Below are 72,089 nucleotides of genomic sequence, written 5' to 3'. Positions count from 1 at the left end.
TGGCCAAACATGACATACTTCATTTCTATTATATTCTCCAGGCTTCAATTTTGTGAAGGTTTCCTTCAAATAAGGGCTTCCTCTAACCAGTAAAGAGTAGGGCAATTAGTGTTTACTGCTGACTTCTGGGATCATAATCATAGTATCAGAGCATATAAAGCAGGAAGGGATATTTGGGATCTTTTAGGCCAGCTCCCTCATTTTAGTGATGAGCAAACTGAAGGCCAGAGAAATGAGACGTCTCATCTAAGGTCACACAGATAGTAAACACCAGAGCTGGAATTCAGATTCTGATTCCAAATTCTGTGCCTATAATGAAGGCTTAAGATAGTAACCCTATCCTAATATTAAAGCCCCCTCTACACTGAAGAGGTTCCTAAGCCTATCTCAATAGCTTCTTTCTTACATTTTTTCTCTTCTGCAAATTATTGGGAATCTCTATTTCTACACTTCTTTCACTGACAGCTGCTACTTCATAATCTCTAGCAATGCTTTCCTGGTTCTTTCTAGTAATATCATTCATTCCCATGTGAATCACCAGACATGCTGGTTTGACAAGTCTTTGGAGGCTCTCCATCATATTGTGAGTACATATGCCCTAGGCAAATAGCCAGTGTCCCTACTATTGATATCACATCAACAAAAAGCTGCCTTGGCATTACTCAGAAAAAACTAACCAACTGCCACTATTTATCATTTCTTCCTCTGTCCCCTCCTGGGTGATCTGTCTTCTGATAGTACCTATAGATCCATGTTAGTACTCATTTGGGCAAATGAAGCTGCTGTTTTGGAGCAGGAAGCCCTGTGGGACTGTGCCAGCCTGGGTATGAGAGTGGGGTGGGAGGCTTGTGGTAACATGAGAGCGAAGTAGAGAGGATAAGGGTAGCTAAAAAGTAGGAGGGCAGAGACAATCTTAGCCACTTTGATGTGGAGGGAAGGAATCAGAGTTTGTTGGCTGGTTTTATGTATCTGCATCTAAGGACTTTCAAAGAACCAGGTGGTAGAACCTATCACCTTCTTCCCAGACTTGTCTACCCTCTTTATTTCTCCATTCTCCACCAAACCTCCCATGTGAGTATGGGGACACCCAAATTTGTGGCCCTATAGCAAACACCCTGATTCACTGGGCTGAGCATACAGTAGAGTATTTGTTGAAAGGATGATGGGTTTCCAAGCACCTAAATTCAGAAGCCTGGTTTTGTTTGGTTTGGTTTTGAGAGTAATTCTTATTGCTGTATTCCCAACTAAGGGTTACATGGGTGTACAGCCTAGAGAAAAGAAGACTTGGTAAGGAGAGGACAGAACATGATATCTATCTTTAAATATATGAAAGATTGTCATTGGAAAAGGGATCAGAATTGTTCTGCTTTGGCTAAGGTGGCAGAACAGAGGAAGAAGTTACAGAGTCAGTTTGGCTGGGCATGGTGATAGTCACCCATAAACCCAACTGCCAGGAAGGCTGAGACTGGCAGATCTCTCTTGAGCTGCAGTGGGCTGTGCTGGTCACACTAAGTTCAGCAACAACATGATCAGCCCCTAGAGATGTGGTGCCACCACATCTAAGAAAGGTCAAAATGGCCTAGGTTACAAATGGAATAGGCCAAAGCCTCCATCTTGATTAACAGTGGTATTGAGACCTTGAGTAGCTCCTATTCTTCTAACCTGGGTGAGATGAGAAGACATAGTCTTTAAAAAAAAATCAGATTGACTATATAAAGAGTTTCTTATGATAATAATTAGAGTTGCCCAAAGACAGAACAGGCTAACTTGGAAGGTAGTGAGTCCCCTGTCACTAAAGTTAAGGATATAACATACGGAATTCATGCTTTTGGGTAAGAGTTAAACTAGAAAATTCTGAGATTTCCTTGCAATCCTATTATTCTCTGAGTCTAAATGCATTGTGACATGTCCTTGATTTCAGGGGCTTGGAGAACCTGGAAGTTAGGAGATACTTATGAACTAGACTGATAACTCAGGTCCAAGGAAGATTTATCTCTCTGGAATAGATTCCTCAGTATCAGGAAATTGAATATCCCAAAGTACATAAAGCCATTCTATAGAGCTGAGGTTCCTTTGTTCCCTGCACTTGGCCACCATGCCTCAGCTTCCTTGTTCTTCCATCTTTGAAGCCTATTTGTCCCATCAGTGAGTTCCTCTTAGAATGTACATTTTGAGGAAGGGCCCAGACCAGTCATCCTTCGTTCCTTGTACTTCACCATTATGCCCCACAGGTACTCCCTTCCCCCTTTCAGCTCCCTTTTCTGTGTTGTCTTCCCACCTTAGAATGTTAAGCTTCTTGAGGGTAGAGAGTGCCTTTCTTTTTGCTTGGTCTGTAACACGGTGCCTGGCACATACTAAGCCTTTAGTAAATGTTTGTTGATTATTTGATTGATTCTTCCTCCCAATTTCCCTACTCTAGGGCAAGACCGCCCCAGCATGGGCATGAGTAGCTTGAAAGTGCTGAAATATGTGGTATTTTTCTTCAACCTACTGTTCTGGGTAAGCATTATTGGTTGGGTTGGCTTCCTTTTGTAAAGTGACTCTGCTTCACTCCTCTCTCATCATCCTGAAAAAAAAAAAAAGCTCTAAATATTCCACCCAGCATACCAGTAATTCATAAAGAGAGAGACAGAGACAGAGACAGAGAGACAGAGACAGAGATTGAGAGAGAGCAGTTTTCCCCACCTCTTTCCCCTCCATGCCACAATGTAGCCCCCAAATCAGTAAAGGTGTTAATAATTGGATCACCCCACGATCTCAAAAGACTTGGAGAATTAATCCCATTTCCCTTCACTTCTGCTACTCTAATTCTGCTATGGGACACAGCTTAAGAGCCACAGACTCAGGAATGAAATCCTTGGTAGGAACCATTCCCCCTTGAATGAGTGACTGAAAGCAAAAGTAAGTCATCCAGTCCTGAAAGGTTTCACTGTGTTAGACTCAGTGATCAAAGCCCAAAGAGACTTGAACATAGTCTTTGTGTGGGAAGCTACTTGGTACCTTGGGTTCTCAAAATGTCTACATAGTAGGAAGAGCTAGATGAGGAGTTTTCTACCTTTGCTTGTCTCAAATCAAGGTGTCTAAAGGAAGACATCATAGGGGGTACTTCAAGGAGAGTGAATTTGCAGTTCTAGGAAAGCCAGTATCTGGAAATGGAGGGGTTTTATGGGGATCAAGCCTGCCCTGCTCTCTAGGATGTTTTGGATGGATGTTGGGTAAAAACTTTCACCTGAAAAGTTTCTCTCAATCCTCCTTTCTCTCGATGCTCCATCCCCTCTAGCATGTGAGAGGCTGAGGCCTTGGAGTCACTAACCAGATCCTTGGTGGCAAGAACACCTTGGGGGCACAAGGGTAGCTCTAGGCTCCAGTCAAGAGAGAGCCTAAGAAGATCACTGGTGGCCATCCCCTTGTCCTCAAGGGTATCTCTGCTCTTGCTTGTTTCAGGTCTGTGGCTGTACCATTTTGGGCTTTGGGATCTATTTCCTGATCAAAAATAGTTTTGGAGCCCTGTTCTACACTCTTCCCTCCCTCACCGTGGGCAATGTTGTCATCATTGTAGGATCCATCATCATGGTGGTTGCCTTCCTTGGATGCATGGGCTCAATTAAGGAAAACAAGTGCCTTCTCATGTCGGTGAGTATCAGCCATGGGGGACTGATGTCATGTGGAATAATTGAGATGCTTCTTAGGGTTCAATAAATGGATATGGGGAGTCTGGCCAGGCTTAAATACTTTTAGAAAGCATCTGAGATACTATTCTAAGTCAGAAATGTGGCCTACCTGAATGCTGACATTACCAGCAACCTCGAAGTAGGAGATGTAGTTCTAGAGACATGGAGTCCTTTACTAATCTTCTATACATCTGTCATCCACAAATATGCCTAAACCCCTCTTGACCCTCTTTATATTTTCAGCTTATATTACTTCTTTGGGTAATGAATCCCAAATATTTACTGTTGTAAATGATTTACTGTTGTCTAAGGTTAAATATTTCCTTTTCTTTATTTTTTTCCCCCAAGTTTCAAGGGGCCACTGTGTGTTCTAGCATTTCAGGATTTGGCATATGAATCTAGGTTCATCCTAAGATGAACGTTCATTTTATAAGCCTTACTGACATCCCCTCTCTGCAAGTCTTTCCAGACTGAAGAAACTTTGTCTTTTTAACCTAGCTTTATATGGGCAGCTAGGTGGCACAGTGAATAGAGCTCCAAGCCTGAAGTCAGAAAAACTCAACTTCCTGAGTTCAAATCCAGCCTCAGATACTTACTAGCTGTGTGACCCTGGGCAAGTCATTTAATCCCATTTGTCTCAGTTCCTTATCTGTAAAATGAGCTGGAAAAGAAAATGGCAGACTATTCCAGTATAAAACTGAAATAGCTGAACAAAAAAATTATATGGAGACTTTCCTTGCCCTATTCAGGAAGCTGGATCGAGGTCAGTACTTGTGATAGAGAACCTAGCGTCCTTTGGACATTGTGATTCTGCTCGTTTGGTAGGGAAGAATTTTCTGTCCCATATGTCTTAATATCCGCCCTTTACTATGGGCAATCAGTTTTATATAATTGTTCATTTTTATTATTGTGCCCCTAGGGCCTGGCACATAGTAATTAGGTATTTAATAAAGACTTTTTGACTGATTTAGTATACCAGTAAGGTTTAATAAAAGAATTCCTGGTAGTGATCAGCTATTTCACCCTCTAGATACGACTAGGAGCTCCCTGAGAACAGACTGTAGTTCTTTCTCTATCTCCCCACACAGAACACTGTGCACAGGGACCACTCAAACCATGGTGTGAAGCAACTGGCTAAAATTGCCTAATTATCCTGTGCTTCCTCTGAGATCTGTTATTCAACCAGTCATTCCACCCCCTGCCAAGTCTTTGACTACAGCCATGCATGGGAGAGAGGATAGAAATTCCTGTTCTTCAGAGCTCCTGGTCCAATAAAGAGTTCTCATTCTCTCCCCCCCCTCTCCCCCTTTTCTCTGTCTCAATCACATACACACAAGCTCATATGAGAGACACAAAACCTCCCCAAATGTAGAGAAATACAAATCAGCCGCATCTAACTAGTCAGCATGATTGGTTTGTTAATTCAACACTCCCGGTGTGAACAACATAAGGTCCCTGCCTTCAAGATGGAATATGGGACAAACACAAAGAAATAGCTAAATAAATGTACAGCTTGAGATGAACAAAAGTGTGCACATAAACACTGACTGGGCGGGACAGAGTGGATCAATACAGGGTTAAATAAATGCACATAGGGAAAGATAGTTCATGGAATGACTAGATCTTAAAATCATCAATCTCAGAGTGTGAAGGGATGTCGGGCATCCTCTTGCCCAATCCACCGCTAAGAACAACATGTCCTACTGGTGCTGGTGCCATCTTGTCCCCAAAAGTGACCTTGTTCTCTCTTTTCCTGGTAGTTCTTTGTCCTGCTCCTGTTCATCCTTTTGATTGAGGTGACCATGGCCATCCTGCTCTTTGTGTATGAACAGAAGGTATGTAATGGGGAATGCTATCCTCTGCATCATTTATAACATGGAAATATCTTGATTTTTGTGTGTATGAAGTAAATAGTCATGCCGAGGTTTTTGGGTCCTGGATTTCCATAAGCTGATTGATATCAGTCATCCTTCTGAGCATGCAGGAGCAATTATCATCTAGCATCTGCTGAAAACAATCTCAACTGTCAATGCTAATGCAGTTACATAAGTCTGTGTGACAGGATTGAATAGTTTTTCCTGGAAATAAAATGACATGACCCAAAGACCAGTACCTCAATGCCTAAACTGCTTTAATATTTTGGTCACTTTTTAAAAATCTTTTTAAACTAAAGCCTCTTAACTAACTGCCAGTAAATCAAATATACTCAAGACATACACTCTACTCTCTTATCTTTGGCATTCTCTCTAGCTCTGGAAAGAAAGATTACAGGGGAAGTAGAAGTAAAATGGAAAGAAAACATTTGCCTAAACTAGGCTCCAACTTTGTCCCCTAAAAAACTCTTTCAATGATCTAACTTCTGCTTCCTGATATCTTCCCTTCTGGATCACTTAGATAGATGATTATGTGGCCAATGACCTGAGCCAGAGTATCCAACGCTACAACTCTGATAACAACACCAAGACGGCATGGGATGGAATCCAGAAGTATGTAAGTCAAGTCTACATCATCTCCGGGCAGGTTTGCTTGAGCAGTGGGGCCCAAGGCAGGAGACTATGGACTGAAGCACTCTGAGTTGGCACACTGGAGACTTGGGAAAAGAGCCTCACTGGTATTCACTTCTCTCCACTTTCTGTCCACCCCAACTCTCAGAACGGCCTGAGGCTTGCTTCCTGGAATTAGGAGATCATAGTACTTCTCTTAGCATATAGTTGCATGATATTGTACAGAGAATAATGGACTTGGAGTCATGAAGACCTGGTTTGAATCCTACCTTTGACAAAGATTAGCTGTGTGACTATGGGCAAGTCAGTCATTCTGAGATTTAACCTCTTTGAGCTTCTAATTTATATCTGTAAAATGGAGATAATACCTGCAGTACCCACCTCACAGGACTGTTGTGATGGTTATGTGAGATAATATCCACATAAAATATTTTGTGAACTTTAAAGAACTATGGGAACACTAGCTATTGTTGTTGTTATTGTTTCTAGATTTGGCCTGTGTTTATCTGAAAATGGAACACAGGAATTCAATGTTAAGATCCTGCCCTGCCACACCTAGGTATATCCCATGTATGATGATCAATGCCTACTCTCTGGTCCTGTCTGATATTGATCAGGACAGCAGGCAGCTGTCAAGAATGATGGTGGAACTGAGCCAAAGGCAAGGGCAGGAGCAATGTTTAAGGCAGACCACGTCTGCCCTATCCCCTGAGTCGAACCCATGACCCAGCCCATGAGCCTGACCATGACCAATGTCAGTCAGAATCCCTTTATTAGCCCAGACAGCCAGTGGCCAACTTCTCTGGAGGCAGGCTCCAAAGCTTTATCTTTCTCTCTAAGGAACGGGGTTTAGTCATTTATATTTCTTAAGCCACTAACTCCTTACAAATGACCTTCTTTGGGTTTGTATTTCAGCTAGAGTGTTGTGGTGTAAATGGCACAAGCGACTGGAATGGCCACCCCCCAGTATCTTGCCCCACTGATCCAAATACTCAGGTAATCCAGGCGATGACTATCCTGTTTGTTTCTTTTGCGAAAAGCATGATTGCTTTGGAAACTGTCAAGTAATGTGAGGTTACAATGTTCCAAGCTAGAGACAGAAGACTTTAGGTAAAGGGGCATAACAGGGGACGAACAGACCTATGATATTACCAGTTAGCTAAATGAAGCAGAAGATTAATAATAGACCTACTCAGTGTTGGTGCTAGAGTGATGGAAAGACCTGAGGTACACAGCTAGGCCCCTTTATCAGTACTTTAATCAAAAGCAAGTCATTCAATCTCCTTACGCTTTGGTTTCTTCACTTATAAAGTTGGTTTACATGAACACACGAGGTGCTTAATAAATGCTTGTGACACAAGACTGTGGTAAGTAAAGTGCTTTGTAAACCTTAAGGTGCTTTATAAATATGAATTATCATTGTCATTAGTGATGATGATTGACAGACTGCACGGCATGATGGGTAAGCATGCTGGATTTGGAGTGAGGAAGCCCTGAGTTCATATCCCACCTCTGACATTTACTAGCATTGTGACCACAGACATGTAATTTAATTTCTCTGAGCTTTAGACAGTCCTCTAAAACTACATGTTCGAGGTGAATTTACATCAGCCTCATCCACAAAATCACAGATTCTTGACCTATTGAAATGACAAAAATAATAAAATTAGAAGGAAAAGATTGGTCTGAAGAGGAACGGGGCTTTGTCTCAACACTTCTGAGCCTATAGTATGACCTCTCCTGTTCAGAAGTAGGAGTCAAGGGATAGACCAAAGTAAGGCCCCCCCTTAGACCTCCTCCACAACCACCTTTCAGTGAAGGGGGAATCCAAGTTTGGTTCGTGTCTTCCTGAAGATTCCAATATGCAATTATGAGGCAGGTTGGCAAACTGTGTTCCCACTAGAGTTGTCTTGGACCTGCAGAAGGAGCATACTTCCCACCCACCCTCTGCCCAGATCAGAATGCAGCATTTCCCCAGGATAACTTCCTTCCTCCCACTGTCCTACCACTCCCAAGGCAGTAAGAGAGTCTCTAATCTTTTCTGGCCTTTGGGACAGGCTGAGACGCTTTCCACCCCATGCTTCAGTTTCTCTATCCAATCTAGTCCAAGCTAAGAAACTTCAAACCTACTATGTGTGAGACACTGGAAATACAAAGACAAAACAGACAAGAATATGCCTGATTATTTGTAAAACAGAAGGTCTCAGGAAAACTCAGGAAACTCAGGAGAGAATCTCAAAAGGAGGCAGAACTTGTGCTGAATCTTGAAGGAAAGGAGGAATTCTAAGAGGTTGAGGTAAGAAGGGAAGACATCCCAGGAGTGGGACACAGCTTACACAAAGGTGCAGTGGTGGTAGATGAGAAAAACCAAGGAGGTCAGTTTGGCTGGAATACAGGGTGCATGAAAGGGTGTGGGTGAAGAAACCCCAAGAGACAGGCTGGAGTTAGCCTGGGAAGGTCAGGGCTTTAAATCACAAAGCTGAGTTTTTCTTTTATCCCAGAAACAAAAGGAAGCCAGGGGATGATGTGCTATCTTATACTTTGGGAAGATGACTTTGGTATTTGTATGGAGGACAGACAGGAGAAGGGAAAGATCAGGAGTCCCTTGTTGCAGTAGTCTAGGCAAGAAGTGACAGGGGAGAAAAACACGTGTGTTTCATAGGTAAGGGAAAGTGTGACGGTTCTTCCAGACAGCTGCAAAACCAGCTACCATAATGATATCCTTATTTTTGACACGAAGCAGAGTGTAGAGAAAAGGAAGCTGGTTTTGGAGCTCAGAAGCTTTAGGTTCAAGTTTGCCTCTGACACGTACTGGCTGAGTGACCCTACTAGCTGAATCACTCAATTTCCTAAGGCTCTAAACAACTCTCTAGGACTTTCAAGTTGCAGAGAAAAGTGCTGACCTGCATTGGTAGAATGAGTTTCCTGATATGGGAGTATCCTATGTCACTGAAATCATAAGCCCTGTCCCCATCATTATTTTTATCTTCTGTTTTTCCTAGGGATGCTACATGAAAGCAAAAATATGGTTTCATTCAAATTTCTTGTATATTGGAATTCTTATCATCAGTGTATGTGTCATCCAGGTAAGAATTCTAACTATTTCCAGGACAAGTCTAAATGAAACCTCGCTGTATCATTCTGCTATCTATCTCTTAGCTCACTCCAATTTTCCCCAGTTTAGGAAGTGGGGAAAATCAGAGCAAGTACCAGATCCTCCCGCCCACCAGCCAGACACCAAGAAACCTGGTTGTTGACTTGGTCTCTGGCAATTTCAGAACAGGGATCAGCTGGGTAACCTGTCCTTCCTAGTCCTCAGGTGTTCTGAGCCAAATAAGTCGTCCAACCAAAAGCCCCTGCACTGAGCCTTCGTTCCACCTCTGCTCTGACAATACAGGTTGTTGGCGTTGAAGAGTTCTGTGGTCCAAATCCAGGGGCCTCCTTCAAAGTCTTGAGAGGCATTCTGGTGTAGTGCATAGGATAATGGACTTGAAGTCAAGAAGACCTGGTCAAATCTCCCTGCCTCTTAGACACTCATTAGTTGTGTGACCCTACACAAGTCACTTGATATCTCTTTTTCACTTAATCTCAGCTTCTTCAACTGTAAAATGAGAAGTTTGGACCCAGTGATTTCGAAGTCCTTTCCAGGTCTAAAGCTATGATTGCAGGATCTTGATTTGCCTCTCTAAGAAGAGGGATTCTCACACTCAGAGAGAAAAAAAGCAAAAATAATTGTAACCAACTTCTTCAATCTATTTTTCTCACTGTGGGAAACACTTGAAATGAATTTATGCTTCAGTAGCCCATTCTTTTCATGTGAGGCACCAACCTTTCCCTTTTCAACCCCACGTGTGATTGTTGGGGCTGAGATCATTTCATGAAGTTCTCAAGGGAGACCAGGTTTTTTTATCTTGCAATTGGAGAGGTGGGTAAGGAAGGCTCACCAGACAAGATATCAAATTCAGGGTTTGCTTTGAGGGCCATCTACGTAACCTCAGATTCTGTATGACACTACGGGCACATAAAATATGTCCTATCCTATGGAGCCCCTCTTTTCCTTTTCCGTAAGCCTCTCACACCTAGCTGGGAGAAAAGACCCACTTAGGACAGCAGAAATGATAGAGTGGGGCTGGTGTTCCTCGGGTTCATCATGAAGTGTGTACAAGAAAGATGGCTCATTCCAGGCAGACCTCAGTTTTGACCTATCCTCTCAGGTGCTGGGGATGTCCTTTGCATTGACCCTGAACTGCCAGATTGAGAAAAACAGCCAATCTCTTGGGATATGACCGGAGCTATCCGGTTGGAGAGAGGGACATCACAACCATGGAAACATGCTTCACCGCTGGAAACCCTTCTCTAATTCTTCCTTATGGACATGAATCCTTCAATTATCACTTTCCTGAATTGGCTACTTAGCTCTCCAGTTGCCTTTTCTCTTGGCCTTGCTTTGCCTCATCCTCTAACCTAAGTAGTTGGTGAAGCATTTGTTGGAGGTCACTGTGAATAAAGCTCTCATTCCTCCCACCACATCCCTTAAGGTAGTAACACAAGTACCAATGCCTAGGAGGGCTTTGCAGATGCTGAAGGCCAAGAGAGCCTCTGAAGCTAACAGTCCAAGCTGACTCGTTTGTTCAACATTTCAAACCAATGTTGACTCATTCATTCAAGCATATATTAAGCACTGACTATATGCCAGACACTGTGCTAGGCACTGGGGGTACAAAGGTTCAAAGCATCAGTTTGGTATCTGGATGTGAATTGCCTGGCCCTATTCTAAGCAGAACAAAAGGAGGGAGTCTGAAATGTCCCAGGCTTTCTCCATCTTTCTCCTAAATGCCCACCCAACTAATCCGAGCCCTCTACCTTCAATATTACCCAGCCTGTCCCAACCAGCCCCCAAATACTCCTTATCCCCTCACACCTAGGCCACTTTACCTAGGGTAAAGATTGAAGATGTTCAATGCAAGAATGCCTCGCTAGCTATCCAAACCCAGCCAAAGACAGTCTGAGCAGAGTTCCAGCACCAAATTCACCAGATCCTCATCATGACCATCTACTCCCCTTTGACTAGAGGGCCATAGCTGAGAAGGAAGATGCTGTGGGCTCTTATTCTGAGAGGGGAGGCTTTGCTTATGCTCAGTGCCCCCTTTTTAGAGGGCCATACTGACTTCCCCAAAATACTTCTGGAATAATTTGTTTGTTGTTTGATCATACTCTCACCAACCAGCCAATCAGTCCAATTCCTTTAGCAGAAAATGAGAATTTCAGTGGAGTGCATAGCTGGGGTGCAAAACCCATAATCCCTGCTAAAGTAATGTCAGCTATTACATCAAAAAATGATTTGTTGATATTTCTGTGTTTTGTCTATTAACTAAGGATTTCTTCATGTGTTTCCCCCATTGCAATAAATTAAACATTTCAAATTTTTGTTACTTTATTTTGACTTCTTGGAGTCCAGACCTTCCTGCCATTGAAAGTTGTTACGAAGGCTTCAATCTCAAAATCTTGGTTGAAGGCAGGCTAATTATTGAGGGAGGGAGGAGAGTGACGACTGAGGAGGGCAAACAGCATGAAAGGTTACAAACCAGATGCGGGTCAGATACAAGAATCTTTTAACGACAAGCTGTGAATCTGTATTTTAAATCAGTGAGTGAGTTCAAAGTTAGTGGTGGAAGAGTCAGCAAATGCTAACATGAAGAGCTCAAAGACTGGGAGGCCCACAGACCTGAGAACTACAGACTGTCTCTGAAATCCACAGTCTGGTTTTTTGTTTGTGTTTTACTCCACCCAAACTTTCAGACACTGAGGCTGGACCTCCTGCATCTGTGCTATCCCAGAGCATAGACAATCATGATGATCAGCACAGAGAATAGATAACTGTCTTTCTTAAATAAGGACAGTAATATTTGCCTGACCTATCGTATAAGCTTATTGCAAGAATCAATTGCAATGGAGATCAGCAAAGGTGGTGGAATAGAAAGAAGCAGTTATTCTAACAAAGCAAGAGGAAACAGCACCAGCCTGAACAGCCATCAGGAATCCAAAGATATTTTTTTCCCCAGGCCAAAACTGCAAATTCAGCTCACAGGTGAATAATCAGGGCAAGGACAGGGATGAGTCATGGGCTCAAAGCAAGGTCATCCTGACCTCAGAACAAGATCTCAGATTTGGGGAGAGTAAACGGAAGAGTAATTGTGACCAGAGGTGGGCCCTGTAGCTCTGTTGCTCTGATCCTGGAGGAGGATTGCAGACTTAGCCCAAAGATCTGAGTTGGGGCTTGCAGCTGAGTAACAGAAGCAGGAACTTTGGACAAAGAGTGAGCCTAGAGTTTTGTGGTTCTGAACCTACAGAGACTCCCAACTAGTAGACAGGAACTGGAGCTAGTAATTGTCAACTGGCATTCTAACTATGGGCAAGACTGCACTTACCATGTGCAGACTTAAAGTAGGATCCAGAAGCTGCCACAGTCAGACCAAAAAGGCAGTAATTAAATCAGACTGCTCAGGGTCCCCTGAAAGCTTGCGACTCCATGGCCTAAGCCATCTCTGAGGTCCTTGAACAACACAATACTCAAGACATGGGGAGGGAAGTAGCAGAACCACACCCCCTAATGCAAAGTCCCAATTTGGGAAGTAAAAATTGAAAAATTAATAAATACACAAACAAAAAGACACTGGAAGTAGTTATTGCGGACCAAGGACAAAAACTCAAAGGAATACCTCCAAAACACTTACAAGAAAAGCCTAAAGAAACACAGAGACTGTCTACAAGGTCAGCTAGAATTCTTAGAAGAAATGAGATAAGACAAAGGAGGCAAAAAAGTTAAAAAGAGATATTTTAAAGGAAAAGACAGTTTTAGAGGAAAGAATTGGAAAAGAACAGGGAGTTCTAGAGGAAACATATGGTAGGAGAATTAACAGTTTCATTCAAGAGATACAAAACCTTATCCAAGTAACAGAATCCCTGAAAAGTAGAATAGAGCAAACAAAAGTTAATGACTGTATGAGACAATAAGAAATATTAAACAATCAAACAATATTAAGTGCCTGCTATGTGCCAGGTACTGTGCTAAGTGCTGAGCGTACAAAGAGAAAAGACAATCCCTGCCCTTAAGGAGCTCACAATCTATTAGACAACAAGAGACAAAAAGCAAACATGCACAAACAAGCTATATACAGGGTAAATAGGTAATGGTTAACAGAGAGAAGCCAGTAGACCTAAGAAGTTTGGAGAAGGCTTCCTGTAAAACCTGGAACTCCAGTTGAGACTTAAAGGGAGCCAAGGAGGTCAGCAGATGGAGTTGAGGAGGGAAAGCATTCCAGGCATGAGGGATAATCAGATGCCAGGAGCTCAGAGATGGAGTATCTTGTTTGTGGAGTAGCCAGGAGTGAAAGACCAAAACAAATTAGAAGAAATGTAAGCTATCTTATCTCAAAAATAAGTGATGTGGAAAACAGGTCAAGAAGAGATAATTTAACAATCATTGGAATACCTGGAAGCCATGGGAAAGAAAGAAAGAAAGAAAGAAAGAAAGAAAGAAAGAAAGAAAGAAAGAAAGAAAGAAAGAAAGAAGAAAGAAAGAAAGAAAGAAAGAAAGAAAGAAAGAAAGAAAGAAAGAAAGAAAGAAAGAAAGAAAGAAAGAAAGAAAGAAGGGAGGAGGGAGGGAGGGAGGGAGGGAGGGAGGGAGGGAGGGAGGGAGGGAAGGAAGGAAGGAAGGAAGGAAGGAAGGAAGGAAGGAAGGAAGGAAGGAAGGAAGGGAAGGAAGGAAGGAAGGAAGGAAGGAAGGAAGGAAGGAAGGAAGGAAGGAAGGAAGGAAGGAAGGAAGGAAGGAAAGGAAGAAAGAAAAAGAAAGAAAGAAAGAAAGAAAGAAAGAAAGAAAGAAAGAAAGAGAGAAAGAGAGAGAAAGAGAGAAAGAGAAAGAAAGAGAGAAAGAAAGAAAGAAAAGAGAGAAAGAAAGAAAGAAAGAAAAAGAAAGAAGGGAAAAGAAAGAGAAAAAAAGAAAAGAAAAGAAAAGAAAGAGCATACATTAGGAATGAAAAGGTCCTAGATATATTAGAATCAGAGAGCAAAGTGAAAATAGAAAGAATCCACTGGTCACTTCCTGAAAAATGAAAACTCCCAGGAATGTCAGCCAAAATTCAGAGCTCCTGGGTCAAAGCAAAAATACTGCAAACAATCAGAAATTTCAAATACCTAAGATTCATGATCAGTCTCACTCAGGATTTGCCAGCTACTATAATAAAGGAACAGAATAAGATATTCCAAAAGGCAAAAGACAGGCTTATAATCAAGAATAACTTATCCAGCAAAACGAAGTATAATTTTATAGGGAAGAAAATAGACCTTTAATGAAATAGAGCACTTCCCAGCTTTCTTGATGAAAAGGCCAAAATTGATTAGAAACTTAGAAATGCAAACACAGGAGTAAAGAGAAATATAAAATATAAATATAAGCAAACAATTGGAAGGGACTATACAAGGATGGAGTGTTTACATTCTAAAAGGGGGAGATGAGGCAGGTACCCTCTGAATGCTAATGTCATAGGGGTCATAGAAGAAGTTAAATAAAACAGAGGGCCGGAGACGGGTTTTGTTATGTTTTGATGATCTCAGAAGAATAAAGAAAAGAGGGAAAGGAATATACCAAAGAAAGGGAGGAAAAGGTGGAAGGACTTATCTCACATAACTGTGGTATTCAAGTAGAAGACAATACATACATGAAGGAAGGGGTGAGGGAAATAGGTCACTTGAACCTCCCTTTCATCTGAACCAGTCAAAGAAGGGTAGAACACCCACAAAAACAGCTTGGTGTAGAAATATATTCAACTCAATAGGGAAATAAGAGGGGATGAGGACAGTGAAGATAAGAGGGAGTGTTGACTCAGGGAGAGATTAGGCATAAGCAAAATAAGCTTCAGACTTGGAGGGTGGGTCCTGAAGAGGAGTTTAAAAGCAAAGAAAGTGAGACTCTGATTTGTGTCTGGGCAAGGAGAAGAAAAGAGGGGCAGAAGAGTAGAAGCTGATCGTATTAACCTTAGACCACTGGTGCTAAGTCTACCCTTCTCTCCATACTCTTTTTCTTCATGAAGAGTTGTATGGAGAGGAAAGAGAGGGGAAAAGTATAAGAGAACAGGATGGAAGGAAATATATAATTAATGATCACAACTACGAATGGGATAGATTTACTCATACAATAGAAGACAGAATAATGGATTAAAAATCCATTAAGAATCTAACAATATATTGTTTACAAGAATCACACATGAAACCAAAAAACACAGAGTTGTAAAAAGTGGCTAGAGCAAATTCTATTACATTCCAGTTGAACTAAAAAAAGGCAGGGGTAACAATCATGATCTCAGACAAGGCAACAGCAAAAATAACAACAACAACAGCAAAAGCAAACTACATTTTCCTGAATAGGTACCATAGACAATGAATAAACATCAGTATTTAACATTGTACACCAAATTGCACAAACACTTAATTTAATGGCCTAAATAAAGGAAACTCTAAATGAGTTACTGGGAGCAATAGATAATAAAATAAAACTTATAATAATTGTGGACCTCAATGTACCCACTTCAGACCTAAGACATATCTGAAAAAAGTAAACAAGTCGTTAAGGACAAGAATGGAATTTTAGAAAAGTTATCTATAATAGACTTCAAATAATTATGGAATGGGAACAGAGAAGTGTATACATATTTCTTAGAATTATAGGACACATTTACAGGACACATTTACAGAAACTGACCATGTATTAGGTCATAAAATCCTCACAAACAAATGCAAAAAGCTAAAAATATTAAATGTTCTTACCTGACCATAATGCAATAAAAATTATATTCTATTAAGAGCCATCAAAAAAAGGATAAGAATTATTGGTGACTAAATAACTTAATCCTAAAGAATTGGCTGGTCAAAAATATATCATAGAAAAATAGATCACTTAATTAAAAATAATGACAACATAACATACAAGAATTTTAGGGACACAGCCAAAGCACTCCTGAGGGGAAAATTTATATCTCTAAATACTTCCATCAACAAAAAAGAGAAAGAATGAATTGGGCATACAAAAAAAAATCTAGTAAGCCAACAAATTAAAAACTTGCAATTAGACACTGAAATGAAAATCCTGAAAATCACAAAAAGAGAATAAAAAATGAAAGCAAGGGGAAAAAACCTACCAACACTTAAAAAAACTAGGAGATGTTGTTAAAAAATAGATAAATTATTAGCTAATTTAATTTTTTTAAAGAGAAAACCAAACTGTCAGCATCAAAAATGAAAAAGGAGAATTCACAACAAATGAATAAAATAAATTACTAAAAATATTTTGCCCAATTATATACCAATAAAATTGACAAATGAATTAGATAAATATTTACAAAAATACAAAATACCCAGGTTAACAGATCAAGAAATAGAAATGTAGTTAACTTAGTCTCAGAAAAAGGAATTGAATAATCCATAAATTAATTCCCAAAGGAAAAAAATTCATAGAACCAGATGATTTTGCCAGAAAATTCTACCAAACATTTAGAGAATAATAATACCAATATTATATAAACTATTTAAAAATGTGAAAAGATAAGGACCAACCTAATTCCTTCTATGATACAAATATGGTCTTAATACCTAAATCCAAGCTGTCAACAGGCATATGAAAAAATATTCCAAATCACTAATAATTCAAGAAATGTACATCAAAGCAATTCTGAGGTTGCATCTCATACCTATCAGACTGACAAGATTGAAAAAGGAACCAAGGAAAATAATAAATGTTGGAGGGGCTGAGAGAAGAGAGGTACACTGATGCCTTATTAGTGGAGCTGTGAATTGGTTCAGCCATTCTGGAAAACAATTTGAAACTACAGTCAACAAGTTACTAAACTGTGCATATACTCTGATCCAGGAATACAACTACTAGACCTGTACTTTCAAAAAAAAAATCAAAGAAAGAGGAAAAGGACCAATATTTACAAAAAATAATTATAGCAGCTCTTTTTTTGTCATGGCAAAGAACTGGAAACTAAGGGAAGTGACCATCAATTGGTAAATGGCCGAAAATATTATGGTACTGCATATGAATGTAATGGAATATTATGGGTAGGAAGTAAGCAATAAGCTTCTACTTTGTGCCATGCATTATGCTAAGTAAGCACATTACAAATATTATCTCATTTTATCCTCACAGAAACCCTGGGAGGTAGATGCTCTTATGATTCCCATTTTATAGATGAGGAAACTGAGGCAGAAGAGGTTAAGTGACTTGCCCAGGGTCATACAACTAGCAAAGTGTCTGAAGCTAGACTTGACCTTGGGTCTTCCTGAGTCCAGACCCAGTGCTCTATGCACTATGGCACCCCGAGCTACCTACTGTACCATAAGAAATAACGACAGGAGACAGTGAAGTAATATCATTACTAAACATATATGCACCAAGTGGTAAAGCATCCAAATTCTTAGAGAAGAAGTTTAGGGAGTTACAGAAAGAAATAGATAGCAAAACTATACTAGTGGGGGACCTCAACTTCTCCCTCTCTGAACTAGATAAATCTAACCACAAAATAAACAAAAAGAAGTTAAGGAGGTAGATAGAATTTTAGAAAAGTTAGATATGGTAGACCTCTGGAGGAAACTGAATGGGGATAGAAAGGAATATACCTTTTTCTCAGCAGTACATTTCACCTACACAAAAAGTGACCGTGTGCTAGGGCATAAAAACCTCACAATCCAATTGCAGAAAGGCAGAAATATTAAATGCCTCATTTTCAGATCATGATGCAATAAAAATTACATGTAATAAAGGGCCATGGAAAGACAGACTAAAAATAATTGGAAACTAAATAATCTAATCCTAAAAATGATTGGGTCAAACAACAAATCATAGAAACAATCAATAATTTCATTCAAGAGAATGACAATAATGAGACAACATACCAAAACTTATGGGATGCAGCAAAGCAGTTCTTAGGGGAAGTTTTATATCTCTAAATGCTTACATAAGAGAGATCAATGAATTGGGCATACAACTAAAAAAAAGAAAAAAAAATTAAAAACCAATAAACCAAATTAGAAATATTGAAAACCAAAGGAAAATTAATAAAATTGAAATTAAGAAAACTATTGAACTAATAAATAAAACTAAGAGCTGGTTTTATGAAAAAACAATAAAATAGATAAACCTTTGGTTAATTTAATTTAAAAAAAAAGAAGAAAACCAAATTACTAGTATCAAGAATGAAAAGGGTGAATACCACCAAGGAAGAGGAAATTAAAACAATAATTAGGAATTATTTTGCCCAACTATGCCAAAAATTTGACAATCTTAGTGAAATGGATACATATTTACAAAAATAAATTGCCCAGATTAACAGAAGAGGAAGTAAAATACTTAAATAACCCCATCTCAGAAAAAGAAATTGAACAAGCCATTGGTGAACTCCTTAGGAAAAAATCTCCAGGGCCAGATGGATTTACAAGCAAGTTCTATCAAACATTTAAAGAACAATTAATTCCAATACTATATAGACTATTTGGGAAAATAGGTGAAGAAGTCTTACCAAATTCTTTTTATGATACAAATATGGTGTTGATACCTAAACCAGGAAGAGTCAAAACAGAGAAAGAAAATTATAGACCAATTTCTCTAATGAATATAGATGCAAAAATTTTAAACAAATATAGCAAAGATTACAGCAACTTATCACAAGAATAATACACTATGACCAGGTAGGATTTATACCAGGAATGCAGGGTTTCAATATTAGGAAAACTATCAGCATATTGAGCATATCAACAACAAAACCAACAGAAACCACATGATCATCTCAATAGATGCAGAAAAAGCTTTTGATAAAATACAACACCCATTCCTATTAAAAACACTAGAAAGCATAGGTATAAATGGAGTCTTCCTTAAAATAATAAATAGCATCTATCTAAAACCTTCAGCAAGCATTATATGTAATGGGGACAGGCTAGAAGCATTTCCAATAAGATTGGGGTGAAACAAGGATGTCCATTATCACCACTGTTATTCAATATTGTACTGGAAATTTAGCTTTAGCAATAAGAGAAGAAAAAAAATTGAAGGCATTAGAATAGGCAAAGAAGAAACAAAGCTATCACTCTTTGCAGATGACTTAATGATATACTTAGAGAATCCTAGAGAATCAAGTAAAAAACTACTTGAAATAATAAACAACTTTAGCAAAGTTGCAGGCTATAAAATAAACCCACATAAATCATCAGCATTTCTATATATTACCAACAAAGCCCAACAGCAAGAGATAGAAAGAGAAATCCCATTTAAACTTACTGTAGACATTATAAAATATTTAGGAGTCTACCTCCTGAAACAAACCCAGGAACTCTATGAACACAATTACAAAACACTTTTCACACAAATAAAATCAGATCTAAATAATTGGAAAAACATCAGTTGCTCATGGGTAGGCCAGCTAATATAATAAAAATGACAATCCTACCTAAGCTAATTTACTTATTCAGTGCCATACCAAAAACTACCAAAAATTATTTTATAGAGTTAGAAAAAATAATAACAAGATTCATTTGGAAAACAAAAGGTCCAGAATATCAAAGGAACTAATGAAAAGAAATGCTACCTAGTTCCAGATCTTAAATTGTATTATAAAGCAGCAATCATCAAAACTGCTTGGTACTGGCTAAGAAATAGAGTGGATCAGTGGAATAGGTTTACAAGACACAGTAGTCAATGACTATAGTAATCTATTATTTGATAAACCCAAAGACCCCAGCTTCTGGGATAAGAACCCACTCTTTGAAAAAAACTGCTGGGAAAACTGGAAAAGAGTATGGCAGAAACTAGGCATAGACCCAAATCTCACACCATATACCAAAATAAAGTCAAAATGGGTTCATGACTTAGATATAAAGGCTGATACTATAAGTAAACTGGGAGAACAAGGAATAGTTTACCTATCAGATCTATGGAGAACAGAAGAATTCATGACCAAACAGGAGATAGAGAACATTATAAAAAGCAAAATAGATAATTTTGATTACATTAAATTGAAAAGTTTTTGCACAAACAAAGCCAATGCAACTAAGATTAGAAGGAAGGTAGAAAATTGGGAAAGAATTTTTACAACCAGTCTCTCTGATAAGGCCTCATTTCTAAAATATATGAGAATTAAGACAAATTTATAAGAACAAGCCATTCCCAATTGATAAATGGTCAAAGGATATGAACAGACAGTTCTCAGATGAAGAAATTAAAGCCATCTATAGTCATATGAAAAAATGCTCTAAATCATTATTGATTAGAGAAATGCAAATCAAAACACTCTGAGGTACCACATCACACCTATCAGATTGGCCAACATGACAAAACAGGAAAATGATAAATGTTAGAGAAGATGTGGGAAAATTAGAACATTAATGCATTATTGGTGGAGTTGTGAAATGATCCAACCATTTTGGAGAACAATTTGGAACTATGCCCAAAGGGCTATAAAAATGTGCATACCCTTTGACCCAGCAATAGCACTTCTAGGGCTATATCCCAAAGAGATCAAACAAATGGGAAAAGGACCCACATGTACAAAAATATTCATAGCAGCTCTTTTTGTGGTGGCAAAGAATTGGAAATTGAGGGGATGCCCATTAATTGGGGAATGGCTGAACAAGTTGTAGTATATGAATGTAATGGAATACTATTGTGCCATAAGAAATGATGAGCAAGTGGACTTCAGCAAAACCTAGAAAGACTTGTATAGACTGATGCTGAGTGAAGTGAGCAGAACCAAGAGAACATTGTACACAGTAACAAAAACAATGACTAACTTTGATAGACTTAGCTCTTCTTAACAATGCAAGGATCCAAGACATCTCCAAAAGACTCATGATGGAAAATGCTATCCACATCCAGAGAAAAAACTATGGAATCTGAATGCAGATCAAAGTATACTATTTGCTCTTCTTTTTCTTTTGTTTTGTTTCTTCTTTTTTGTGGTTCCTCCAACTGGTTCTAATTCTTCTTTACAACATGACTAATGTGAAAATATGTTTAATATGAATGTATATGTAAAGCCTATAACAGATTGCACGCTGTCTTGGGGAGGGAGGTAAGGAAAGAGAGGGAGAAAATTTAAAACTCAAAACCTTATGGAAGTGAATGTTGAAAACTAAAAGGAAATAAATTAATTTTTTAAAAAAGAAATAATGAAAGGTACAATTTCAGACAATCCTGGTGAGATTTATATGAACTGAAGGAAAATAAAGTGAGGGGGGAAATACTTTATGTAACAACAATGACACTGTAAAGATAACTCTGAAGGATTTAAGAACTCTGATCAATGCAGTGGAGGGCCACTTTTAGGAGGGCCATGCTACCCATCTCTTGATAAAGAAGTGATGGGAGGCAGCTAGGTGGCACAGTGGATAAGAACCGGCCCTGGAGTCAGGAGGACTTGAGTTCAAATCCCATTTCAGACCAGACACTTGACATTTACTAGCCGTGTAACCCTGGGCAAGTCACTTAACCCCAATTGCCTCATTAAAAAAAAAAAAGGAAATAGAAGAAGTGATGGATTAAAGATGCAGAATAACACGTGAACTTTTGAACACTATTAATTCAGGAATTTGTCCTGTTGCATGTCATTTTGGAGCTGAAAAAATTTTAAACATTACAGGATCTTGGAGAATCTCTGAAAAAATTATGGCATAAAAACATAATGGAATATTATTGTATGAACTGATACAGAAGGAACCATGAATCAGAGACCAGAAGTATAATTTATGCCATAATAACAGTACTGTAAACAAACAACTTTGGGGTTTTTTTAACATTTTATTATTTAATTATTTTTAACATTTAAAAAAAAATTTTGAGTTCCAAATTCTCTCTCTCCTTCCCAACCCTTCCCACACCCATTGAGAAGGCAAGCAATATATCAATTATACATGGGAAATCAAGCAAAACATATTTCCATATTAGCCATATATAAATAAGCAAGAAAAATAAAGTGATAAAATTATACCTCAATTTGCACTCAGAGTTTATCAATTTTCTCTCTGGAGGCGATTACCATTTTTTCATCATGAGTCTTTTGGAATTATCTTGGATCATTATATTGATCAAAGTAGCCAAGTCTTTCACAGTTGTTCATCATTACCACATTGCTTTTACTGTGCACAGTGATTTGATTCTTCCCCACTTCACTTTGTGTCTTATGGATCTTGCTATGTTTTTCTGAAACTACCCCCTCATCATTTCTTATAGCACAATAATGTTTCATCACAATCATATGCCACAACTTGTTCAGCTATTCCCCAATTAATGAGCATCCCTTCTATTTCCAATTCTTCAGCACCATAAAAAGAGCTGATATAAATATTTTTGTACGTATAGGTCCTTTGATCTCTGAGATACAGATCTAGTAACGGTATTGCTGGATCAAAGGGTATGTGCAGTTTTATACCCTTTGGGCATAGTTATAAATTGTTCTCTAGAATGGTTAGACCAGTTCACTACTCCACCAGCAGTTCATTAGTGTTCCAATTTGAAATCTCTTTCAAGAAGTGATCAGTGGATTCTTTCGTTTTCTATTTTACTCTCTGGATCTAAGATATCAGGGCTGTTTTCTTTGATAATTTCTTGAAATATGATGTCTAGGCTCTTTCTTTGATCTTGGCTTTCAGAGAGCCCAAGAATTCTTAAATTATCTCTCCTTAATCTACTTTCCAGGTTAGTCATTTTGTCAATGAGATATTTCACATTTTCTTCTATTTTTTTATTCTTTTGGCTTTGTTTTATTATTTCTTGATGTCTCATGGAGTCATTAGCTTCCACTTACCCAATTCTACTTTTTAAGGAATTATTTTATTCAGTAAGATTTGTTACCTTTTTCCATTTTGTCAATTCTACTTTTGAAGGAGTTCTCTTCAGTGGATTTTTGTGCCTCTCCTACTATTTTGGTGGAATGGGCAAATGAGAACAATTTGTTCCAACTTTCAGGAAGGTGTCTGAAGCAGGTGTTGTGGAGCACTTAGAGCTTGGTTAGACATTAAAGATGCCAAGGTCATCCACTGCATCCCAGACCATTGCTAGTCATCTTGATTTTTGTCTTGCCACTGGATTCCAATGACTCTTGCAGAGAGAGTGAGGCTAACTTTGCACAACTCTGCCTCACTTAAATCCAATTTATGCATGAATCAAAAGACATCACCCATGCCATTTTTACCTACCTCAAAGTCTTGTGGCAACAGGCAAGTGATGAAGCAGCAGATGCAGGTACACTGGGATTTGTAGTCACAACCCTGCACATGGGCAGCCTAGGCCATAGGGTTGTCTTCTTACTGGACTGAAGCAGCAGTGAGATTCGGCAACCCCTTGGGTGTCTGAGCAGCCTTTTTTAAGGACTGCACTGTGCAATTCCTGGCATGAGGAAGGGTAGAAAAGGTTCCCCAAAAGTTGTCTGCTTCACCCAACCCTGACCTGCTTGCTATAGCAGTAGGGATACCACCTATGGTCAAAACACAAAAAAAGTACAAAAACTTCCGCAAAGATGATTCAACTCACCATCAGTACATGGAATGTGTGCACATTTATGGACAACACAAAATCCAGTAGACCTGAAAAATGAACAGCTCTTGTGTGAGAGAACTCAGTAGGTACCCCATCCAAATAGCAGCCCTGAGTGAAAGAAGGCTAACAAATGAAGGCCAACTCCCCAGGTTGGAGCTGGACACACAATTTTCTGGAGTGGATGCAGGGATGGGGAGTGCCATAAAACTGGGGTAGGTTTTGCAATCAAAAGTAATCTGGTCAAGAAGCTTGTATGTTTCTCAAAAAGAGTAAATGACAGACTCATGACAATGTGATTGTCACTTGCAGGAAAGCACCACACTACCATCATCAGTGTGTATGCTCACACCATGACAAACCCTGATGAGGTCAAAGAAAAATTTTATGAAGACCTGGGAGACCATCATCATCAATATGTCAAAAGAAAACCAAGTTTGTCACTTCTAAGGAGGGACAGGGTCAAAAGAGAGGATAGAATAAATGGGGGGGGGCAGGATAGGATAAAGAGAAATATACTTAGTTTTTCAAAACATGACTACTATGGAAATGTTTTGCATGACTACAGACATGCATAACCTGTATTGAATTTCTTGCCTTCTCCATGAGGGTGGATGGGGAGGGAGGAAGCAAGAAAATTTGGAACCCAAAGTTTTAAAAACAGATGTTTAAAAAAAGGTGTTTTCACATGCAACTGGGAAATAAGATATATGGGAAATGAGGTATAGAAATCTATCCTGCCCTACAGAAAAACTGAAGGGGAAGGGGATAAGAGAAGGGGGGTAAAGATAGAAGGGAAGGAAGATTAGGGGAAGGGGTATTCAGAATACATGCCATCTTAGGGTTGGGGGAGGGATGAGATGGGGAGGAAATTTGGAACTCAAAATCTTGTGGAAGTGCATGTTGAAAACTAAAAATAAATTAATTAATTTTTTTAAAAAGGCCAAGTTTGTAATTCTGGGTGACTTTAACATCAGAGTAGGCAGAGACTATCAGACAGGGCAGGGAGTCCTTGGGAGGAATGGCGTTAGAAACAGCAACAGTAACAGTCACTTACTACTGAAGACTCGTGCGTCTCATGACCTTTTCATCACCAACACTGTCTTCCATTTACCTAAATGCAATAAAACTTTGTGGATTCACCCTCACTGCAAGCATTGGCATTTAACAGACTATGTCATTGTAAGGAGAAAAGACAAACAGGTGAGAGTGATGAGTATGATGGGTGGCACAGAGTGCTGGACTGATCATAGACTTATCCTCCCTAAGCTAAACATTCACATTCAAGAAAAGTGGCAGCCCCAAGGTAAGATGACTATAAAAAGCTTATGTTACAGATTAGACCATTTCCCCGAGTGTTCCTTGCTAACTTGGAGGTAAAGCTGAGCCAACACACAGTTGACAACAGTGGAGCAGAAAAGGAGAGGGCAGCTTTCAGAGATTTGGCATACAGCACCACATTTACTCATCTGGGCTAGAACATTCATAAACATCAAGCTTGGTTTGACAAAAATGATGGAGAAATTCAAGAGATGATAAACAAAAAACAAGAACTCCATAGGGTTTACTGACAGGATAGTTTGTCCGTTTCTAAGAAAGCAGCATTTAACTCTATCCAAAGCAAAATGTGAGCAAAGCTTAGAGAGATGCAGGATTCTTGGCTCAGTAAGAAGGCAGATGAAATTCAGTTTTATGCTAATAGTAACAATCCAAAGCACTTTTATGATGCCTTGAAGGCTATTTACAAGCCAAAGTCTTATGGTGCATCTCAACTACTCAGCGCTGACAGAGCCACACTGATTAGTGATAAAGAGATGATGCTGAAGAGATGGGCTGAATACTCATAGTGTTCTCAACAGACTGTCATCAATGCTGAAACCATTGACCAAATACCTCAGGTTGAAGTCAGTCCCTCTCTAATCAAACTTTCAACTGAAGAAGAGGTTTTGAATGCCATTAGGCTCCTCTCATGTGATGAAGTGCCTGGTGCTGATTTTATTACAGCTGAGATTTACAAGGCAGAGAGTCCATTGCTCATACAAAAGCTGATGGAAATTTTCTGCGTTATATGGCAAGAGGAGGTTATCCCCTAGGAGTTCAAAGATGCCTCCATTGTCCATCTTTATAAAAGTAAAGGAAATAGACTGTCCTGTGACAATCATAGGAGGGTCTCTCTCTTAGTCATTGCTGGCAACAGTCTTGCCAGAATCCTCCTTAATAAGCTTGATCCTTCACCTGAAATATGGTCATTTTCCTGAAAGCCAGTAAGGCTTCAGAAAGGGCTGAGGAACAGTCAGTATGGTGTTCACTGCCTGACAACTCCAAGAGAAAGCCAGGAGCAAAACAGAGGTCTATACAAAACATTCATTGATCTGACCAAGACCTTTGACACTGACAGTTGTGAGGGCCTGTGGAGTATTATGGCAAAATCTGGTTGCCTGGAGAAGTTTATCAGTATTGTATGTCAGTTTCATGACAGCACGATTGCCTGGGTTCTGCTTAATAGACAATGCTCTCACACTTTCCTAGTCACCAATGGAATGAAGCAGGACTGTGTCTTTACTCCCATGCTTTTTTAGCATGATGTTTTCTGTGATGTTGTCAGACTCCTTCAATGAGGATGAAAATGGTATCAAGGCCAGCTATTGCACTAATGTAAATTATTTAACTTGATAGTAAATTATTTAACTTGAAAAGAGTACAAGCCAAGGCTAAAGTGAAGGGACAGTTGGTATATGACTTTTTGTTTGTATGTGTCTGTGTACTCAATTCCGCCTCTGAGACAGATGCAACAGAGTATGGATCCATTCTCTATTTTTGGCCTAACAATAAACACCAAGAAAACAGAGGTTCTCCACCAGCCAGCACCACACCACCGATACGTAAAACCACTGGTTACAGCAAAGGGAGAAATTTTGAATGCTATGGATAAGTTCACTTACCTTGGCAGAATACTTTCCAGGGATGTTCACATAGATGACGAGGTTGATGCATATATTGCCAGAGCTAGCTCAGTGTTTGGGAGGCTCCTAAGGAAAGTATGGGAGAGAAGAGGTATTAGACTGCCTACCAAACTGAAAGTCTACAAAGCTGTTGTCCTAAACTCATTGTTGTATGCCTGTGAAACCTAGTGAGTCTATCAGCACCATGGTAGAAAATTGAACTGCTTCCATTTGAACTGTCTTTGGAGGATTCTGAAGATCACATGGCAAGATAAGGTACTCAACACTGAACTTTCTTTGTGTGTGTGTGTGTGTGTGTGTGTGTTTCTTTTACACTTTAATAGATATTAAGGGTCAGAGTAGAACATGAGAAAATTAGTTATGATAGAACTTTGATGATAGTTGAATTGGAATTTTGAATGAATAAAACATTTATTGAATCTTTATTGTGTACTAAGTATTAAAAAAGCAAAGTAGGGACCTTTCTCAGGGAGTTTACATTCTGTGACCAGATTGCAGTAATAGGCATATTGACTACAATACAAAAATCATACAATCATATGTATGTAGAAAATAGTCTTTGACAAAATCCAACACTTGTGTATGACTTCAAACACACACACACACACACATACATATAAAGGAGAAAGTGCCTTTTAAAATATGGTCAAAAGTATCTTTGTAAAACCAGGAGTTGGCATTATTTATAATTAAGAAATGCTGGAAATTTACCCTACAAGAACAGGAGTAAAGCAAGGGTACTCAGCTTCTCTATTACTTAACAAATTCTAGAATTTGTAGTTAAATCTATAAGTGAAGAAAAAGAAATTAAGAGAACAAGCATATGCAAAGTACATGTAAATCTATCTCTATTTGCAGACAACATGATGCTTTATTTAGAGAATCAACTAAAAATTAATCAAGAAAATTAATAGGTCTAGCAAAGTAGCAGAAAACAAAATAATTCCTTAAAAAGTATCAGCTTCTCTGCATATTACTAGCAAAACTCAAGGAGAATGATAGGAGAAGAAATAACACTGAACTTTCTCAAGCTAACCTACTAAGCATTCAAACCCTACTGTGGAGAGCACAACTGTAATGGGCTGGCCATGTTGTTCAAATGCCAAACGTATATTTGCCTAAAAGACTATTTAATGGAGAACTCACACAAGGCAAGGGCTCACATGGAGGTCAGAAGAAGTGATACAATGACACTCTCAAGGTCTCTCAGAAGAATTTTGGAATCGATTGCATGACATGGGAGACATTGGCACAGGATTGCCCACCTCAAAGAAGGTGCTACACTTCATGAGCAAAGCAGAAATGCAGTAGCTCAAAAGAAATGTGAGATGTACAAATTTAGAGCTATCTCCACTCCAAATGTTCACATGTATTATTTTTGCCTGACCTGTGGTAGAGCCTTCTGAGATCATATTGGTTTGATCAGCAACAACAGGACACATTGTACCTTGACTCCAACATAGTGATGTCATTTTGATCCTCTTTGAGAACAAAGGACAACAACCAATTCTGTTTTTAAGGTGTTATATTCTTCAGTAATTTTTTGGTACCTCTTTTAATTCTCTTTTCATAATTTTTGTTTTCCTCTCTTTTCACTCTCATTTCTTTTCCCAATTTTTCCTCTATCACTCTTATCTCTTTCTTTAAATCTTTCAGTAAATCTTGTTAGGTTTGTGTCCAATTTGCATTTTTCTCTGAGGCTTTTTTTGGTAGTTGTTTTCACATTGTTGCCTTCTCAGTTTATGTCTTGGTCTTCCCTGCCATTATAGTAGCTTTTTATGATCAGATTTTTGTTGTTGTCTGCTCATTTTTCCAGCCTATTTCTTGACTCTGAACTTTAGGTTAAAGTCAGGCTCTGCTTACCTGGGGGTGGGGAGGCACTGTTTCAAGTTTCAGGCTTTTTTGCTGCTGTTTTCAGAGCTAGTTCTGGGAATCTGCAAGTTTTAGGTGCTTTCAAGGTGATGTGATCCTGGGAGACGTGGTCACTGCTCTCCTGGTCTGCACTCTAGTCTTCAGCCAGGAAGGGCCCTTGGTCCCCTGCAGTCACAAACACTAGTGCTCTCTTTGCTTTGGAACTGGAACCAGGGCTCCTGCTCCCTTGTGACTGACCACTAATGCTTCTCTCTGCCCTGGAACTGCAACCCAGAACAGCATATGGATAATAGAGGTGCCAATCAGCAGCAGCTGTACTCAGTGCCAGCACAGGGGCATCTATCTGTAATCTTTTTCTGAGCAGTTGTCCGACCCCCTTACCTTCTCTGGGCTGAGAGCTCTTGAAGCTGCTGCTGTGGTCATTACTACCGCCTCCACGTGTGTGGGCTCTCTAATGACCTCCACCTCAGTACCACAAACTTCTCCTGCTAAACTCTTAAGCTTTCTTAGGCCAAAAAAAGCTTCACCCCAACCTTTATTGGCTCTGCTGCTCTAAAACTTAATTTGAGGCATTATTTTAAAGTTGTTTGTAGGGAAATGTTGACAGACTTCAGCTGGCTGGCTGCCCTTAATACGCCATCTTGGCTCCACCTAAACAAACAACTTTGAAAGAACTCTGATCAACAATGACAATCTATGACTCCAGAGGAACTATGACAAAGAATACTACTTACCTACTGCCAGAGAGCTGATAAGACTGAAAAGTAAAATGAAACCGATTTCTTTGGACACATCTAACATGAGAATTCGGCCAGGGTCACCGGATCAAAGAGTATGTGTCAGGGAGTATGGTATAAGAAGACTGGAAAGATAGGAGAGCTAGGTTATGAAGGGCTTTGAACACCAAACACAGCATCTTCTATTTGATCCTGGAGACAATAGGATGCCACTGGAGTTTACTGAATGGGGGTGGGAGGGGGAATGGTGAGCAGCGACATGGTTGGACTGACACTTTAGAAAAATCACTTTGGTCACTGAATGGAGGACGGATTGCAGTGGGGAGAGACTCAAGGCAGGAAGACCCACTAGCAAGCTATTGCAGGTAAGTAAGATGATGAGGGCAAAGGTGAAATTGACAGGCCTTGGCAACAGACTGGATACAGAATAGTGAAAAGGGCCCAGGCCAGAACCTTTAGGGATACCTACAGTTAGAGGGCATCAAGTGACCACTAACAAAGCCTCCCATAATGGCTCCTGGAGCCATCCTTTCCTATCAGAATCTAACCAGACCTATTAGATGGGTAATAGATCAAGCATGGACTACGGGTACTTCCTTCCAATTCAGTGATCCACTGACCAAAGATGAGTCTAAATTTCCTGGAAGCCACACCTCTGTGGACAGGGTAGAATAGGAAGTTTCACTGCAACCTTCTGTCTTCTCCAGAGAAGGGAAGTCAGTAAAGTTTGAGTATTGGAAATAGCAAAGGCAGGAGCCACGCGTTAGGGAAGAACCCAACTTCTCAATTTGAGAGGAGGAAAGCCTTTCTCCCTTCTCTCTCACTCCACCCCTCTCCCCATTGGTCATAGCATCCAGCTGCTCATCTAGAGGGAGATTTCCCAACCAGTAGTCAGAAAGCCAGTTTCAAAAAGAGGTGCACAGTTAAGGTCACTGACACACTGCACACAGACATAGATATAGAAAGGCCAGAAGCAACTTCAAAAAGCATGAACCCTGGCAGCAGAGAAAAGAGCCAAATATTGACTCAAGAGGCAGATAGCCCTGGAAATTGAGAGTTGAGCTTTGTGAGGCTTACACTGAAGAGAAATAATAAATAATTATTTAATTGATTTGATTTTAATTAATTAAAAATAATCATGAACTGCTGAATGGCAGTCAACAAGACAGTGAACTCAGGGTTCTTACTTATCTACTCTCCCAGCTTCTGACTCTCTGGACTTTATCACATCCCAGCAGCGTTCTCACACTTGAAGATACCTCTATCACTTTACATTTTTCACCACAGAACTTCTCTCTATTCCTCTGGCCTTCCTTCTCCAATTGGTGAGTTCCTACAGGAGCCTCCATTCAAAAAATTTGCAGACTATCCATTCCTCCACTCTTTTCCAGGCTCTACTCCTAATTCTCCAGACTTCTCCACCACATCCCAGTACAGTTGCCTTCTTTTCCAAAATACTGAAGCAACATATAGGAGCCTGAATTTTTTTTTTCTGACATGCCTCATTATATGAAAGCCTCATACTGTAGATGAAGATTTGACAACAGGAACTAACAGGAAATCTAGTGAGAGGTGGACCCATGAACAAAAGCATTCTTGGAAAGATAAAAGGAAAAGAGAATGCAGATCGTGGCAGACTCACCCTCAAGAAATAACTATACAAGCATATCTGTCTTCTTTTACAACAACAGAAGATGGCTACATGTACTGTGGATGCACTCTTCAGAGGAATGTAGCTCTGGTCTGCAAAAGTTAAGGTCTACAAGATCAGCATCAGGTAGCAGTGATGGGGCCAAGCAGGGAGGGTGCCACAGACCCCCCAAATTGTAAAAAGGATCTCTTCTTCAGCAGCTCATGGATCTTTCCCATCAAAACACAGAGGATGCCACACAGTGGTGATGGTTAATGCAGCGTGAAAGGAGAAGGAGTTAGTTGTTCCCGAATAACAACATTGCCACAGAAAGATGGTAGTTATGAGCAAACAGATGACAATGAAAACAGGATGTGTGTTCAGCCTCCACAGTTCCTGGCTCCATAAGCAGGCTGGTGTCTTTGATATGCAGCAGGTTATACACTCCAATCCAAGTCCCAAAGTCACTCGTGGCTCACTTATATTCCCAACAATGAGGCAAGGCAGTGGAATAGTCTGGACCACTGAAATGAGAGTATTCTCTGAATTGCCTAATAAGGATTGAGGAATGAGGGGCACAGAGCCAGGAAACTTAACTCTGTGTGCCACAGTATAAAAATGGCCAGTTGGGAAAGATTCCATGTCCACATCAGTTAAGTCATAGCATGCAATTATCTCTGGGACTGACGCCCAACCAGTCGAACAGAGTTTCGTTGCTCACAATTCACCATTGACCCTCCCCCTTGTAGTATTCCTACCACCCCAACTCCCCCACCCCACACCCAGTATCAGTGAAGAAATCAGTGAATCGATGATCTGTTTATCAGGTATTCTTCTATGGAAGTTAGATGCATATCTCTGCCCGCTGCCCCAGCTAGCCAGGCCCACATCTCTGTCCATTAATTTCTGAGCTGCTGTTGCTGAGACCTTTTTTTGTGCCCACTGCTTTGGCTAGCTGGCAATAAAGCCTGCATCTATACCTGCTGCCATCTTGCCAAAGTCAACAGCTCCCCCGTATCAGGGCCTGAACTCTTCTGCATCTAGAAGACTAGCAAGGACCAAATCCCAGGTCCAAATGGTCAAGTCCATGTGGTTGGTGATGCCCAATCTTGGCAGTTCATAGTAGGACTCTCAATATAAAAAAGGTGATCACAAGTGGAAGCAGCACCAAGAGCATCAGCACTACAGCAAAAAGGACAGTTCTTCCAGCATAGGCTGCAACTCTCATCAAAGCTCAGGGAGAATTGCCCTGCATCACCACCCACTTAGTTTTCCCTGGCCCACCAGCCAGTGCCTTTCCCTCCCTGGAAGCCCTTTATGTACAAAATCTTTGCCTCATGAGAGGTCTCTGAGGACTTTCCCCTTTCCTCTGTGGGAGCTAGAGGGACACTTTCACCTTCCTCTTGTTTCCACAAAGCAAGCTCTGTCCCAAGGACACTTCTTGGTTCTCCAAGCCCTCCCTTGGGAGCAGCTGTACAATGATCAAAGAGTGTTGTACTGGCGGCAACGTGGAGGCCAATCAGTTACAACACATTAAGCAATGGGCTGTAGTAGGCCTGACTTTTTATCACTGCACATACCCTAGCCTGCTTCAGCTGCTTAGAACTGCTCTTCTGTCCATTGCCACTGGGGTTTATGGCCTATGGTTCCCCAGAGGTGGACTATGCTCTACTCCAAGCCCTAGTTGCCTGACGAGAAGGGAACAGAGTCAAGATAAAGCAAATACATGTTTGTCTTCATACCTACTTCAGAGGGTGGTACAGATGATGTGGCTAATGGGCCAGAGGTTCAGCAATGTATAAACCCTCGGACCTAGCTCCTCTTGTCATCATTCTCCCTTACCTCTAAGGTACTTTGGGTCCATTCTGAAGGTCACTCACCTCCAATGGGTCTTCCTTATTTTTATTTTTTTATAAACCACATCTACCCTGCATCACTACCCTATTGCCTTCTACAACATCTCTCCATCTCATCTTCCTGCCACACGGGGGTAGAAGGGAGGCTTCCATGAACTGCTTCTTGCTGACTTTCCACTCCCATGGTTCTTTAAGGAGTCCCACCCATTTACTCCAGTAGGCTTCTAGCCTATTCCCTGTTAGATTGTAGGGAAGGTGCAGGACAGGAAAGGTAGGTCTTGATATCAGTGAAAAGACAGTCTAAAGGAGCATCCCTACAGTTGTTTGAGTCAGGCATGGGACCAGTTCAAGGTCTCACTATACATTTGTATCTCCATTCACAACTGGTCATGCTGTACCTGGAACACTAGGCAGACTCTGGTGGGCATAAGTTTTATACCTATTGCTCCTGCCTACTCCGATGAGGGCTTCTATCATTTTAAGTAGCCAAGGGAAAGAATCCTTAGACCCAAGGGACTTGGGCTAAATTTCTTGCTCTTAAGTGGCTCAACGTCCAAAATTCTTGGAGGTCTTAAGTCTCCCTAAAACACTCTATTCCTTGTAACCCAGGTCTTTCAGACACCTGTGTATCACACTTCATGGAGATGATCCCCACCACCACCACCAAGAGCAGTCCCTGTCCAGAACACTCCTTCCTCTAAAAAGCCAGCCTGACAGTGGCAGCCCCTTCTTGGTGTCAATTTGATCCCTGAGTTTGAGGATTGCCTTTCTTTTCATTTGTATCCCCAGCGCTTAGCACGGTACTGGGCACATTGTAGGCACTTAATCAGTGCTAACTGAATGGAGAGATAGCATTAGTTATGAATTTAACATTCAATAGTTGCCTCCATTTTCTCACCTTTCATTCTCTTAACCCCTTACAATCTAGTTTCCAACCTCATCATTCCTCCACAACTGCTCTCTCCAATGTTACCAATGATCTCTTAATTTCCAAATCCAATAACCATTACTCAATCCTCATTCCCTTTGACCTTCCTGCAGCCTTTGAAACCACTGATCACTCTGTCCTCATTGATACCCCCTTCTTTCTAGGTTTCTGGGACACCACTCTCTCCTGGTTTTCCTCCTGCTCACTCTTCCTTCTGTCTCCTTTGTGGGTCTTTCTTCAGATCATACCCTCTAACTGTAGGTGTCCTTCAGGGTTCTAAAGTGGGCCCTCTTCTTTTTCCCCTCTATATTAGTTCACTTGATAATCTCATCAGTTCCCACTGATTTGATTATCTTCCATATGCAGATGATTCTCACATCAACCTGTCTTGTACCAAACTCTGCTGACCTCCAATCTTTCAACTCCAGCTGCCTTCCAGACTTGGATGCCCAGTAGACTTCTTAAACTCAGCATGTGCAAAATGGAATTCATCAGCTTTTCCCCTAAACCCTGTTAACTTCCCTGTGGTATAGAGGGCAACACCATTCTCTCAGATACTCAGGCTGACAACCCAGGACTTATCAAAGACGCCTCACTATTTCTCTCCTCACCCCTGCCCCATATCCAACCTGCTGCCATAGGCCTGTTGATTTCACCTCTGTAATATCTGTCAAATAATGCCCCTCTCTCTTCTGACACTGTCATCTCTGGTTTAGACCCTCATCCCCTCAAACCTGGACTACTATAATAGCCCAGTGGTGGATCTCCCTGCCTCAAGCTCCTCCCCAATCCAATCCAATCCATCCTCCATTCAGCCATCAGGGTGATTTTCCTAAAGTGCAGATCTGACCATGTTATACATACATCCATGCTCACTCAGACTCCAATGAATCCCTATCACCTCCAGGTTCAAATGCAAAATCCTCTGGTGCTCAAAGCCTTTCATAACCCTCCCACCTCTCCAGTCTTCATACACCTTAGATATCCCCTGCCCCTCCCCTCCATGCACTCTTCCATTTAGCAACACTTTCTTCTTGCTGTCCCATGAACAAGACACTCCATCTCTCAACTTATGCATTTTTTAGGCTATCTATCATACCTGCAATCCTCCCCTTCCTTATCTCTGTCTACTGCCTCCCTTGGCTTCAAGTCCTAACATCCCATCTTCTAAAGAAAGCTTTTCCCAACCCATCTTAATTCTAGTCCCTTCCTTCTCTTAATTATTTTCTATTCTGTGTAAGCTAGTTTGTGTATCTTTGTTTGCTCATTGTCTCCATTAGCTTGTGAGCTCCTTGAGGACTGGGACTGTCCTGTGCCTCTTTTTGTATCTCCAGTGCTTAGTATGGTGCCTAGCACATAGTAGGTACTTAACCAATGTTTATGGACTAATCACCAGCCCAAGAAGGCTGCAAATGTCTGTCCTTGAAAGCCATATGACCTTGAATCAATAATTACTCCTACAGAAAGAAAGCTATATGAGGTATCTGGAGGCTGGGCCACAATCACGTGAAAGCAGACCTGAAAGCTTGGCTCTTCCTCCAGACATGCCAGTAGCATCGTTTCGCTGAATCAGCTTTTCCTGCCTCTGTGGATGACTGGTGGCAAGAGCAAGATGGTTGACAATAGACTGTGAAAAATGACATAATCAGAGAAACAAAGCAAGCATGCTAAAAGACTCAGGTTCCATTCAAAAAGGGGCAATTTTGTGCTAAAGCAGTGGCAAGAGTTTACGTTGTGCAATACTGTTGGACCAAACTGACTGATTCCACACACAAAAGGCAGCAGTTGGTGTCGCCCAATACAAAACATTCTGTGGCCACGAAAGTACCAAAGGACATCACTCATCTGGGTTGAAAGGATCCTGAAGATAGCAAGAATGATTTTACTAGTCCAAGAGGGCAGTAGACGTCATTAAAAAGTGAGACTTGTGCTTACTCTGTTCAAAGAAAGGCACTACTAACTCCTGATACATACTTGGAGAATATAAGGATTAGCAATCCTTTAAAACTTGTCTGCATTTTTTCTCTGGAAAGAGGGCAAGACTACATAATATATTAGTGTCTGACCATTTCTCCAGGTGTAAAAACCATATACAACCAGGAGTCAGAAAGTATACACACCTGCTCAACAGTTGTGAGAGACGTATTTCTCATGGATTCTCTTCCAGGGTCCATTCTAACCAATGCAGAGATTTTGAGGACAAATTCATTAAGAAAATGCTAGCTTTGGCAAGTATCAAGAAATCTTAACCATCTCCAATGATGTAGCTGGACTCAAGGAAGGCTGTTCAGGTACAGTACAGTGCCTTCATTGAAAAGTCACTGAAGGGAAACATTCTGCATTTAATTGTAGTATAAGTAGGCAGACAGCAGGGGAGTTTGGGAGTCATATCCCTAGAGAAAAGGAAAGAATAGATTGTGAAGCCCATGGGCTCTGTCTTTTTGAAAAGAAATGCTAATATATATGTATACACACACACACACACGCACACACGCACACACGCACACATACACACAATCATATACACAGAGCTGCAATGGACCCTGAGTAGCAGCAATGGAAAAGTACCTAACAGTGACAACTTAAGTGCCTTAAAGTTCACCAAACACTTTCCTCCAAGCCACCTTGTGAGGTAAACAATGTGGGGGGGATAAAGAGGTCCTAGGAAGTTGTGACTGGTTTATGTTTTCAGAGATAGTGTCTAAGGTAAGATTTGAACAAGTAAGCCCAGTAATCTAGTTCATTATGTGCCTCTATAAGAACTATTGTCAGGATAGATGAGGGGACCTTCTGTTTGTCAAAGGGTAATCCTTTTCATAGCAATGATTTTGAGGGAGGGGAATACAGCTGGCATCTAGTTACTGGCCAACACTTCGTTACAATGACAAACTGAAGCATGTTCAGGAAGAACTAGGTCAATGGTGAGAGGACTGGTTGCCAGCTAAGGATTGACTGACTGATGGAAGTAACCAATCTTTAGCCTAAGGGCAGCTACATGGTGCTGTGCATAGATTGCTGGGTCTGGAGTCAGGAAAACTCATCTTTCCGAGTTTAAATCTGGCCTCAGACACTTACTAGCTATGTGACCCTGGGCAAGTCACTTAACCCTGTTTGCCTCAGTTTCCTCATCTGTAAAATAAGCTGGAGAAGTGGCAAACCACTCCAGTATCCTAAGAAAACCCCAAATGAAGTCACAGAAAGTCAGATACTACTTAACTCAACTACAACATTTAGCCTAGAGAAAAGATTTAGCAGGGACAAGATGGTAGTCTGCAGGTATTTAAAGGGTTATCATATGTTACAGAAAGAAAAGACTTCTCTTGGCCACAGTAGATGAAAATTGTAGAAAAGCCTACTTCAGTTCAACATAAAGAAAAGGTTCCTAAGAACTAGTGTTCAACAGGAAAAAAAAAAAAGGAATTGACTCACTAAGCAGTGAGTTACCTACTGCTGGAAGTCTTTAAACACAAGCTGGGATTTCAGGCATTCATCAACAATATTGTAGAAGGTATTCCTGGCAAAATGCTGATTAAACTAAGTAACTTCTGAGGTCCTTTTCAACTCAAAATCTGACAGCATTTTCTATAGTTAGATTTGAAGGGACAGGATTTGACTCATGGCAAACTAGAGTCTACATGTCCACATTATTCAACAGAATTTATAAGGACAGATACTAGACCTGTGATTGCATTCATTTAGGAAATTTCCAGGGGCAGCTAGGTGGCACAGTGGATAGAGCACCGGCCTTGGATTCAGGAGGACCTGAGTTCAAATCCTGCCTCAGAAACATAACACTTACCAGCTGTGTGACCCTGGGCAAGTCACTTTACCCCATTGCCTATCTTAAAAATAAAAAAAAAAAAAAGGAAAATTCCAGGTGAGGAAATGCTCACTCCCAATGTAAACTGGTACTTTCTCTGCAACTTAAAAGTTGTCTAAAGCAGGGCTGTCAAATTCAAACAGAAATGAGGGCCACTAAACTGTACATAAGCATCTGTATGGGTCACATATTGATTTGGTTTTAAAATGTAATATTATCTACATTTTATTGTATTTTTATTTATTTTGTTAATCAGATTTGCACTGACCTTGTGTTGTGGGCCATGTATTTTGACACCTCTGGTTTAGAGAGCTGAGGTTAAGTGTATGTGTAAATTATAAGGTCTAGAAAAGAGGTAGAAGAGTGACTATAGTCTTTGATCAGAATGTAGTTGAATTTTGGTGTTAATTCTAAGCTTCACACATTAAGATAGAATTGAATTCACTAGGATGATTAAGGCTGTCAAAATATGATAGTCTTCAAATATTTGAAGGTTTATGGGAAAAATAGGCTCATTCTGTATTTCTCCAGAAAGCAGAATTAGGACCTAGAGGCAGAAGTTACAAGTTGCAGGGAGAATGAGGGTGGGAGTTGGGAGAGAGAATTCAGGTCAATAACTTTCTAACAATTAAGAACTGTCCATGTTTTTGAAGGTGAGTTCCTAGTCATCCAAACTTCTAAATACAACCTCTATCTGAATACCTGTTAAGAACATTGCTAAGATTTCCTCCCAGTGGGTGAAAAGTTGGAAGGTCCCTTGAACTTTTAAGATTCTATAAATTAAGTTTGTGCTTTTCAAATATTACAAACAAAATGAAACATATTGATTTCTTCCCTAGTGGGCTTTAACTTTCACTAGGGCTATGGGCCCATGTTCATAAGCTCCTATATTTAGAGTTGGGACCATGAAAGTCATTCAGTTCAAATGCCTTCATTTTACAGATAAAGAAAATGAGGCCAAACTTGCCCAAGATGACATTGGGGGAAAATAGCAGAACTCAAGTCCCTTTACTCCAAATTCACCATTCTTTCCATTTCACTATGCTGCCTCAGCAGCAATAGTAACATCTTCCTGACCATCCACTCTATTTTCCCTCAAGGGCCTTTCCAGGAGTCCTGCTTTAGCCAAGTATTTGGCCACAACAAGTGGATACAAACCCCATACCCCACCCCCATGCACCAACTTCCTTACTCCTGTTTACCTCAACCCTACTACCTCAAAATCTTTTTCCAGACCTACCTACCACCTCCACTATCCTCTCTGGAATGCCTGCTCCATAATAGGACTGAGAAAGCTTTTCCTTTAAACCATCCTTTCTCACTCCATCTTCTGGAACTCATGAAGACCTAGCTTCCTTCTGATACTATATCCTGGCCACCCTTTCCAGTACTGGTTGCAGTTAGTCAAACTCCTGCCTCTAATTCACTAGTTGTGGTGGGAGAGTAAGATTACTCCTTGCTCCTCTCTGCCACTTCCAGACTGTCTCTCTAACACCATCTTCTCAGTAATCTAGGGTAGCCATTCTCTTTTGAATCCCAGGACATTCTCCTTTGTTCCTCAAACAGTTCAGTGCCTGGCTTTGTCTTCACAACTCCTAACATACACATTGATGCTCCCTCAAATACTCTTAACGTCCCAGCTCCTCAATACCCTAAATTCTCATGAACTCCAATCCTTCCATCCCTTAGTTCTTTCCCAGACTCATCACTCCTGCATTTGCTGCCCATCATTTTCTTCTGTACCTCAACCCCTTGCTGAATAATTCAACTATTGTATCCTCTACATTTCAAATCCTTTCACTCCTTTTTCTACTGCTGATCATGCCCTGTCAAACCCCAACCTTAGATAATTCCAACAATCTGAGCCTTTCATTGTTACCCATCCCAACTTGGTTCACTACAAACTTATTACATCTTTAACTGGGCCCTTGCTACAGCAAAGCAATCTTTTTATATCTCCCTAATCAATTTGCTACCTCACTTAACATTAAGACTGTTTCAAAATTTCCATCTTCTCAAGCCCCCCACAGCAATACTCCTCCCACTCTCAGCCATCTATCTCTATTAGCTACCACCCTGTGGTCTCCCTTCCATTCTCAGCTAAACTCTTTGAGAAAGCCAGCTACTACACTAAGAACCCCCACTTCCTCTCCTGTCCTTTCTAAATCCTCTGCAATCTGGTTTCTGGCATCATCCAACTAAGCCTGTTCTCTCCAAAGCTAACACTCATCTATTTGCCAGATCTAATCACCTCTTATCGGTCCTCATCCATCCCAACTTCTCTGCATTTGATTTCTAAAAAGTTTTTATAAAAGAATATTTAGTACAGAGATATAGCAAGAACACACAAACATTATCCCCAAACATCTTGGGGGTACATTCCCCCCATACCACTTAGGTCTCTGGAGGGAGTAAGTTCAAAATTTAACTCAGTTCCTACATAGGATTGGTCTCACTAAATTCATATATAGATGTGGCATGACTGCCAGGTAAGTCCTAATCTCACCTGCCACTGGCCTGGGTTCAGCAGGTCACTCCTTGGTATGTGAGGCATTGATGCTAGGCTAGCTATAAATCTCAGCCAGCCACAACAGGACACCAAAATGCCCTCCAGACTCTGGAAGGCCAGTATTCTGAGGAATCCCTGATCCTTTGGAAACTTAACCAGGTCACAGAGGTTCTGCTCCCTTCACCTAGAATGGAAAAGAAGAGGTGCAGAGACCAACAGCCACTAGCCGTTTCTCAGGACACATGGCTCCTCCCCCTACAGCATGGACTCTCATTGGACATCATGAGCAAGAAATCATACCACAAGGAATGAAGGAACATCCAATGGGGCTGAAGCTAGAAAGTCATAGCAATATCTGGCCAAAGACTTTCAAATGCCCTCAAAGCAAAAAAGCCTCCTATTTTGTACACATTTGGTAGATCATAGATGTCCACAATCTCTGGTCTGTCCAAGGCACTTCCCTTACACATCCTTCTGATTCTCCCAGAAGCAGGATCCCAATTTCTCCACAGAAAGACATTACTCTGGGGCAGCCAGATGGGGCAGTGGATAGAGTACCGGCCCTAGAGTCACAAGGACCTGAGTTCAAATCCAGCCTCAGACACATAACACTCACTAGCTGTATGACTCTGGGCAAGTCACTTAGCCCCAACTTCTGTGTGTGTGTGTGTGTGTGTGTGTGTGTGTGTGTGTGTGTGTGTGTGTGTAAAAGAAAGACATTACATTCCATTCTTTCTCCCCTTATTGAAAAGGCAGGGGTTTATCTTGAACAAATTGTCCATGTCCCCAATTCTCTAGGGAAGCACAAGCATTGTCATTTCACTTGATTCCCCAATATCATACGGGAGAGTCTCAAAAAAGTCAATAAAGAACAATCTTATACAGTCTCACAAGTACAAACTTATCACCATTGTACTCATAAAACAAGGTTATGCAGATTCAACAAATAAGAAACATTTCATAAAGCTTACTAATAATTCCTGCTTCCTTAGTAATCAATACTTCCCTGTTTCCATGCCTAACTGGGCTTTCTATACTCAAAAGCAAAAAAAAAAAAATTTAAAAAAGGAAAATTGTCTCCGCATCTTGGAAGGAAATTTGGACCCCTCAGAGGCTCTCAGCCTTGTGGAGCTCTCCCTCAAGGGATTTGGGATTTAGAGTCAAGAACTCATCACTTCTTCACTCTCAAGTAGGAAACTAAATCAAGTAGTTAGTGACTATAAACAAGGTGTGGATGATGGGGGGCTATGGTATTTCATTCTCTCCGTTCCACTATGTCACCTCCCCTCCTCTGCTCTGGACCCACATTCACAAAGGGGGTTCAATTATTGAGAACCTCCTTAAGAAAATGAAACTCATCTCAGAAAATCTAAGTTCCAATCATATTCCCAAAGCACATGGAACTCTCTCCTTACAAGGATTAGAGATCTAAGATGAAAGTCTTCCCCCCTCACCCTCTGGTAAGAAACCACAAACTCTTCCATAATTCCCTCAATGCAGAAGGCAAACTAGGGTCTGGACAAATATCCAAATACTCTTTTCTACACAAGAACACCAAAATTTCTCATGGGAGAGGTAGAATCTCATTCCAGAAGTGATCCTTTTAAAGGTCCAGGAAAATCTCAAGTCCTTATTCTAAAAGGCATCCTAAATTTCCTCTAATGAACCCCTGCTACAACAAAATTTCCCCTTAATGGATCCCTGAAACCCATATGGAATCCCAAACTCACCAGGAAACTGGATATATGGGCTTGCCTAGAGAACACAGCATAATAAAGTCAAATAAGCCATGAAGATGGGCAAGGCTTCCAAGAAAAAAAGCACCATGTGTTGATTACTTGGTGTTCCCAGATACAGCAGGCAAACCTTAACCTATGAGGATAAGGACTCGCATTCTAGTTCTGTTTAAAAGCAACGAGAAAATATGAACATTTTCAACTAGGCACCAACATTTTAGCAAATTTTAGCAAATTCCACACTTCTTTTGCATGGCACAGACTGCAACACAATTCCTACATGCCATTTTCCAAATGTGTCTGTTCTCAAGTAATCAGACCAACATGAAAATGTTGGCTACTACCATTACTGCAAGAACATATCCATGTATGTCCTAAGAGGAAGACCATCTTTGTAAACAGAGGGCAAAAGATCATGTCACAAGACACTCATTTTCCTAGTTCAGACAATAAGCACTGATCAGTGCTACTGATTGATTGCCTGAATTCCTCACAGATGAATAATTATCATATAATTGAGTTTTATTATCTGGGTGATTCTATCAGCTGCCCAAAGGAGTAGAAAAGCTTCCGCATTTTATAATCTAGGGTTCTCCAATACCACCTTCTCCCATCACTCTTTAACTTTTTTAAAATTTTTTGGCAATTGGGGTTAAGTGACTTGCCCAAGGTCACACAGCTAGTAGGTGTCAAGTGTTTGGTCTGAGGCCGGATTTGAACTCAGGTCCTCCTGACTTCAAGGCCAGTGCTCTATCCACCGCGCCACCTCCCTGCCCCTCCCATCACTTTTTAATCTTTCTGAATATATATCATTGATACTTAAACATACTCTTCCCAACATGATTTAAAGCAAGGATCTCAAATCCGCTACACTTAAGATGTCTTTTTTTTTTTAATTTTTAGGCAATTTGGGTTAAGTGACTTGCCTAGGGTCACACAGCTAGTGTCAAGTGTTTGGTCTGAGGCCAGATTTGAACTCAGTTGTTCTATCCACTGCTCCACCTAGCTGCCCCAACACTTAAGATATCCATAGCTTCCTCAAGTCATATTATGCAGTCCTTCCCTTTATGTATTTAAGAAAGGCAATTAAATTATAAAGTATGTGAAGAGAAACAAGTATTTAAATAGTAGTTGACAAACATGAAATTTGAGGCTGAGAACCCCGACAAATGTGCTTTGATTAGATTGAATCTATGAATTAGATAAATTACACCAATAATCAGCAAATTAACAGATATGCTTTTGTTATAATTTGTTTTCAACCTACTGGTTTGATTCTGTTCATTATAGTCTCAACACATTAAATGGTGTTCAAGCCTGGCAAGGTGATAACAAAAGGACATTAAACATAATTTATCAGTCACTTTAAAAAAACAACTTTGTTTCATGGGTTGCCATGACAAAACCCACTCATCACTAGGTGGAAGTACTCCAAAACACAGGACAAAGATGTTACTGAGGAACTGTCAGCTAGGAGGAGGAAATGGGCTGGTCACTGGTCACACGGTGAGATTGAGGGAACAAAGGCAGATCACCAAAGTGCTCTACTGGTAGCCTCCGAATATCAGAAGAATTCAAAGAAGAACTTCAGAACTCTGGGTGAACCACCTGTGGCAAACACAAGATGGGCCAGCATTCATGAGTAGTAAACTACAACTGCTAGAGGGAACTTGTGAATATAAAAGGTCACAGAACCATCTGGGTATCTTTTGAAACACCATTCCCATGTTCCAAATACTTCTAAGGCAGTGGGTTCTTAGACTTTTTTTTTGGTTATCATAGACCCTTTTCTCAGTCTGGTCTTCAGAATAATGTTTTTAAATGCCTCAAATAAAATACACAGAATTACAATGGAAATTAATTACACTGAAGACTTTTTTGGGTTTTTTTTTTTGCCATCCAAACTCATGGAACCCCTGAAATGCAAAGTTCTCAGGTTAAGAACCCCCTGGCTCTAAGGATAAGGTTAACTGAAAAGAAAACCCAAGTACAATCCACTAATCTGCTAGTGGGCCTTACTCACCATTGCTGTAGCAGATCCACCAATGCCAGCAATCCAGCTGTTACCACCCCATAACTATATCTAAACCCACTGTGGTCCGATTCCTCTCTCCCTCATTCAGGAGAAAAGTACATTTGTTGAACACAAAGGAGTCATGTTTCTGCTCTCTTCATATACTCTATCCCAAAGCCAAACCTACATTGGGCTTCAAGAGCTTCAAAATTATTATCCCACAGATTGAGTCTGCTATAGCTGTCAACTTTAAACCCCACTGTGTGATGTTTCGGAAAGGTTAATCAGGGCTGGATAAGAAGGATAGGACAACCATAACTGGGAAAGAAGTACAGGACTGAAAAACTAGGATAACACAGAGGTAGTGGGATTGGCACTTGTGGTCTCTGCAAAACTGTAAGTTAAAAAACTGGATTCACTGGGTATTAAAATTTCCAATTCCTCCTATTTTCTTCTACAAAAACGAAATATATAGTGGTAATATTAAAATTACATTTACACAGTATTTAAAGTTTATACAGCACTTTCTTCATGACCTTGTAGGCAAAGCAATTATAATCACCATTTTAAAGATGCAGAAACAGGCCTCAGAAACTTCATGACTTATTCATGGTGACAGAGATACAGTAAGTACTTGAGGTACTTACTTAAACCCAGATCTTCTGGCAGAGTTCAGCATTCTTTCTACTACACTTGCCATTTCTTTTTTGAGGTTCTCTCCCTCTCCATATCCCCCATGATAACTTCCTAAACCCTAATAAGTTACTGGAATTTTTTTCATCAAGGCTACAAATTATCCTTCTTGGATTTTCATTGATACAGAAAGGTGAAATGATATAGGAGGAAAGAAAAGTTCAACCCCTAACTCTACTACTGTTCCTGGTTCATCTGAGACATACCACTGCAAAAGAATGTTTCTGGAAGGTGCTGTTTAATGTCAAGTTTAAAACCATCACTGAAATCTTCTCCTGGGACTGATGGTAAACATTACTTTCAGTCTTTTTGAAGACTTTTCTGGCTCCAAAATCAATTCTTCCTCTTATGGATCTGTTGGTAACTAAGTGAAAAATGACACCTTCCAGTATTTCCCACCCCCAATGCTTGAAGCTATTCTAAAATCAATAATTACCTCAACAGCAACTATAAAATATTTTCTTGTAATTTAAAAAAATGTACTACATAGTTAGTTTATTACAATCCAAAGCAATGACTATGCATTAAAGAATGGTTACTAATCAACCTATGCTTCATATGCCACTTCAGGTGTATTTAGAAGAAAAAAAAAAGGAAACAGTCCAATCATAATGGAAATTCCCACTTCAAGGACACAATATTTTCTAATGCCTGGTTCCAAAATGTTTTGGGTCACATTAAGCAATCTGGTAAAAGCTACAAAAGGTAAGTTCCTCATCTTTAAGGAAAAAAACTCTAACATTTAAATATTGTAGTTGTTAATACCTTCCTTCCATGGAGTAAAAAAATATATGTATGTATGTATGTATGTATGTATGTATGTATGTATCACCCAATCGTCAATATATGAGTGAGGTAGGAGAACAGGTATTATTATCTTCATTTTACAGATAAGGAAACCACATAAATCACTAAGCAACTTTCCCAAAGTTATCTAGAGAATTCTGTGGCAAAGCTAAGAACAGAGGTCAGATGTTCTTCCCAGACACAGCATTTCTGGAGTCTTATCAAAATTAATTGTTGGAAAATTAATATCCAAAAGACACAACATGACAACTGTACAAGCTTAGAGTTGGAAAGTTCAAATTAAAGTTATATAAAAGTATCAAATTTTCCATTACAAAAAAGAAATCACATCTAAGACAAATTTGAGATATTCCAAGTTAGAACTACTTAGAACAAACAGGTCTACTTCAGTCTCTTTTATCCCTTTTTAACACATTCAATAATTCAGTGACAAAAACAATGCTTTATATTCAAAAAAGCTTTCAGATCATCTGTACATTTAAATAATTTATACAAAACAACAAGGGGGAAACAAACACTTCATTAAGATCATTTCAAGTCAACAGCCACATTTTAACTTTGCTGCATCTTTTTACGAATTTCTTCAAGAGCTGCTTCTCTTTCTTTCAGTAGCTGCTTAAGTCTTTTTATTTTTTCATCTCGTATAGTTTCATCTAATTCTGGCAATGTCATAGGGAAACTATCATCAATATAACAATCTTGACTATCTGGAAGTTCTTGTTCAAAAATAACGGAGGCTGGACTATCTGCACCTCTGTCGAGGTCACCTTGAGCATGCGGTTCTAGCTCAGAAGAATTCTCTTCACTGCACTCCGTGCAACCAATGAGGTTATTATTATTACTCTGTGGCAATAAAGCTGAATCAGGAGAAATACTGTTAAGAATTTGAGGACTAGCGTAATCAGTTCCTGTGTCCATAGATGGGTTCACATCATTCCCCAATTTCTTCCTCTTGGTACTGTCCACCTTCAAAACAGTTTTTGCTTTTCTTTTCTTATCCAAGTCCTGTTGTAATGTAAGCTAAATTCCAAAAGAAAACAAAAATGGCATTACTTACATCACACTAACAGTTTAACACAGCTGACAGTAGGGAAAAACACTCTGTATTAATCAAATTAATATCTGCTGTTTCCTCCCAAAAGAACATAAAGTCCTTCAGTAAAGGGATTATTTCTTTTTTGTCTATGTATGCCTAACACAACACCTAGCATAAGAGGCACTTAATAAATGCTTATTAAATTGCCTTGAATTTTATCAGTCTGCCACGACCTCACCTTGTTATTACCTATGTCAGATTATGGCATGGGGAAGGGCATAACGCCCTCCAATTCTCCCACCTCCCCACAAAGCTTTTTTATTTCTTTCCTTTTCCTGTTTACTTTTTTGACAGGAGGAACAGAAAAGACTATTATCTATTTTAATGTATGGTAACACAATAGATAAGCTACACTCTATTGATATTCTTAGAGAATAATTAGTCCATATTTTCATACTAAAATCAAACAACTGTGACCAAAACAGAGTAATGAAAATTTATGAATTAATTTAATTTCGTCCTCTTCTATGGATGGGAATAGCATGAAGAAAAGCAGATGGAGGAGAAATGAAAGTGAGAATGTGAGTAACTGTCTCATCCTCAACAAGCAGTAAAATAACATGACAGGTCATAATGATCATTTCTCTTCCTCCCCCAGCACTCATGCGGAACGTATCTGGATCACTGCGAACTGGGTTTACTGTGGAATACTCTGCTTCTAAGCAGAGCAGAAAACTGAATACATAACCTCACACATTTCCCTTCAAATGTCAAAGACAGGCCTTTGATGCCAAGGTCAGATTATTTCATTTTCTGGGTACGCCCTCTGATCTTAACTGATAGATGTACTTTAGACCTAAAGAAAGCAATGGTTAGAAACTCAAGAGTTCGGAGGGATCAAGAAACCACTGTACAACACGATCCCAATAAGTGGTCATCGAAGTTCTACTTAAAATTGATAGTCACTGGGCCCCCACAACCTCAAGAAACAGCCCACTTTACTTTGAGACAGCTATGCCTAAAAGCTTTTTCTTACTGAATCAAAATCTGTCTGTCTAGTACTTCCATCTCCTAGTTCTACCCTCAGAAGCCAATCAAAAGAAGTACAATTCCCATTCCATAAAAGTCCTTCAAGCCAATTATCATTCCCCTGTTAAGTTTTTTTCTTCTTGAAACTAACTTTTTGAGTTCCTCCATCCAGTCTTTGGTACGATTTTTACTCTCCTCATCCTCCTGCCCTCCTCCACTGCTCTGGTTGGTCCATTCACTTCCTGGAATGCAGCACCCAGAACTGTACGCACTACTCCAGATGCAGTCTGACTGGGCCAGAGTCTGGTCAAACTACTATCTCCCTTGCCACCCGTGGCTGCAGCCTAAGATCATATTTTCTTTCCTCATTACCATATCACACTGTTGATTTATTTTGGTGACTGTCCACTAAAGCCTCAAGTCTTTTCAGTGAACTGTTGTCCAGCTGCTTCTCCCCCAACTTGTATTTATGAAAGTCATTTCTTTTAATCTGACTGTAAGATTTTACATTGAAGTGTGAAATATTACCTTACTAAGTCTGGCTCAAACTTGCATGAACCGATGCAGAGTGAAGGGAATAAATCAGAAAACCAATTATATAATAATAACATGGTAAAGAAAAAATGACTTTCAAAGATGTAAGAACTCTGATTAATCCAATGACTAACCACAATTCCAGAGGACTAACTGATGAAGCAAACTGCTCATTTCCAGATTCAGGGTGTAAAATGAGACAGATTATTTTGGGGACAACAAATTCAAGAATTTATTTTGCTTAGTTTTTATATTTGTTACAAGGGTTTTTCCTCTCCCTATCCCATGGGGTAAGCTTGGGCAGGGTAAAAGAGACTTAAGATGGAGAGAAAATAAGCTTTTGTTAATAAAAATTTAAATAAAAACTAAAAATCAATGTAACTCAGAACTTTTTTGGAACCTCTCATTCAACTTATTAGTTATCCTTTCTAGTTTCATGTCATCTGCAAAGAATAATAACTGATATTTCTATAATACTTCCTAAAGCAGTACACTCTAGTTAGAAAGCTTGTCCTTATTGAGCCAAAAATCTTTTTTATGTCCTAAAAGTTTTACTGAGGGAGGCTGCTGAATTTGCTGCCACAAAAATTTAAGTGTAAGATGAACACCTATCTATACAAACAATTTTAGATACAGTTCAGCCTGGAAACGGGAATGGTCTAGGTGACCTCTGAGTGTCTTTTTTAGCTTTATAATTAAAAAAGAAAACACTAAGTACAGTATCACATACATTAAAAGATTACATGTACTACAACCTTCCAAAAAATTAATGTGGGATGTGTATGTCTATTTTCTGTGACAAGTATTTAAAAACACAAGCAAGAACTTTCTGATTATTTTTTCCTAAGAGCTGAAATCTTAAGAATATTAAAAGAATAAATTTGTGTTCCTTTTTGGAACCTAGAAAAGACATTTTAAAATTCTTTTACCTCCTGGCTCTCTTCCTCTTTCCCAGATGTTAGATCCACAATAATCTTTGACTCTTTGGAAGAAATACTGTTTGTCAAACTGCTAGGGGAATATAAACTTGTGGAGTCCAACAGAGGAATTCGGGTGAGGCGCACTCTCAAATCTTTTGTGATACCAAAAGTCTTTCTTAATTCAGCATACTCCCTCCAACATGATTCCTTTCGATTTCTGCTTTGAGTATGTGTCTCCAATACAAACGCCATCTCACCCTGGTTCTAAAATCAGAGACAGAATACAACATATGAACAATGCTGTAAATTACTCAAGCTGTTTCAACAGACCTGCAATTAAGTGATTACCTCATCTTACATAAAAGAGAACAGCATGCTTTAAAATCCTAAATGGCTAGGCTAGGTACAGGAAATCCTTGCACTACCACCCACATTCTGAAAATTGAATTCCACAGTGTGAAACTTAAAAGGTCCCCTGCAATTTCTCATTTAATTATATTTTTACTAGTCTGACTTGATTCTACACCAAAAAAGTAACAGGTAATTACTACCACTACTGTTACTACTACTACTACAGATGAAATTAAAAAGTAAGTGAATGACAACAGTTAAGAAATATTAAATTAATTCATCACCGTCAGGAAATTAAAATATCTAGAAAAGCTGACCTGTTTAACCAGCCTAGCAAGTAACAGTCAGAACTTGGCTGTCTACTTCCCCAGCCATTCAACAACTTCTGTTACAGAAGAGAGACACAGAAAATCAAAGAAAGTATCAAAAATGTTATGTATATGAATGGTTGTGTTCATGAGTGCTGAGCTTAAGGGAGACAGGGAAAGATATTCAGAGGAGAAAACAGGAAAAGTTCGGGGATCTACCTACCTAGTACTAGTGAGCCACTTAATTCACCTATCCCTGGATATCTATCTATTCATAGAACCAGTGACTTAAGGACTGAGGAACTGACTGGCCCAGCAGAGATTAATGAGAAAAGGGAAGCTAACTGCCTCCTTCTACTGCCTAATTTAAGAAATCAATAGAATATCTTTTTCTCAAAAAACATAATCTAAGACAAAATCCTAAACATACAATGATGACAATTCCTAATGTTAAAATCAGAGAGTTATGGTTAAAATATAAAATACCTAATTATGCTTTGAATAAGCAATGTCAATCCTAAGCTCTTCCAGACCAGAGTGCCTGTACTTATTTTTAGGACTTGGTAAAAGTGATTCTACTGCAAGGTTCTGCATGAACTTGTCAATTACACTCTCCTGTTCCAGTTCCCTCAGGTTATTTGCATGCTTCAACCCCAGTGGTTGCTACAAAACACAATTCCATAAATTTCAAAATCAGTACTTCATCCAGTGTTTCTGAAGAGGGAGAAAAAGGCAACATGGACGACAATCATTGCCCTATGGAGAAAAAAAAATTCAATATGCATGCAAAGAAATATATTAGACATATGCTTGGCTTGGGAGGATTTACCTTTGGTCCTTGATCTGTGTAAACACAGTGTTTTGATGTACTAGTTGTATCATCAGAAGAATCTTTTGTGTGGCTGACACTTGTTTCTTTTTTGGCATTTTGCGTTGAACTGACCACATCTGGTAAGTTTAGTTTTATGTGCATGGTCTTATACTGCTCTAGACAGAGAGGTTGCTTATGTGGACTTTGGGCAGAAAGAGAAGTACACTCCACTTTATTATTCTTCTCTAGACTCGGAACAGGCTCAGAAGCAAGTTGTGTATCTGAAATTAACCTTGTCTCCTTCAGGGGGGCAGTCTTATTTTTTGCCAAAACAATATTTACAACCTCATTTGTGATTTTTGTCACTGAGTTGGAATTAGGTATTTGTGATATGTCTTTTCGTGGTGATGCATCAGGAGCAGCAGAATTCTGTTGATCAGTTTGAGATGGTAGAACTTCCGACCCCTTCTTAGCCAGCAGATAGACCTTTCCATTAAACATAACCAAAGCATTATCTTTAATGGGAGTAATTTTTGCTTGAGTTCCACTAGAAGTGCCTGAACATAATGAAGGCATAGTAAGAGAACTAGTTTCAACATTCTTCATATCCATCAGTGTTTTTAAGATTTTTGATGCCATGTTGTTTGAAGACTTGACAGGAACAAGACAAGGAGAGCACTGTGGATTTTCTCGTACAACCCATTTCATTGGCGTATCTCGAGATTGCTGGCCTTCATTATTAGGTACATCTGTAGCAGGATTTTTCGCTGGTGTTTTTGAAGTGTTTGGAACTGTGGGCTTTGCAGCTTCTGTAGGATTTGGAGGTTTGGGACAAATATTTTTAAAGGTCTTAGAAACTACAGATTTTACTGTGTTTACTGGAGACACATAAATAACAGTTGGTACTTTTGAAGCTTCTGTTGTTCCTGAGGTGTTTGTAGCTGCAGCTGCAAGTATCTTCTGCTGAATTGGAGGTGGCAAAGATGATGCTGGTACAGATTTTACTTCAGCATTGGCTGGAATCTGTAAATGGTGCCCATATGGTAATACAGGAGACTTCACAGTCACTGGAAGGTTCTTAGTATTTACTAACATGTATGCTGTGTCACCTTGAGTAGTTGAAGGAGAAACAGCGATTTTTTGCAAGGCCAGTTTTTCAACTTTCGTAGCATTGCTCTGAGCTGTTGAAACTGAAGGCAAACTTTCTTTCCCCACAGAGGTTACTCTAACATTTTCAGATTTATCAACTGCTCTTGAAAGGAAATAATTCCCAGAATTGGTTGTCTGAAAAACAGGAAACTGAATGGATGCAGTTGTAGGAGTGCTAGCAAGTTGAGTCTGAATAGTAACATGAACTGGATTTGATATATTCCCCTTTGAAGTATCAGATGTGACTGAAGATTGAACTAGTGGCATAAGGTTTCCAGAGGAATTAGGAATTGGAAGCAATTTCAGAAGATTTTTTCCATCCAGGCCAGTTGTCTGAACTACTTGGTACATGCAGCCTGCAATACTTTAAAAAAAAAATTACATAAAAATGAATAAAAGACACGACAAAGTGCATGTTTCTATTTTGAAAAAAACAGAAGCATTTGCAAATATGATCTTTGAAAGCAATGATTTCTTCATTCACTCCTGTGATTTTTAGCTCTCAAGCTAATAAAGCAAAAGGAAATTTGACCACTTATAAAACACAATTTTTATTCTTCAAATAGTAGCAATAACCAGCTGGTAAGTCAGTTCCAATTCAAAACTTGTATGTGATCTAAAAAAGGGAATGAAATCTTAATTACTTTATAGAGAGACACATTTGTACCCAACATTGCCTTCGGGAGAAAGGTCCATTTTCCCACTTATACTACCTCTTCCCCACATTCTTTCCCTCTTATTTCTCCAAAACTTACCTCCTCATCTATGTGGTAGCTCTTGTTTTCTTTTCTCACTGCTTCATTCTCATTTATTCCAGAAACATTTAAGTGCCTACTACATACAAAGACCTGTGAACTAAATGATTTCTTTGCTTTCTCCCCTTTCCATTGGAATTGACTCTTGATCCTTCATCTACCAAGTCATCTCCTTTCTGATCCATGGGTTACACCAATTATTTTTCTTTGGTCCTTAGCAACTATAGACTACAAATGCTGGGATAGCTTTCTTGTCTGATTACCAATTGCCTCAAAGTTCTTAAGGTTTGGCACCCTGCTCACTACCCCAAGCCCTGATTCCAAATGATTTTATTAGGTGTTTCAAAGAAATAAAATGCACTCTTTATTCCTATCTTCATGTTATCTACCCATCTCCCTATCTACAGTAGCACCCACTCTTGCTAACTGAGCTTCAAAGATTTTTCAGAATTGGAAGGGACCTCAGAAGCCACTGAATGTAAATGTCAAACAAAAGAATCCCTACAACAACATAATCTCTATACTTGAAGACCTCCAGAGAGAGAACCCACCACCTTTCACGACAAATCATTCCACTTCCACTTCCGGACAGCTCTAATTGCTAGCTTTTTCCTGACATCAAATCTAAATTTGTCTCTCTGAAACTTACAGCCATTTCTTCTGCCCTTTGAGATCAAGCAGAACTCATGGAAATACATGAAGCTGGATATTTTTTAAAATGCCATTTTTAAATTCAAAACGTTAAAACTTAGGAAAGCTGTGTTGCATTCTTGTATTTGAAGGAATACATAATTTTTCATGTTGAAATGCTGCCATCTTCTGTTGTCTGTAAAAATCCAGTACTACAACTTGTGAAGTTAGAATATTCACATACAGCTAAAAGATAAAAGGGTCACTTAAATACTACTAAACGGTATTTCAAAGTTGCTTGCAAATGAGCTATAAGACCCAACTGAGCATAGAAAAGGTATTAAAAGACTAATAAAGATTAAATAGAAAAAATGAAACATTTTTGTAATTATAATATATCTTGAAAGGACAATATGATCTGTCTCATACAACTTTTTTAGAAAAAAACCATAGGAAGGGGCAGCTAGGTGGCACCGGCCCTGGGTTCAGGAGGACCTGAGTTCAAAATCTGGCCTCAGACACATAACACTTACTTGCTGTGTGACCCTGGGCAAGTCACTTAACCCCATTGCCTGCCAGAAAAAAAAAGAAAAAACCACAGGCTCAATGAGTCAGCAGTACGATGTAGTAGCCAAAAAAGCTAATGCAATTTTGGGTTGCATTAAAAGGGGCACAGCTTCCAGGAATGGGGAATTGATAATCCAACTATACTCACTTTTTGTCAGAACTTATCTGGGGTATTTTGCTCAGTTCTGGGTGTCATGGTTTAAGACGACATTAACACACTAGAGTATGCTCAGAGATGGGCCTTGAATCTATAACATAAGAGAATTAGCTGAAGGAACTAGACATATTTGGTTGGAAGTAAAGACTCAGGGGATACATGAAAGCTGTCTTCGAAGAGCTGCCTATAAGTATTTGAAAGTCTGTCATGTGGAGAAAGAGACTAGTCTGGTTTGGTTTGCCTGAACCAAGAGCAATGGGTAAAAGTTGCAAAACAAGCAAATTTGGGCTAGATGTCAGGAAAATTTTCTAAAACTCTGAGCTGTCAGAACCTGAATGGCTTGGAAAGAAGACTAGATGACCACTTGTTGGGCATGTTATAGAAGGGATTCCTTTACTGTATGGGATAACTGCTATGGTCTTTTCCAACTCTCAAGTTTGATATTCTGTGATAAGAGGCACCTGTTTTGTGTAACCTCCACTGAAGTCCCTTTCTGATTTCTTCTTATAGTCTGGAAGCGGCTGTTGGTTCTTGAAAAAACTGCCAGTGGAGTATCAATTCCTGGCAAGTTCTATCCAGTTGCAAAAGCTTCAGAGTGAGACCACAGATGGACTGTATGTTTGTTGTTCTAGGACCAGTCTATCTAGGCTTGAACGCATTACCACAAAAGAAGCCACAGGGTGATCAATTATTTGAATTACAGAAGATCATCTAAAAGGGTTATAATTAGCATCAGTAGAAGCCACATCCCCACCAATGAAATGACAAATCCTTAAAATATTAAAAAAGGATTTTATATCTAAAGCACTAGGACAGACATTCAGGAACACACAAAGACTTTCCAGAATCAACACATTAAAGAATTAAGTAACAATGTGAGGCAGGACATAACTAAATAGAAAAATGAACAATAAAGATAGAATCCCCTTTTTACTACTTACTACTACAAATTTCACTGTTCAACTTTTAAAGCCCTTCACAATCTGGATCCAGTGACAAGACCACCTGTACCACTAAATACCACCTGCATCTAAGTCACTGAAGACATAAACCCACAAGGTCACAGAATCATCAACACTAGAAGGGACTTGAGAGGCCACCAAATCCAATCCCCTCATTTTACACTTTTCCAGGCTTTACACATACTACCTTACAACTTCACTGGCCTACCTGCCTTTCCCTGCATTCAACATTCCTCATATCACAACTTTACACCTTTGTCTGGACTGAAGCTCATGACTGGACAATGTTCCCTCCTTATTTCCCCATTGAGATGCTCCAAACCTCCATTTAAGGTGAGAGTTCAGTTCAGACATCTCCTCCTTTCTCACCTGGCTATGCTACTTTGGAACTTCCCTGATGGACACCTCCACCATGCTCCAGGAAGGCTTCACCATGCTCCAATCCCATTATTGGGATAACCTCATCAGCTTGCAAGATTTCATCAGCCTTGGGACTCCACCTTATCCCCACCCTCTGCCTCTCTGATTGGAGGATGAGGCCATGATTACCAAACTTCCATTTAAGTAATTTGTATTTGGTAGTTGATAAGTGATGGAGTATACCTAATGAAGGCCAATAAATATATGAAAATATTAGCAAGGAACCTTTAAGCTCAAGAATGCAACTCTACATTTATATGCATTAAATTTCACTTCATTAGATTTACTCCATCATTCTAACCTGTCAAGATGTCCTTGGATGCTAACTACATCATCAAAAACAATAGCTATATTGTCTATTCCTTTCATTGACGTTTATGAATACCTCAACCCACAGGATCATTGAATTATAGATCTGAGCACTAGCACAGACCTGAGAGGCCATCAAATCCACACCCTTCATTTGATTCTTTAGTTTTGATCTAGTCATTCAACCATTCAACCAAATCCACATAATCATAGAACCCCTGGCTCACATCTCTAAATCTGTCCAAATTACTTTATCACATATGTTGCTGAAGTCTAGATATTGTATCCATGTATTCCCCTTATCTACCAGTCAACTAACAACAGAAAGAGAGAGAGAGAGAGAGAGAGAGAGAGAGAGAGAGAGAGAGAGAGAGAGAGAGAAAGATAAAGCTGACATGATTATTAGAACAGGTCACATCAGACTAGCCTTATCCCACTTAGACAATCTTGGGTGCTTTTAATAATACGTTAGTATCTTGCAGGAAGAAGTTAGTAGACCCATCACACTCTTCCCTAATGAGACCAAATATGTAGTGCTATGTTCAGTTATGGGTGCCAGACTTTAGGAATGGCATAGACCAACTGGAGTATTTCCAGAGGGAGGTGACCAGGATAATGAGAAGACTGGTCATGCTATATGAACATCCAGTCAAAAATACTGGATATATTTTAAAATGAAAAGACTAAGGGGAGCCAAGAAAGCAGTCTTCAAGTAGACGAAGGCTATTATGTGGAGGAGGAATTAGACTTCTTATATTCAGAGCAAAGAAAGGCCCTTATAAGGCATCTACTGTAAGAAAAATCTACTCCATTAATTATGATAAGTTGTCATCCAGCTTTTGCTTGAAGGTTTACCATATGGTTACAAGGTTACAAACCTGAGTGAATAGAAAGATGGAAGTATCCTCACCAGAAAAAGGGAACTTTGGAAGGTGGGTGGATTGGGGCCCAGGGAGGGGTGAAGGAGGGAAACAAGAGTTCTGTTTTGGACAAGCTGACTTTGAGATACCTATGGAACAACTAGTTCAAAAGTCCAAAAAGGTTGGATGGTATAGGCCTGCTACTCAGGAAAGAAACTGGGGCTGGATATACAGATTTGGGACACGATTTTTAAATTAATGGGGAAGGATGAGGTCACCAAATAAAAGAGTACAAGAGAGTTAAGAGAAGAACATTCAGAAAAGAGATATGAGGTACGTTCACTTTTGTGGATATGGGGGTGATATGGATAACGATTCAGCAAAAGAGACTTGAGAGGGATTGGTAAGTCACATAGGAGAACCAAGAGAGTGAAGAGAAAGGGAAAAAAAGACGGCCCCAGGACAGAGCTAGGCAAAGGAGAAAGGATATGGATCCAGCAAAAGGAGATTGAGAAGGAGCAATCAGATCAGTAGGAGAAAGAGAACAGTACAGTGTCACAAAAACCCTGGGAGGAAAGAATATCTAGAAGGAGACAGCAGTCAACAATTCAAAAACAGCAAAGAAGTCATGAGATAAGGACTGAAAAAAGGCCATAGGATTAGGCAATAAGGAGAAATACCCTGGAGAAAGGAATTTTAGTTGAGTGGTGGAGTCAGAAATCAGATTTAATGGGTTGAAAAATGAATACAAGGTAAGAAAGTACAGGCAATGAGTATAAAAAGCTTTTTCTAGGAGTTTGGTGGTAAAAACTAGAAGATATCTAGAACAACAGCTTTTAGGAAAGGAAGAGTCAAGCGAAAGTTTTGGATTTTGTTTTCCATTAAAGGCTAAGGAAGATCTAGTCATGTATATAGGTGGTAAAAATAGAACCAGTGTACAAATGATTGAAAGAGCAAGTTCTTGAAGGAGATGGAAGGTAATGGCATCAAGTTCATACTGGGATTTGGTCTTAGCAATAAAATCTACTTCTATTTCTTTCAAGGCTGGGACAATGGAGGAGAGAAGGGAGTGAAAAGTTCTGCAGGGACAGGAAATAAAAAAGTATAGAAGAGGGAGTGCCTGATAGATAATATCAGTGTGTGTGTGTGTGTGTGTGTGTGTGTGTGTGTGTGTGTGTGTAATTTAAGTAGGAAATAAGAATTTCTGTTAAGAAATAAGGGGGTGGAGCAGTTAGGTGACACAGTAGATAGAGCTCTGACCTTGGAGTCAGGAGGACCTGAGTTCAAATCCAACCTCAAACACATAACACCTACTGCGTGACTCTGCGCCAAGTCACTTAACCCCAATTGCCCCATCCAAAAAAAAAAAAGAGAGAGAGAGAGAGATAAGGAAGCGGGGTGAAAAGTGGCTTGAACCTATGCATCAATCCCTATTACAAATGATGAAGAGATACAGAAATCAATTAATTCAATAAGACCCTTCAAATTAAGTCAAGACAAAGAGGCAGAACAGCATAATGGAGAATCAGGACTACTGGGCGCAAGTCCCTGCCCTGACACATAGTATGTGCCCTGAGTAATCGCTTAACCTCTTAGTGCCCCAAAGCCACTTGCTCAACTCAAGTTGCTGATCTGCACTGAAGGAAGTTTCCCCCACCAGAAAAACTCTGCTGGCTTCCTTGGCCTTCTGCCCCAGGAATGGGAGGGTCACTACTCCCTTTCCACTCCAGGCAGCACCTGGCCCAAGACTTTCTCCAGTGCTGGACTGCCTTATGATCAACTCTTCTTCCTTCTTCTGCTCCCAGGGCATTTTCCAGGACAAGCAAGGCCTTCTGACCATTATCCCAAACCTCCATGTACACACTCTCTGCTGTGTGGTGGCCTTCCTGAGGGCACCCAAGATACAGTATCTCCATCGGCCAAGAGAATGAACCTCAGGGGAGGTCACTGAACAGTCTAATCTTCTATCATCTTCACTGAACTTCCCTCCAACCACTGATATTCTTTCTGGACTTACTGCTCAGTTCCTTGTAACTACTTCATACCAGTGATCTTAAACCCCATTCCACATTCTTGATTTGACACTCCCTCACATCTACCTAACTCTCCTCCCCTCAATGTCCTAAAACTCCAGGTCTGCCTGTACCTTCCTTCCATTGTGCCTTCTGAAATAAATGCTTCATAAATGACAACATGCTTTCATCTTTAACCTCATTCTTTTTCACTCCTTCCATCTTCTAACCTTCACTGAGACATGGTTCCCACCTGACTACCTTCATAAAATCTCTTGTATATATTTTCTTCTCTGCACTCAGACAATCACAACTCTAGTTCAGGTTCTCATCGCCTCTCACTGGACTATGGTAACAGCCTTCTAATTGGTTTCCTTACCTCAAGTCTCTTTGAACTCCAATCTAAATTCTACCTAGCTACCTAGGTGATGTTTATAAAGTATAGGTCTGGCCATATCAATCCTATACTCAATGAGCTCCAGTGGCTACCTAGTACCTCCAGCATCAAATATAAATGCCTCTGCTTAGCATTTAAAACTCTTTATAACTCAGTCCTTGACTACTTTTTCAGTTTTCTTACACATTACTCCCCTCCACATACTCTGCAATCCAACTAAAATGGCCTATTTGTAAGTCCTCAAATATACCACTACATCTCCCATCTCCAGTCAAACAATCAATAAGCATTTATTAAGCATCTGCTACATGGTAGGCCAGGGTTGGGGAACCTATGGCTTCAAGGCCATATGTGGCCTTCTAGGTCCTAGAGTACAGCCTTTTGACTGAGTCTAAGTTTTACGGAACAAATCCTTTTATTAAGGAGATTTGTTCTATGAAGTTTGGATTCAGTTGCAGGACTGCATTTGAGGACCTAGAAGGCCACATCTGGCTTCAAGGCCTCAGATGCCCCACCCCTCTGCCAGGCACTATACTAAGCACTGAGTGTGTATTGATAGTCTCCATGTTTGGAGTACTTTTACCACTCACTTTCACCACATAATTTCAGCTCAAATCTTACTTTCTTCAAGAAACCTGTCCAGTCCCTTCCCCCTACCTCCTGCAACTGCTAATACCAGGTCTTTTCAGAACACCATCATCAGCTCTATACATATTCTTTATGTACATTGTCTCCTTCAGTAGAATACATACTCTTTGATGGCAGGGACAGTGTTTTTTTATTTTCTTCATATACCTAGCAATTTGTAGAGTGCCTGGCACATTATAAGTGCTAAATAAATGCTTACTGACTAATCCAGAAATCTTTGGCTCCTCCAACTCAAAAATACTGTTACTCAGTGACTTCAAAGCAAAAGTAGAAATAGCTGAAGACAGTGAAAAATATTTTGGAAAATATGAATCAGGAATAATGAATGAAAGAGAATGAAAGATTTGTAGGCTACATTGAAGGCTAACAGCTATACATAACGAATATTTTCTTTAAGAAAAGAATCAGGTGTTGGACATGGTAAGTACTAAATAACATCATAAAAAATGAAGCTATATTTTAATATGTAGGAAATGACTCACTGATGTTTGAGTCATTTCTCTATCAGCTGTTTATACAGTCAGAATACCAATTTGTGAGAATCAAAATCTGTACAAATTTGTAAGAATAAAAAAGAGACATAATATACAAGGAAAATGTCCAGGCCAGACTTATCTTGATTTTTCTCCAGGGTCCACTCTGGACTCACAGGACTATCTCTACCATGCCAGGTATGGAAGTTCCCTTCACCCCTAGACTCTTACACTGGGAGTATACTCTGCCCCTTCCTCTGATTGGCTAGTTCCTCCCAGAACCTCCATTTTAAAGAAAGCACCCAGGCTAAACATGTCTTTATTCCTGTCCCAATTCCACTACCAACTCTGGATTTGTCTACCAAACCGGGAACTGTGTATCCTTCCCACCACCATTTTTCAACTTTTTATTTATTATCTGTCTCCTATGTGAACGTAAGCTCCTTAATAGAAGGGATGATCTTTCTTTCTATTTGTAGTTATATTCCCAGCTCTCAGGACAGTATCTGGCCCATAGTAAGTGCTTAAGAAATGCTTGTTTACTGTATTTGAAGTCATTGGAAACAAAAAGAAAACAAGGGCATACAACTGAGAGCAATGACAGACACCAATTATAATAATAACATGAGTTCAACAAATATAAACCATTATAACAAAGAAACCAAAATTTTTAAAAGTATCTAAGTTGGGAAATACTTGACTTATGTAGGGAAATGTATACCAGGGCAATATAAAAGCAGGACTTAAGCTAATTTGAAAAAAAAAACTCATGAAGAAGCATAGTCAAAGGTTATGAGCTATACTGCCTCATAAAACAGAGAAGCAGTGAAGAGTAAAACCAGTTTTTAAAAGCATGGCAAGTATGTAAAATCATCTGAAAGGTATTTAAAAATGAAACCGCAAGGAGGAAAACAAATTTCAAAATGATGGAAAATATCTTCAAAGATTTTTATAGCAAATTCTTTTCATCATCAAGGAAAGTAGAACTATCACACTGGTAGTCTAATATCACAGTCCTGTATGTGTTTATAGATGAGGTAGAAATAGCACTAAAAAGAACCAAGAAGAGAAAAGGAGCTAGATTAGAACAGTGTAGAAAATGGAGATGTGTGGCTGGGGTGACAACTGTCAAGGCATTGAGGATTTAATTCACAAAGTATCTTTTGGAAGAGAAAATACCAGAGCTGGGGGAAAAAATCTTAGACCTTAATACCAAAAAGGATGATAAAGAAAAATAGCATTAATAATTCTATCTTTAGGTTTATCCTACTTTAGCATCCATATAAAATTTTTATGACCTTACTAGGTGACAGGTTTTGCAAACAATATTCCACAGAAGACTATGTCTTCCCCTATTTGTGGCTGAACGGAAACCACAAAAAAATACAAGGGAAATAATTTTTTTAAAAAGTCAGAAGAAAGGGGGTCTAGGGGGCAGCTAGGTGGCGCAGCGGATACAGCCCTGGCGCTGAATTCATATCTGGCCTCAGAACAAACACTTGACACTTACTATCTGTGTGACCCTGGGCAAGTAACTTAACCCCAATTGCCTTAAAAAAAAAAAAAGAAGAAGAAAGGGGTCTAGCTGTATGAGATCTGAAATTATACTGCAAAGCTGTAATCAGAATAAGTATTTGATACTGACCAAAAGAAGAGAGGTCAAAAAATAAACAGAAGCATATGAACAAAGACCCCAGGTACTTGAGTAAGTTATTAAACAATAACTACTGAGAAAACTGGAAATCAGTTACGCAATAAATGTTTAGATAGACACCTTATACTATATAGAAATCTAAGTTCCAACTGAATATAATAAGCAAATTAGAAGAATAAGGAAGGTAATACTTTTTTGCAACTATGAGTAGTGAAAGAGTTCAATACCAAATAAGGGATGGAGAAGATCAAAGAAGAAAAATGGATAATTTTGATAGTATAAAATTTTATCTTTTGCACAAATAAAATCAATGCAGCTAAAACTAAAAGTTAGCTAGGGAAAAAAATTTGCAGCAAATTTCCCAGATGAGCCTGATATCCAATATATATAGGGAAATGATACAAATTTATAGCAACAAGAGCCATTCACTAATAGATAAAGTACATACATGAAGAAGTAGTTCTCAAAGGAAGACTTCCAATTTTAAAAAACTGTAAAAAATGTTCTGAATCATTCATAATTAGAGAACTGCACATTAAACAACTCAAATACCATCTTCTATATGAAGCCTTTCGTCACTGACCCAATTAGTACCTCCCTTCTCCCCCCAAAATTATCCTGTGTTTATTTTGTAAATACATCTATGTGTGTATATACATACACAGAAATACATATCCTATGTTCTTTCTCACAACTGAATGTAAACTATTTAAGAATACAGATTTTTTCACTTTTGTTTATAATCCCAAGTCTTAATACAGTGTCTGGAACATAAGGGGTCATCCTGGATTCCTCACTATCTTTCACCCCCCCATGTCTAAGCTGTTGCCAAGGACTATCAATTTTACCTTTGCAACATCTCTTGAATTCAAACCTTTCCCTCCTCTGACACTGCCCCACCCCAGTGCAGGCCCCCTTCATCTCATAGCTGTACTATTTCAGTAGCCTGGTTGGGGGAGGGGAGGATGGTGTCTGCCTCCCTCAAGCATATACCCACTCCAATCCATCCTCCATTGGACCACTAAAATGATTTTCCTAAAGCACAAGTCCAACCACGTCAACCCCAACTCCATAAATCCAGTGGCTTCATATTGCTTCTAGAAGCAAATACCAAATGCTCTGTTTGGCATTCAAAATCCTTCATAACCTAGCCCCCTCTGAACTTTCTTGTCTTCTTAAATCTTATTCCCTGATACACACTCTTTGATCCAGTGGCATGGCCTCCTGCATGTTCCATAAACAAGATACTCCATCCCCTGGCTCCAAGTATTTTCTCTTGCTGTGCCCTGAAACATTCTCCCTCCTCTGCTGTAACTACTGATCTCCTTGGCTTCCTCTAAGTCCCAACTAAGGCTTCTACTGGAAGCCTTCCCTAACCTCTCTTGACTCCAGTGTTTTCTCTTGTTATTATTTCCTATTTATCATGTACACAGAGTATTTTGTAATAGCTGTCTGCATGCTGACTCCTTCACTAGATTATAAGCTCCTTGAGGGCAGGAACTGTTTTTTTTCCTCTTTTCGTATTCCCAGTACTTAGCACAGTGCCTAGCATTTAGTAGCACACAGTAGGCACTTAATAAATGTTTACTGATTAACAGTCCTTGAATAAATACAGTCCTTGAATAAATACTGTTTGACCAATAGAAGAGTCAGTACATACAGTTCATTTAAAAAAAAAAAGCAAACAACCACTTGGAAGTTGCAAAGGCCCTAACAAGGTGGACAGCATCCATACCTTCCCCATCCCACAGAAAGCACTCTTGCAACTGGGCTACTATAGTAATCTCTTAATGAGTCTCTGAGCTTCCAGGGCTTTCCCTCAAACCCACCAAACCATCTAATATTACCATTAACAAATGAATCAGCTTTAAGCATCATTTTAAAGTCCTTAGTTTAGCATTAAAGGCTCTCCATAATCTGGTCCCCAACTCCCTTTCCAACCTCATCTCTATACCAACTATTATTATTTCTCTATATGAATCACCTGCTCTTGCCAAACTCATTCCACATACATACTGCAGTCAGTTCTGCTTACCTGGAACGTTTCCCCTCAATCCCTCCAGTCAACTCCTATAGAACTTATTGGTTGACCCAAGAATGTGATTCTTAAACATGTCATTCCAATATTTTATCTTTTTCCTTAATAGTATCAGATGTCAAACTAGACTACAAAAAAGTAATCTGGTACTACTTGAGAAATAGAGGGGTTGACCAGTGGAACAGATTAGGCATATGATGAAGAGAAGTACAATATCCTAGTGTTGATAAACTCAAAAGATTCCAGCTACTGGGACAAAGACTCACTATCTGACAGAAACTGTCAGGAAAACTGGAAAGTAGTCAATCAGAAACTAGGCATAAAACCAACATCTCACACTATATATCTCAAGATAAATTCCAAATGAATACATGACGTAGACGTAAAAGATAACATCATAAACAAATTAGAGATGAAAGGAAAAAATTAACTGTGAGACCCATGGATAAGGGCAGAATTCATAACCAAACAAGAGGTTCACATGAGGTAAAATGGACAATTTCAATTAAATAAAAAGTTCTTGCACAAATAAAACCAATGAAGCTAAAATTAAAAGAGAACCAGTTAATGGTGGGCTTTTTTTGGGGGTGGGGGTATTTGCAGCAAATTTCCCTGATAAAGGTCTAATTTCTAAAACACAAAGGGAACTGATTCATATTTATATAAGAGCCATTACCTAATCAATAAAGGATCTGAAAAGGCAGTTCTCAGAAGAAGAAATCTAAGTTATCAATAGTCATATAAAATGCTCTAAATCACTACTAATTAGAGAAATACAAATTGAAAACAGTTTCGTGGTCCACTTCACACTTATAAGATAAGATGACAGGGATGGATTCAGAGAAACTTGAGAAGACTGGTGAAAAATGAAGTTAGTAGAACCAAGGGAAAAATTTATACAAAAATGACAATATAGTAAAGACAAACAACATTGAAAGGAAAGAATAAAGGAAACAAACATCAAGTAGTCAATCAGAAACTAGGCATAAAACCAACATCTCACACTATATATCTCAAGATAAATTCCAAATGAATACATGACGTAGATATAAAAGATAACATCATAAACAAATTAGAGATGAAAGGAAAAAATTAACTGTGAGACCCATGGATAAGGGGAGAATTCATAACCAAACAAGAGGTTCACATGAGGTAAAATGGACAATTTCAATTAAATAAAAAGTTCTTGCACAAATAAAACCAATGAAGCTAAAATTAAAAGAGCACCAGGGACTATTATATGTCAGGGACTATTCTCAAAACCACTCTGGGAGATGGGTGTTATTATTATCCCCATTTTACAGGTAAGGAAACTGGGGTTAACTGACCTGTCCAAAGCCACAGAGCAAGTATTTAAGAACACTGACCAACACCATAACCAACTATGCTTCCAGATAAATCACGATATGCTACTCACCTCCTGATAAAGAGGTGAGAAACTAAGAGTGCAGATTGGAATATATTTTTTGGCTATGTCCAATGCAGGAATTTTTTTTTGCTTGAATATCCATGTAACCAGGCTCGTTTTTCTTTTTCTCTCAAAGTAGGGGGAGATAGGAAGAAGTGAATTTTCTTTTCCTTTTTTTTTTTTGGCTAGTCAATTGGGGTTAAGTGACTTGTCCAGGGGTCACACAGCTAGTGAGTATCAAGTGTTTGGTAGGAGACCGGATTTGAACTCAGGTCCTCCTGACTTCAAGGCCAGTGCTCTATCCACTGCGCCACATAGCTGCCCCAAGAAGTGAATTTTCTTGAAAACAATTTAATTAAATATATTTTATCTATCTTTTTATGTGCATATTCTCACTCTCCCATTAAAAAGCAAACCCCTTGAGAGCAAGAATTCCATTTTATGCCATTTCATACTCCCAAGTGCTACCCCAGTACTTTCACAAAGCAAGAGTGGGATCTCTACTGCTTTCTCCCAACAGCACTCTACACTTTGAGAGCAGAGTCAACAATGAAAATGGGCTACCACAAAGACTGAGTTCTAAAAAGAATGATTTCTGTCTGGTACTTCCATTGCTTTCCCTCTTGCAATCTGCTTCTTTTCCAGCAATCCTACTGATGTTCCAACCTCAAAGGACACCAACAACATGCTATTATATCTAAAGCCTTTCCTTCATTCTTCTTCCCAGATTGTGGCTACATTTTGAAACAGTAACCACTTCCACCACTTGGCATCTCCCACATTCCAAATATACTACACAATCCTAGTTCTCCTACCTCAGCATATATTTTTCTATTTGCTTCAGTGATTCCCAACATCCCTCAGTCTTAACTCTTAGAATCATTAACCCACTAAAAGAGAATATCTCACAAGTCAGCAAGTCCAATGCTACAAATTTCACTGAAGGGCAGAGAAGTCAAGAGATATTAATTGAATTGCCAACGTCATATAGTTCACTGCATGGGCAAGATTAGAACCCACGCTTCCTTTTTCCTAGTCCAGTAATCTTTCCATTATACCTAATATGCTACTCCAAAGATATCATTCCTTTCTTTATGAAGTGATATCGTAGCCCATGAGGTCCTGGGGACAACATACGGTGTTTTTCAACACTGTCTTGCTCAGGTATAAGGCACTGTGCTGGTTGCTGGAGACGCTAAAACAAAGTAACAGTTCCTGCCCTTGAGGAACTCAGGGATATACAAACAGAAGATAATTTGAAGAGGGAAACACAATAGCAGGAAAGATCAGAAAAGGTTTCTCAGAGAACATCACATCTGAGATAAGACTTGAAGGAAACTCTCAAGGAGGCAGAAATGAGGAAGGAATGTATTCTAGACATGGGCAAAGAGCCGATACAAAAACTCTAAGCTGGGACACGGAACACTGTTTCTGGAACAAGTAGGCTAGAGTAGCTGGAATACAAAGAGAATGATATAAAATAAGCATAGAAACTAGCACCAAATTAGTGTGACCATAGGCAAGTCATTTAACCTCTCTCTGCCTCAATTTCCTTATCTGTAAGGTGAGCAGGTTAGACTAGATGACCAGAGTCCCTTCAAGTTCTAAAAGACATACTCATATAAGAGCTTGTTTTATCTTCAAGGCAATCTAAGGTGCCATCCCCAGCCATCCCAGTGTACAACAGCTCTCTCAACTCTAAACCTCCTAAGACTTTGTCTATCCAATTCACAGAAAATCAAAGAATTCTTGAAATTGAAAAGAGTGTCATAGGTCACATAATGGCTGGATCTTACTCAGCTTGCCTGTTTTCCAGTTCCTTCATCGTGATCTCTTACAATCCCAACATACATCCCTTGACAACAGGGGACTGTAAATTTTAATTCTTTTGTAGTGGGCCCCGGGAGCTAACAGAGCAGAAAGTTAATAATGCTGGTTCAACTGAATACTACCACAGCAGCAGTTCCAGATAACCATTAGAAGTATGTTATTAGTGTTATTGCTTTGAGGAGTTTTATACTGTCCTTACTGATGACTCTAAAATTAAAAAAAAAACTATTTATATATTGACTTAGAGGTTTTATTCATCTGTCTCATATAAGTGTCTGTCACTACTATCCATAAGACTGGAAGCCCCATACAGCACAGAAACTAAATTTGTTATTAGTTGTATAGAGGATAATACTACCATATACAATTTCTTTAACAAAAATTTATTTGAAATGATACTGTTGAAATTCAAGTTGTGCACCCTTTTGGAACTCCAAATATATCATACAATGTGCCTTCTAAAAGGCACAATTCTCCTTAATTGTGATAGTTTCAATCACTGCAAAAAGCCAATGTTCATTTTCTTCTCGATTTCAGTGTTCCCTGTAGAGGTGCAAAATAGTTTCTGCCACTCAGTATGTAAACATTTACTTACTCTATTAGCTAGAACAAAAAGTGAACTTTGACTTCCTGGCAATGGGATGAGAAGAATCTTAAAAATAAAAGCAAAACACAGAACACTAAGATATGCGATAAATGGAATCAAATATATACTTCCTCAAATAAACATAAACCTCAAAACCATGGAAGGAGAATGGAACTTAAAGATCATTTACTCCAATCTCTCCTAATTTTACATATGAGAACTCTGAATCCCAAAGAAGTGTATGGAGCCTTTTAACACTTGTAAAGCATATTTTAAAAAACAAAGACTAAAAAAGACGTAAAACACAAAGACTAATTGCTCTCAAAATTATGTTTGTCTCACATGATGTCTTATTACTGATAGCAGCCAGGAGCACCAATAGTTGAAATTCATTCAGTATGAATCTCAAGGCTTATAATTCACTCTCTTAAATAAATGTTTTCACTTTTTTAAAAGGCTACACTTAATTTATTCCAAATATACTTCAAAACCTTACATTATTTAGCTTCTTCCTAACACTTTCCAAATTTATATATAAGCTAAACAAGCCTAGCTAACATTGGCACCATCTCATTTCAACCAAAAAACAGTATTAAGAGAAGATGGAGAGTCTCATAAAGTTCTTTCAGGAAACCTGGATTTGTAGCATTAGGTCAAGTCATTGACCTCTCATTTTTTTAAACTAATAAATAAGTGGAAAATGGGTTAATACATGAAAAAGTTACAATTATAAAAAGAGATACACATGTAACTTGATAAATTTTATTTGGATATGTGATTTATCTTCCTTTCTTACTGTAACTGTTATAAAATAGAATTAATAGTTAAGAGCTTGCCAAAGCTACTAAAAATAAAAGATATATGGTTCCAAAATGATGTCAGATCATGTCCCCAAAATCTAGTCTCAGTCTAAGCTTCATAACATCATAACCTAGCATGACAGTCATCTGGATGAGGAAAAGAAAAACTTATAAATAAAAACAAAGCCCTTGTGGCAATGAAAATAATGGATAGGTAAGAGTAAAATGGAACAGTCATAAACAGATAGATACATGCAAGAAAATCTGATTAAATATGGCAAAATGCTGAACTTTTTTTTTAACAAATCTTAAATACATTTAACAAAAAGAAAAAAACATGAAAAAATTGAAATAGGTCAACAAATTAAATTCTTTTCCTCTATCATATTATTAACACAAAACAGAGTTTAAAACATTTGTAATGCAATAGAAGAAAAATAAGAGTAAGAGGAACATATTCTATTTTAAAAAGAATACTGTTTTGGTAGATACAAAAAAAGTAATCCTTATTCATCATAAAAAAACTCATTTTCTCTTTAGTATTTAGTTAATATTTCTCATTTCCTATTTTCTCATTATGCTTAAAATTTATACATATGGGAACATTCATTCAGGAAATATGCATATGAAAAGCACTATGTTAGGCTCTATGGGGAATACTGAAGCAGGTCATAAACCAAAGCTTAGTTTCTGCTCTCTCACACAATCTGAAGCAGGTGGGGGGGCGCCAGAGTCCACATAGAACTGGCCCTGGAATCTGGTCTCAAACACTTGTGATCATGGACAAGTTATTTAAACTGGTTTGTCTCAGTTTCCTCAACTGCAAAATAAGGATGGTAATAACACCTACTTAGCACATATTAAGTACTAGGTAAATACTAATTCTCTTCCCTACCCTCTAACAGCAGAAACTATAAATCCCTCTACTGTGCCATCCTCCCAAGGTCATACTATAAGACAATGTCCAATTCCTGGTTACCCTCTAACCATATCCAGATGAGGGTTCTCTTCCTTTGAGGAGAGCCTAGGACCAAGAAAATGATCACCAGCTTTCTTCTTCCATTAGTCTATCCTTGAAAAGATCTTATTTTGCAAGGGAGGCAAAGAGAGACGCCACTGGTTGGATCTTCCATTCAATTCCCTATGAGGTATGAATCTTCTTCCAACATTTTAAGACTCTGGGCAGCTTGACATTTTTTTTACTTTAATCACTTCTGTGTCATCTTTCTGGAGTGATGCCTCTTCAATAATTTTCTCAGCTGACAGAGCTGGGTAGGACAATGGACAAAGCCCTGGGCCAGGAGTCGGGAAGACTTGAATTCAAATCTAGCCTCAGACTAACTGGGTGACCCTGGGTAAGTTACTGTCTGCCTCAGTTTCCTCAACTGTAAAATGGGGCTCATAATAGCCTACCTCCCAGGGTTGCTGTAAGGATCAAATGAAATATTTGGAAAGGCCCTAGAACTCAATTAGTATTTTTATTTTCTTCCATTAATTGCTGTGGACACCTTTTCTATGGTACCACACATAAATTTTAGCAATTTCCACTAATAATTCCTTGCTTGCCATCAGGTTGTTTCTTTAGATCTGGACAACTTACTTTACATGCTAAGTAAATTGTTTCGGGGAGCTGGTTAAGCATCATTTAGGGAAAAAAATGTTTCTTCACACAAATGCTCTTAAGAAAGAACAGTGGACTTGGTGTCAGAAAGCAAGAGAGATGGGGTCTCATCCTGGCTGGATCAAGTACGAACCTCTAACGAGCCGGCTTCCACATCTGCACAACCCAGATAGTACTTGGGCTACTCATCTCAACGGGGTTGCCATTATTTCTGGCATCCCAATCTGCCTTCTCTTCTTCGGCTCTTCTTCCTCCAGGCACCTAAAAGCCCACGCCTCGCAGCGCTCCGCGGCCACCGGCCCATAGAGTTAACTCAATGTCAACTTCACCTGGACCTAGGACTACCTGGAGTTCCTCAGCATCCCCACCTCTGATTCGCCTAGGAGACTGAGCAGGAAGGATTCTCTAATCTCAACTCTCGGAACCCTGACTTAAGCCCTCCCACCTCATTAGCATCCCCCTCCGCTGGGCTGGCTCTCACTTGGGACACTTCGCTCGGCCCCGGGTGGGGCTGGGAGACACCTTCTTCTCTTTCTGCAGTAAGCTGCTCAGAGCAGGGACCGACCCTCGGCGCTCGCTTCCTTCCCCGCGGGGGCCGCGCCACGGAGCGCCCCAAGCCCTCGCGGGCTGCGGGCTCACGAAGCTCTGCAGGCCGGGCCCGCCCTCGGCGGGACTCCCACGACTGCTGCCGCTGATCTTCGAGAAGCCTGCGCCGGACACGCGCGCCGCCACGCAGCGCCATCGGCCATGTTGGCCGTCCTCTCGGAGCTCCTCGCAGGCGACGGTCCCGCGAGAGCGGGGGGCGGCGGGGACTCCACGGAAGAAGCCTCGGCGCGGGGAGGCCGGGACGCCCCGGGGAAGGGCCGCGGCCCAGGCCCGAGGACGGGCGGGGAGGTGAAGAAGCGGGTACTTACCATGGCGGGGCGGCGCTGCCTGAAACGTCCTCGGGGGGTTTCAGGACGACTCTCGGCAGGTTGGACATGCTAGGAGTGGGGAAGGGGCGAAAGGCGGGGACCCGGGGAGGGGGCGCGGAGAGAAGACGGAGCGTGAGCTCCCGGGGATTCGGCACGGGGGCCGAGATCAAGGGCGGGAGTCGCCGCAGCGCTGGTGGGGGTGCCAGTTTCCGTGTCCTAGAGCGAGGGACCCTCCAGGGCGACCTCGGTCAGTGCCCCCGGGAAGTGGACGTTGAGCCGTATGAAACCCCGACCAAGGCCTCACTGAGAAGGATGAAAGCTCCAGGAGGGTGGGGTTGTGGCGTAAGCCCCGGATGTCGGAGTTGGCTAGGGAAGTGGGGCGGAGCTTCCGCACACCTGCCGCAGTAGTGCGAGTCGCACAGTAGGGGCGGCAGGGGGCGACCGGTTGATTGTGGCCGGAAGGGAGGGGCTGGGCTTTGAGGGAAGTGGGGAAGGCGGTGACTAGGTGAACCCAACCCTCTCGACCACGCCCACCGAGGGAATAAGCCAGAGCGAAGCTTGGCCAGCTATTTCCGTACTTCCGGTATCGTCATATCCTGCAGTGATGGTGGCTTCTTGACTTGAGCTCCGCCCTTCCATGTTCAGCCAATTGCCGGTTACTTCCGCTCCCTCTCCTTCCGGATCAGTTAACAATGGCTAAAGAAAGATCTAAAGGAGGCATTGTAAATTAGAAACGGTTCCGGGTCTACACACAGTTTCCGCTTTGGTTTCTGCCTCTTCCTTTCGAGTATTCCTTTGGCGTACTCCCAGGGGTCGATGTCCCTGGAGCTATGATAGGTTTTTGCCCATCAAATCGGCTCATTTTGACTATTCTTAAGTTCCTCCCTTCAACCTCTCTTCCTTCTCCCGCACACAGTCTGGAAATGTTCTTGGAGCTCTGGTCAACCAGGGCACCAATCCCAGCCACTTCCTCAATTTTGTGTTCCTATTTTCGTCTCCCGCTGGACAGCGCCGCCTTCTGTCTTACAACAGGCTACCTTTTCAACCCTTGGGGAATCAGATATTGTAAGATGAAGAGCCGAGGAAATCAGGCTTTAAAGGACGTGGGATTTCAACCCAGCTACCAGGATTGGCAAGATTATTTATTTTCCATAAGACTCAGTTTACTAATCTTTTTAAAATAGTATTTAATCAAATTCAGCGAGTGTTAACTGAGCTTTTATTATGTGCCAGAAGCTGTGGTAGGCTCTTGGGATACAAAGGAAAAATGAATGTGTGTGTGTATGTATATGTATATATGTATACACACATGTATGAAAATGCCCTGTTGGCCTGACCGGAGTATTTCAAAGGCAAAGCATATACACAAGTATGATTTAAACAGTAGAGAGCTCCAGAAATATGAAGCATCCTACCCATCTCCATTCTCATGTACTCCTATGAAGATCCATTCTCTTGCTTTTATGTTCTTAAGTATATTCTATCCATTTTATCATTCATTGAACCTTAAAGTTATAAGGAAACTGGAAGATAGTTCAGCCCATATTCAACCTAAGAATCTACAAGTAGTGGTCATCCATCCTTTCTTTCAA

The 72,089-nt window shown here is 39.8% G+C and overlaps 2 protein-coding genes across 5 annotated transcripts in view; one reads left to right on the top strand and one right to left on the bottom strand.

The window, feature by feature from the left end:
- CD53 (CD53 molecule) overlaps window positions 1-11,598 on the top strand; it is a 21,447-nt gene extending 9,849 nt beyond the window's left edge. The window contains exons 3-10 of one of the 3 annotated variants that reach the window (XM_078154967.1): window positions 511-583; window positions 2,420-2,499; window positions 3,445-3,633; window positions 5,432-5,506; window positions 6,066-6,161; window positions 7,091-7,171; window positions 9,178-9,261; window positions 9,573-10,383. In XM_078154967.1, the coding sequence (XP_078011093.1) occupies window positions 2,437-2,499; window positions 3,445-3,633; window positions 5,432-5,506; window positions 6,066-6,161; window positions 7,091-7,171; window positions 9,178-9,261; window positions 9,573-9,647 (663 nt within the window). In that variant the 5' untranslated portion in view covers window positions 511-583; window positions 2,420-2,436 and the 3' untranslated portion in view covers window positions 9,648-10,383. The other 2 variants (XM_021001330.2, XM_078154966.1) reach the window with 2 other exon arrangements.
- A 33,132-nt stretch (window positions 11,599-44,730) lies between these two features.
- LRIF1 (ligand dependent nuclear receptor interacting factor 1) lies at window positions 44,731-71,411 on the bottom strand. Of its 2 annotated transcripts, XM_021001347.2 has the most exons (4): window positions 70,498-71,409; window positions 50,326-51,820; window positions 48,847-49,101; window positions 44,731-46,338 (listed from the first exon to the last, which is right to left on the bottom strand). In XM_021001347.2, exons 1-4 carry the CDS (start codon window positions 70,563-70,565, stop codon window positions 45,871-45,873), a joined length of 2,286 nt encoding a protein of 761 aa, XP_020857006.1. In that variant the 5' UTR covers window positions 70,566-71,409; the 3' UTR covers window positions 44,731-45,870. The 2 variants fall into 2 exon arrangements, with proteins under 2 accessions (XP_020857006.1, XP_020857013.1); XM_021001354.2 differs by lacking the exon at window positions 48,847-49,101 and having other exon boundaries at window positions 70,498-71,411.
- Window positions 71,412-72,089: the final 678 nt, after the last annotated feature.

This window comes from Phascolarctos cinereus, unplaced genomic scaffold (genome assembly GCF_003287225.1).
Source record: "Phascolarctos cinereus isolate Bilbo 61053 unplaced genomic scaffold, phaCin_HiC Scaffold_5;HRSCAF=322, whole genome shotgun sequence".
Lineage (NCBI taxonomy): Eukaryota > Metazoa > Chordata > Mammalia > Diprotodontia > Phascolarctidae > Phascolarctos > Phascolarctos cinereus.
Note: the sequence above shows the minus strand (reverse complement) of the source record. Positions and strands in the feature narration are given on the sequence as shown.

Excerpts from the sequence above, each read along its gene's own strand:
- LRIF1 (XM_021001347.2), bottom strand. The coding sequence starts at position 70,565 with ATGTCCAACCTGCCGAGAGTCGTCCTGAAACCCCCCGAGGACGTTTCA. Across the intron at positions 51,821-70,497 it reads GGCAGCGCCGCCCCGCCATG|TATTGCAGGCTGCATGTACC; the intron begins GTAAGTACCCGC and ends TTTTTTTTAAAG. Across the intron at positions 46,339-48,846 it reads AAGAGGAAGAGAGCCAGGAG|CTTACATTACAACAGGACTT; the intron begins GTAAAAGAATTT and ends TTTGGAATTTAG.